We start from the raw sequence: 72,089 nt of genomic DNA, 5'->3' as shown, positions 1-72,089 counted from the left end.
ATCAAATGGTGCCACACCTAGACTTCCCCTAATATACTCATTTCTAATTTTATCCTTCTTTGTCACTCCACTCATCCATCTAACTATTCTCATTTCCACCACATGCATTCGTTGCTCCTCTTTCTTTTTTACTGCCCAACGTTCAGTTCCGTACATCATAGTCGGTCTTATGGCTATTTTATAGAATTTTCCCTTCAGTTTCATTGCAATTTTTCTGTCACACAACACACTACTCGCTTCTTTCCACTTCATCTATCCAGTCTTAATTCTACTGCATGCATCTCCATCTATTTCTCCATAACTCTGTAATACCGATCTTAGGTACTTAAAACTATTGCTTTTCACAATCATTCCACCATCCAAAGATAGCATTTTATTTGTAGTGACTCCATCTTTAAATAAACGTTCCAAATACTCTGTTTTTGTCCTACTAAGTTTTAAAACATTTTCTTCCAGAGCTTGTCTCCACTGTTCCCGTTTTTGTTCTTAGTCCCTTTCACTATTTCCTATTAACACTACATCATCAGCATACATTAGGCACCATGGAATGCTTCCCTGTAGTTTCGCTGTTATCTGGTCCAAAAGTAATGAGAATAAATAAGGACTAAGCACCGAGCCTTGGTGCAATCCTACTTTCACCTGAAATTTATCAGTCTCTCCCACACCTGTCCTAACACTAGTCGTTACTCCCTCATACATATCTCTCACAATCTTTACATATTCGCCAGGGACTTCTTTCTTATTGAGTGCTCACCACAGAATCTCTCGAGGAACTCTATCATATGTTTTCTCAAGATCAATGAATACCATATGAGCGTTGGTCTCTTCATTCCTGTATTTTTCCATCAGTTGCCTTACAATGAAAATTGCATCTGTTGTTGATCTGCCCTGCATAAAGCCAAATTGATTATCGGATATTTCGGTTTCTTCACGTATCCGTCTATCAATTACTCTCTCCCATAGTTTGATGGTGTGGCTAAGTAGTTTTATAGTAGATTAATTGGATCATAAGCAATTATATTCCAAATTTCTTAAAATATATTTTTCCAAACATTATTTATAATAATTCCGTCTTATTTACGTGCCATCTCCACGACGAAGCTTGGAAAATCATTGCTATTCTAACTTTTGACACTACAGCCCGAAAGAGTTCAGTTGAACTGCATACAAACCATTCTCTGGGATTTCTCTGCAAAGAAATTTTTCTTCTACCTATGCTGCGCCTTCCTTGAATTTTTCCCTGCAATATAAATTTTAGGAATTCATATTTGTCACCACGTGTTGTATGAACCAAGTATGTATGGCAGTTTTCTTATTTTCATGGAATCCAGTCTCTCTCTCTTGTTTTCTATTCTTCTTAGTACTTCTTCATTGGTTATTCTGTCTATCCAGGAGATTCTCAACATTCTTCGATATGTCCACATTTCAAATGCTTCCAATCTATTAAGACATTGTTTATTAAGGGTCAATGTCTGCACACCATACAAAAAGAAAATATGATATAACACTTTAGTACTCGTTTTCTAAGAGTTAGGCTGAGGTCTCACTACATAATATTTGTTTCGAATGATGATGCAATAATTCCTTAAAAAATCCCAAAACTATTCCACGGATATCATAAAACGAAAAGGAATAATTAAAAATAATTATCAAATGTGCTGAAAGGAGCTCCTTTGTGAAGCATATTACACGTGCTTATGCTCGTCATCGCCTACAACGGTTAAAAGATTGTTTTGTTTTTTCTTGCATTCTTGAGGGTCCTAGAACGAGTGCTCTAAGTGACGGCTTGCTTGGGAAAGAATCTCTGCCTCAAAGAAAATATGCACGTGGAAAGTCAGGGCACTTTTGACTCCCGCTTTTAACAGAAATTTTACGGATTAAATTTCTACACGGAAATTTTTCAAATGCTTTTTTATAAAACATTAATCATATAACTTGTGTTTAATATTTTTTTGTTTAGAAGAACGCGTCCAAGTATAATTTGCAAACCTGTGCATGTAGACCTATGATCTGTCCGTTATTCGACACACTCATATACTGCCAGCTATCCCTTATTACAAAATGATATATGGCAATGCAACATCGCAAATAAATACCATGAAAAAAACAGAAAGGATAAAACTACAGAAAGGGGTTAGAGAAGGATATTCTATCTCACCCAAACTGTTTACTTTATTGAGCTCTAGAAGATAGGTTTCGAACTTTGGAGTGTTCAAATAAAGGAGTGACGATAGACCGCGAAAATCTGAATCATCTGAGATTTGCCGATAATGTTGAGCTAATAGCAAAAGACAAAGAAGAACTGCAGAAAATCTTATTAGACCTAAATAGAAAATATCTAACCGATGAACCTCCAGATAAATTATGAACAACAATAATATAGAAAAGGTTCTTCTCTTCTTCTTCTTCTTTTTCTTTTTGTATAGACATGACTCTGTCTGTTTATTCAATGTGCCTCTAGTAAGTTGTCGTTCCACCGTTTTCGTGGTCTTCCCACTGATCGTCTTTTTATTGGGGAACCGTCTCTCGCTGTCCTGACTACCCTATTTGTTGTTATTCGGCATATGTGGTCATTCCATTCTATTCTTCTGTTTCTTACCCAGTTATTAATATTATCCACCTTGCATCTCCGTCGTATATCTGTACTTCTAGCTCTGTCCCATAGAGTCTTACCATCGATTTTTCGAAGGGTTTTCATCTCTGCTGTTTCGAGCAATTTTTTTGTCCTCTCTCTGTCGGTTCGTGTTTCTTCCGCGTATGTCATTATTGGTCTGATGACTGTTTTGTAAATTCTGCCTTTCATTTCTTTTCCGATATTTTTATTTCTCCATATTGTGTCATTCAGGCAACCTGCGGCTCTGTTTGCTCTATTCACTTGATCGTCCACTTCTGTTTCGAGCCTTCCGTAGCTAGATAGTGTGATGCCTAGGTATTTAAACTCCATCACTTGTTCTATTATCTGACCTTCCAGCTCCAATTTACATCATATTGGATCTGCTGTTATAACCATGCATTTTGTCTTTTTTGAGGAAATTAACATGTTAAATTTTCTGGCGATTATGTTGAATTGGTGCAGCATACGTTGTAAATCATCTTCACTTTGAAAGATTAGTATTGCATCGTCCGCATAGCAGATTATTTTAAGTTGTTTTCCTCCCATTTGGTATCCTTTTTTACTTTTTTTATTATTTCGTCCATGATCAGGTTGAAAAATAAAGGACTCAAGGAATCCCCCTGTCTTATCCCATTGCCTGCTTCAATTGGGTCAGTTAGTTCATCTTCCACTTTTACTTTTCAACTGTTCGCGAACTGTCAACGCTTAATCTAGAGGGTGTTTTACATAGAAGATGTTCTTTATAAACCGGGAGATATTAACAGAACTTCAACCACGATTTTCTAAGTCCTACCCTTTGCAATACTGGAAGGTTAGAAAAGGTACTTACAATTTATGGAAAAATCCACGGGTTTCCTGTGATATTTTCCTGTTAAAATTAGATTTTCCATGAGGAAAAAAATGGGAGTTGCGATGAATTTCTGAGTCCTGCCATATCCATAGAATGACAGGATACTATCAATTTTATGAAGAAACTTTTTTGGGCAGAAGGGTTGCAAAAAGACTAAGGAAGTATATGGATATACAAACATGTAATGAAAATGATGAAATTTTCATAATTAAGCCTGACATAAGAGTCCTGCCAACTTAATAAATTAAACCTAATTATTTGAAAATGATCGAAAAAAATGTTGGCATGACGTCCCCTAATGTTTAACTGCACTTGTCTCTTGGAAAATTCTGTGGAAAATTTTCACCCTGGTTCCGTGATTTTCTGAGTCATAAAGTAAATTTTATTATAAAATAAATAATTTAAGTAGACATTATTCAAAATGGCAGGATGTTTAGTTACACCTTTTTTACTAAACATAGTTAAAAAATGTGTTAAAAAGTTACACCATTTTCTGAGTCATGCCATTTTGGAGATATCTCAAGAATGTTATTATAAAGCTATTTACAAAGAGGCAGGATGGTTGTGTAGTTATTTCGTATATAAAAATAAAATTTTAAGTCAGTCAAATTATTGCAGGTTGTTATATAAACATATTCATATCACCACAATTTTCTGAGTCATGCCATGTCAGGTATGCTTAAAAAACACTAATCTAAAACCGTTTAAATCGTGGCAGGATAACCGCAAAGATATTTAATACATAAAAATTAATTTTTATATCGTTAAAAGAATCGTACGGTATTAAATATTATTTTCCTGAGTAATGTCTCGGATTTTTACATACCTTTCAAATCTAATACCAAACTGTAACATATTTATTTTAAGCGATTAGATCACATTTGTATCTAAGTAAACGCAATAAAAGTAATAGGGAGAAAATCAATAATTTTACAATTAATTGGTTATAGTAGGGATTGTACCTATTATACAGGTTGTCCAGAAACTCTTCTAACAATCGAAGCCCGGAGATTCCTCAGATAATTTTAAGAAAATTTAACTCAATTCACCTTGTCCGAAAGTGCTTCCCAAGGAAGCTAGAGCTCTTTAAAGATGGCGTATTCTAATTAGTTTTTTTTTAAAAGCTCCTGAACACTTCTATTTAGAAAAACGAAAACTGGTACACTTATTTATCTTCCAGAGATAAATCGATTCCATCATTTGTCAATTTTTAGTACAGGTCATAGGCGTCCGTTTAGGGTAGGGAAACGGATATTTTATCCCATAACTTTTCTGTGTCTAACTTTTAAGCATTTTTGACACTGGATTATGAAACTATGGGGTATTCTTGTACTAAAAGCACTCTTGCTTTAAGTCGGTAGGATACGCCGTGTTCTAGAAAAATCGATTTGAAAAATTTTTAGGTTTTTGAATTTGAAAAAAAAAATAAAAAAAAAATTATTTAGAAAAACTATTTAGAAAAACGAAAACTGGTACGTTTATTTCTCTTCCAGAGATGAATATTTTATCAATTGTGAATTTCTAGTATCGGTCATAGGCGTCCGTCTTGGGTAGATCAACGAAATCTCATAACTTGCTTTAATTTTTAAGCATTTTTGACAGTAGAGTATTAAATTATGAGGTATTCTAGTACTAAAAGTTACTCTTACTTTAAGTCGGTAAATACACCGTTTTTTTTTCAAATTTTTCTTAAATTCAAAATACGAAAAATTTTAAAATTGATTTTTCTAGAAAACGGTGCATCCTACCGACTTACAGCAAGAGTACCTTTTAGTACTAGAATACCTCACAATTTAATAATATAGTGCCAAAATGCTTAAAAGTTAAAGACAAAAAGGTTATGCGATAAAATAACCGTTGCCCTACCCAAAACGGACTCCTATGACCGGTACTAGAGATTCGAAATTGATGGAATCGATTTATATCTGGAAGATAAAAAGACGGACCAGTTTTTGTCTATCGAAATGGAAGCGTTCTGGAGATAAAAAAAATCTAATTACAAGGCGCCATCTTCAAAGAGCTCTAGCTCCCTTAGGAAACATTTTTGGATTATGTGAATTCTGTTAAATTGTCTTAAAATTATCTTAGGAATCTTAAAATTATATACAGGGTGTTCCATTAAAAAAATATAAGTTTGTGTCACCCTGTCAATACGGGTAGCCTTGTATATTAGAAAATATTTTTAAATTATGATCCTCTCTTTGCCCCACGTTTTACCTAAATAACTTTTTTTCGTATCTCTTACGACAAACGAGTAATTGGACTTTGTCACACTAATGACCCACCCTGTATACGAAATAACTATAAAACCATCCTGGCTCTTTGTAAATAGACTTATATTAAGATTCTTGAAACATATGCAAAATGGCGTGACTCAGAACATCGTGGAATTTTCCACGAATTTTCTTACAAATCTAGGACTCCTGCCGTCTTACAAGAACCGTTTAACCTTCCTGCCGAGTACCGAAAAATATTGATTGTATTTGAGTATTAAAACTTTTTAAAGGCAGGACTCAGAAAATCACGGAATAAGGGTTAAAATTTTGCGCATAATTTTCCAAGGCACAAGTATACTTAAACAGTAGGAGACGTCATGCCAACATTTGTTTTTAGCCCAGTCGGGATAGCATTTGACCTTGCATTTCCGCCATTTTCAATTTTTTGACAAAAAGTGTAGAAACTGAAATTGTTTAAAATGCGATTTTCTATAATTTAATTTATTATAATTTTTTTCGTGCGGTCGATATTTTCCGAGTTATGGGGGGAAAATAGTGACAGTTGTAGCATAATTATTGAATTATTAAATTATCTCGTTTATTATTAGTTTTACAACAAGTATATACCTATACAAAAATGAAGAGGATTAAATTTTGTACAATTTTGATGCCGTTAATTTTTTTGATAAAATCAATATTTAAGGTAGTACGTATGTGGTAAATGTGCGAGCGTAAGACCTGATTGATTTTGTAGCAATTGTTTTTGTTCAATATCTCCGCCATTTTCAACTTTTCGACAAAAAGTGTAAGAACTGAAATTGTTGCAATTACGATTTACTACAATTTTTCGGTAGAACCAGTGGCGGGTCTACAAGGGGGGAAATGGGAAAATTCCCCCCAACAGGGTCCAAAATTTAAAAAAAAAAATGTTGAAACATCACGATATTTTAGCTGACATAAAACTTAAAATATCGACAGACAAATTCATCCAATAAAACCCGCTAGTTAATAAAATTAAGTGAACTTAATGCATGTAATGTCTTTTTATGTCTTTTATATACTTAGTTTGGTTGATGTTTCATTGGAAGTTTCAAAAATTGTATAAAATATAATTCTCTTTATTTTTGTTTATGTACAATTATGTCGTAAAATTAATAATAAATGAGACAATTCAATAATTATGCTTCCCCTCCGCTTCCATTATTGTCCCCCTTAACTCGGAGAATATTGATCGTATAAAAAATTGTGCCAAAGAAATTGTAGGAAATTGCATTTCCAACAATTTTCTCTCCCACTATTTATGTCGAAAAGTTGAAAATGGCGGAGATATTAAGCAACAACAGTTCTCATTTAAAATCAATATGGCGGCTAATGCAACCGCGGAATTCAGTCGAGATTTTAAATTTACTCTACTATTGATCTCTCCTAAAGGGTCTTCTTCTTCTTCAAGTGCCGTCTCCTAATCGGAGGTTGGATATCAACCTATATCCTAAAGGGTAGAATTATAAAATTTGGGGCAGCTCGCAAACAAAATTCAATTCAATAATTATGCTCCCCCCACCACTTTTTACTATTAGCCCATGTAACTCGGAAAATATCAACCGCATGAAAAAAATTGTTGAAAAGAAATTGTAGGAAATTATATTTTGAACAATTTTAGTTGAAAATGGCGTAGATGTTGTACAAAAACATTTGCTATAAAATATCTTTGCTATAAAATACGCTCGGGCCATTAACTCATACGTACTACCTTAAATATTAATTTTAGCAAAAAAATTAAAGAAATCAAAATTGTGTAGAATTTAATTGTCTTCATTTTTATATAGGTACATATTTGTTATAAAACTAACAATAAACGAGATAATTCAATGATACAATAATTATGCTCCAACTGTCACTATTTTCCCCTTATAACTCGGAAAATGTCGACCGCACGAAAAAAATTATAATAAATGAAATTATAGCATTTATCGCATTTATAGATTGATATATTATCGCATTTCCAACAATTTTAGTTTCTACACTTTTTGTCAAAAAATTGAAAATGGCGGAGATATTGAGCAAAAACGGTCCTCGTTTAAAATCAAGATGGCGGCTAACGCAACGGTGGAATTCAGTCGAGATTTTAAATTTGGACTAATATTGATCCTCCCTAAAGATTAGAAAAATAAAATTTGGGGCAGCTCCTAATGCAAGGTTAGGCCTGTTATTCGTCTAATCCGACTGGACTATTTATCATTTTGAAATAAATATGTATAATTTATTTAGTTGGCAGGACCCAGAAAATCATGAAAATTTCATTATTTCCTTACATGTTTGTATACATATATACTCCGTTAGTCCGTTTGCAACCCTCCTGCCCAAAAAATTTTCTTCATAAAATCCAGAGTTAAGTAGCCTGTCATTCTACGGATATGGCAGGACTCAGAAATTCATCGCAAAACCCAATTTTTATTTTTTGGGAAAATCTAATTTTTACAGAAAAATGTCACAGAAAATTTATGGATATTTCCACAAATTGTAAGTACCTCGTCTACCCTTCCACTCTTGCAAAGGGCAGGACTTAGAAAATCGTGGCTGAACTTCTGTATAATATATCCCGGTCTATAACATAGGCAGCATTTGGTCGATTACAAACAGTATTCAAATCAAACTTGCATATGTTCATTCCATATGTCGTACTTCTCTGTTGTTTCTATATGATTGTCAAAAAGTTGGTACTCAAATGGAAAAAACTGAAGATTACAGATAAAATCAATATCCTTGTCTGAGGGTAAGACCAAAACAAGTGGGTCGCGGTGGAGGTGGAGGTGCAGGTCGCGGTCGATGTCGATATCCATGTAAAACAAACACATTGTAGTGAATGGAAGAGAACAGAGCAGGTAAGTCGCGGTGGAGGTTTAGCGCGATGCCATTCAGTAGGTTTATATCGATGCATTTAAAAATAAAATGAGTTTGTTTTACATGGATGTCTACTGCGCGGCCTACAAGGATACTTCCCTGTGATTGGTCCGTTCGAAGCCAAGTTGTCATTACCTGCGCTATCTGAGTTGATACTTTTTATATAATCCCTTTTTTGTATTCAGTTTATTTTTGAATTACTAAATTCGAGGTGGAGGTGGAGGTCGCGGTGGATGCTACTAAATAAGTCGCGGTCGATATCGACAGCACATAGCAAGAAGGTCACCTGCGCTGTCAGTCAAGCTAGAACCACTATCAAGTGAAGTAGTTTAATTAAATTTGTATGACATAAAGACTGTGCTTTTGCTATGTTGTGTCAGTCAAGTGATAATAGTGATGAAATGTCAGCTGTAAATAATCAGATCCTCCTTCATATTTCAAAAATTTACTGAATTTAAATACTTTAGAAATTCAAAAATAAACTGAATACAAAAAAGGGGTTATATAAAAAGTATCAACTCAGATAGCGCAGGTAATGACAACTTGGCTTCGAACGGACCAATCATAGGGAAGCATCCTTGTAGGCCGCGCAGTAGACATCCATGTAAAACAAACTCATTTAATTTTCAAAAGCATCGATGTAAACCTCCTGGATGGCATCGCGCTAAACCTCCACCGCAACTTACCTGCTCTGTACTCTTCCATTCACTACAATGTGTTTGTTTTACATGGATATCGAAATCGACCGCGACCTACACATCCACCTCCACCGCGACCCACTTGTTCTGTTCTTACCTTTAAATGTTCTCAACTTTTGGCCATTAAATTCAAAAAATAAACGTAGATTTTCACTATCACGCAAACCTTTTACATTCTTGGTGATCAATCTGTTTAGCATCGAATAAAGATGTGTTATCCTTGCCTGGGAAATAGCCCGATATTCCTCTACCGGGTCCATAACTGTAACAAATTTCTGGAGGCCTAGGATGACGGCGAAAAGCTTTTTTAATTCATCCCATAAATGCTCAATAGGATTGAGATCTGGGCTGCATGCAGGCCATTCTAATCTTATCATTCCAACCTCTATTTTATGAGCCAATCAGTGTTTTTTATTTGCAAAAAATGGTACAGCTCTTACAAAAAAAGAGATAGGTATTCGAATGATTCAAAAACAAAATTTTAGTGATGCCTCCGTGATAATATGACAGGACTATGAAACAAAATCAGCTATTCCATTGTTCCACAGAATTTTTTAAAATTAGGAGAAAATACAACGCTTCCATTTACCCCTGTATAATGCCATGCAAGCAAATTTTTTTGTTCTCGGTATAATATCAAATGATATCAATATTTTGGGTGGCGGAATTTTGTGCCGGTGTGTATACAGGGTGGTGAATCGTAAAACGGGCCATAGGAAACTCAATGTAAAATTCTAAACTGTTGAATTCCTGCTTCCCTAATTATTTTACATCAAAAATCATGAGAGCTCATTTGTAGAGGATTGAAATATGTATTAAAAACAAAAGTTACAATTGTTCTACGATTTAAACACATTCCAAAATTTTGAAAAATATAATGTATTTACCGCAGTAGGTATGTGTGGGCATGTTAGGCCACACGTCACTATTTAACTGACAGTGCGCACACTATTGACTGAAGAAAATATCTTTATTATTAATAGATTCTCCTTAACTGAGGGTATCTTATCAACTTTATTGTGTTTTAAACAATAAATGATAAAATAAATAAAAAATTGACAGTTCAAATTGTTAATACAGGGTGAGTCATGAGGAACTGTACATACTCCTACCTCGTATAGAGCCCCCTATGGGGAATAACAAATGACCATTAAAAAGTATCTGCTCCCATTGTTTAATAATATACAGGGCGAGTTTCGCATTTTGACGGAAATTTGTATTCGTCATAATTTTTGAACGGTCAGATCGATGTGTCTATTATTTTGGTCAATCGTTACACTATTACCACCTAATCTACTGATTTAGTCAAACTAGAAAAAAATCAGGTCCGGCTTTAAAAAATTAGTTCGTTTTGGTCTTAGAAAAAACTTCACCCTGTAAACGCTTTTTGAAAACTCTAATATGAATTTTACAAATAAGACAAATAGGGCATTAAAATGGCATATTTATTTTTTTCCCACACGATTACTTAATTTTTTATAAAAAAATCAAATTTGACTACGAATTAAAAGTTTGGTAAAGTGAACCATAGATTTAATAAAATTAACTTTTATTACAAAAATTAATTTTTTTTTAAACAAATATTTAATTTATGTTACCACCCAATCAACTGATTTATTCAAACGAGAAAAAAATCAGGTCCGGCTTTAAAAAATTAGTTCGTTTGGGTCTTAGAAAAAATTTCACCCTGTTTACGCTTTTTGAAAACTCTAATATGAATTTTACAAATTAGACAAATAGGCAGTTAAAATGGCATATTTATTTTTTCCCCATACGATTACTTAATTTTTTATTAAAAAATCAAATTTGTCAAAATCGCAATTTTACCATAAAAATAAAAAAAATTAAACAACGTTTTTCTTTAAATTAAAAGTTTCACCATTTTTTTTTTTTTCTATAACACGTCTAGATCTAGAACTCCCCATACACTTCTCTTTGGACTCTATAGTTTAGCCTAGACGTGATCAAATAGACAAATTTTAAATTTTTTCACTTAATTTTTGCGATTTAACTTTGCAATTCACGAATCTACACCTTTTATTTTTTAAAATTCATAACTTTTACGAGACGAAGACTGAAAGTCTACAACAATTTTTATAGTCTTCACAATGGTAAGAGAATTGTGCTGTAAAAATTTTAGAAAAAAAAAAATATTAAAATGGAACAGAGTTGTAGCGAGTTACCGTGATTTCATTTTTTTTTTTTTTCATTTTTAGGTTAAAATTCCCATTTTGACAAATTTGATTTTTTAATAAAAAATTAAGTAATCGTGTGGGGAAAAAATAAATATGCCATTTTAATTGCCTATTTGTCTAATTTATAAAATTCATATTAGAGTTTTCAAAAAGCGTATACAGGGTGAAATTTTTTCTAAGACCAAAACGAACTAATTTTTTAAATCCGGGCCTGATTTTTTCTAGTTTGAATAAATCAGTTGATGGGGTGGTAACATAAATTAAATATTTGTTCAAAAAAAAATTAATTTTTGTAAAAAAAGTTAATTTTTTTAAATGTATGGTTCACTTTACCAAACTTTTAATAATTATTCATAGTCAAATTTGATTTTTTTATAAAAAATTAAGTAATCGTGTGGGAAAAAATAAATATGCCATTTTATTTGCCTATTTGTCTTATTTGTAAAATTCATATTAGAGTTTTCAAAAAGCGTATACAGGGTGAAATTTTTTCTAAGACCAAAACGAACTAATTTTTTAAATCCGGGCCTGATTTTTTCTAGTTTGAATAAATCAGTTGATGGGGTGGTAACATAAATTAAATATTTGTTCAAAAAAAAATTAATTTTTGTAAAAAAAGTTAATTTTTTTAAATGTATGGTTCACTTTACCAAACTTTTAATAATTATTCATAGTCAAATTTGATTTTTTTATAAAAAATTAAGTAATCGTGTGGGAAAAAATAAATATGCCATTTTATTTGCCTATTTGTCTTATTTGTAAAATTCATATTAGAGTTTTCAAAAAGCGTATACAGGGTGAAATTTTTCTAAGACAAAAACGAACTAATTTTTTAAAGCCGGACCTGATTTTTTTCTCGTTTGAATAAATCAGTTGATTGGGTGGTAACATAAATCAAATATTTGTTTAAAAAAAATAAGTAATTTTTGTAATAAAAGTTAATTTTTTTAAATCTATGGTTCACTTTACCAAAATTTTAATTCATAGTCAAATTTGATTTTTTTATAAAAAATTAAGTAATCGTGTGGGGAAAAAAATAAATATGCCATTTTAATTGCCTATTTGTCTAATTTGTAAAATTTATATTAGAGTTTTCAAAAAGCGTATACATGGCGAAATTTTTTCTAAGACCCAAACGAACTAATTTTTTTAAAGCCGGACCTGATTTTTTTCTAGTTTGACTAAATCAGTTGATTGGGTGGTAATAGTGTAACGATTGACCAAAATAAGAGACACATCGATCTGACCGTTCAAAAATTATGACGAATAAAAATTTCTGTCAAAATGCGAAACTCGCCCTGTATATTATTAAACAATGGGAGCAAACACTTTTTAATGGTCATTTGTTATTCCCCATAGGAGCCTCTAGACAAGGTAGGAGTATGTACAGTTCCTCATGACTCACCCTGTATAATAACAACTTCATTGTCACCAAATGCAACCTTATACATATTATTGCACTGTGTGTGGCCTATCTTTGGCGTATTACTCTGAAAATTGTATTATATTTTTACAAAAATTTTAATAATAATTATTGTTCGTAGAACAATTTTAACAGTTGTTTTCAATACAGATTTCAATCCTCTACAAATAGTTTCTTATGACTTTTGATGTAAAATAATTAGGGAAGCAGGAATTCAACAATTTAGAATTTTACATTGAGTTTCCTATGGCCCGTTTTCCAATTCACCACCCGGTATGCCAAAATATCATAATTTAAAAACAAAAAGTAACCTGTTTCGAGATTTATATCCAAATCGCAGATTCCCAAAAAAATTAATTTATTACATCATTTTGAACATTTATGTTAAAATTTTATTCAAAAATTTTAGCTGGATTTCCCTTATCCTCATCAGGTGAAACAAAGTTGTATGTATGTATCCCTATAAATAAGCCCACATTTTACTACATTTAAACGATATGAAGTTATTTATAGACTGACCTGCCTCGGTGGTGGTTATTTAGGGAGTATTTGCTCCCCGCCGGCATCACAGTGGTTATTCCACGGCAACTCTCCTTTACTTCTGGAATACACGGTTTCGGCGATTAAGTTATTAAGGTATGTAAAGGAGAAATTCATGAATATGTAAGGTGTGGCTATCGAGTAAAGATAGTTGGGTTATATACTGGCAAAGATGTTAATTCAAATACAAGCCATTTCACTACTCAAGTTATTATATTTTAGATATCAGACGAAGCAATACACCACTAAAATCGGCCTTACCTCCGAAAAAAAAAGGACAAAACGGATCTTAATAATTCTTTTTGCATTCGATTCGTGAATGCTCCAGAAAACTTTGTGAACCGGAGCCATGATATAATATTGAAAAACTGCATACAAAAAATGCATTCTTAAAGTGTATCTCAAACAGACAATAAAAAAAATTCAGAACTTGTCAATTATCATCGGAAATGAGTTCAATCTTGTTACTCGGGGGGTTTTTGGGGTCGCTGAAAACGAATATGACGTCAATAGTGATCTCTCGTGATCTCTCGTCATTAAAATTCATTAAACAATTAGTCAAAAATCATTACTCGGGGGGTTTTTGGGGCCGCTAACGACGAATATGACATCGGAAGTGATTTTCGGAGTACTTGGTGCCCATGGTACCTACTGTTTAGCTCTCTTGTGGAGTTTTCGGCAAAAGATTTATTAAAAAATTAGTCAAAAATAATTACTCGGGGCTTTTTGGGGTCGACGAGTTTTTAACGACGAATATGACATCGGAAGCGATCTCCGGAATACCTGGTGCCCAGGGTACCTACTTCTTATGGAATTTTCGGCAAATTCAATAAAAAGTTAGCCAAAAATCATTACTCGGGGGGTTTTTGGGTCGCTGGCGACGAATATGATCTCGGAAGTGATCTACGGAGTACCTGATACCCGGGGTACCTACTGTTTACCTCGTTTTCTGGAGTTTTCGGCAAATTTATTAAAAAATTAGTCAAACATGGGGGCACCAGGTACACCGGAGATCACTTCCGATGTCAAATTCGTCGTCACAGACCCCAAAAACCTTTAAGTAATGAATTTTAACTATTTTTTTAATGAATTTGCCAAAAACTCCAGAAAACGAGGTAATCAGTAGGCACCCTGGGTACCAAGTACTCCGTAGAGCACTTCGGATGTCGTATTCGTCGTCAGCGACCCAAAAAACCGCAAGCCGGTAGCCAAAAATCATTAATTTTTGGCTAATTTTTTAATGAACTTGCTGAAAACTCCATAAGAAGTAGGTACCCTGGGCACCAGGTATTCCGGAGATCGCTTCCGATATCATATTCGTCGTTAGCGACCCTAAAAACACCCGAGTAATTATTTTAGACTAATTTTTTAACAAATTTTTTGCCGAAAACTCCACAAGACGAGGTAAACAGTAGGTACCCTGTGCACCAAGTAATCCGGAAATTACTTCCGATGTCATATTCGTCGTTAGCGGCCCCAAAAAACCCCCCGAGTAATGATTTTTGACTAATTTTTAATAAATTTGCCGAAAACTCCACAAGACGAGGTACACAGTAGGTACCCTGGGCACCAGGTACTCTGGAGATCACTTTTGACTACATATTCGTTTTCAGCGACCCAAAAACACCCGAGTAACAAAATTGAACTCATTTCCGCCGATAATTGACGAGTTCTGATTTTTTTATTGTCTATATGAGACGCACTTTAAGAATTCATTTTTTGTATGCAGTTTTTCAATATTAGGTTTGTTCTAGCATCAGTTTCAAACGGTTTGAAACCATCAGCGAATAGTCGACCAGCGCGACTAGAGGGGATAGCACTGGTGACTGTATTATGTTCTCTCACTGACCAACTGTTTGCTGATGGTTTCTAACTAGTTTGACTGTTTGCTAGAACAAACCTATTATCATGGCTCCAGTTCACAAAGTTTCCTGGCGCATTCACGAATCGAATGCAAAAGGAATTATTAAGATCCGTCTTGTCGTTTTTTTTTTCGGAGGTAAGGCCGATTTTAGTGCTTTACTGCTTCGACTATATTGGTATATTATATATTATGTAGTAAATAACACTGGTTACAACTGGAATTAACACTGGAATTAACTCTGGTTAAAGAACCTGAGGAAATGGTTCTCCACAACAACGACTAATCCATTTAAAGTATCAGTTAATAAAATAATTACAGCCAGCATGATCACCAATATTCGAAACGAATAGGTACCAAAAGAAGGAGAATGAATAACATATTGAGATATTGACATACTACCTACTATGAATTGATATTACCATCATGAAATGATCAAAATCGTCTCTATTGTAGTTTAAATACTCCTTCTTATTGCTTGCAAGCTTGTGCTATATTATCTGGTCTTATTACAAATTATGTATTATTTCTTGTTAAAAAAACACTTTTCTTTCCGGAAAAAACAGAGAACATTTACCAAAAAGGAATACAATCAATTTCAGAAGCATTCTTTTAAGTACATATTCAAACAAAAGTTTAACAATAAATTTTTTTTGGCCACAAAAATAAAAAACAATTTAATTTTTTAAAATAACAAACGATTATTTTTTTCACCTTTTTTCAACGTTTTTGCTTTTTCAGCCAATCACCACGTGTCGTTCTAGCCAATCATTGAGTGTAATACTGATAAAACAGCCTCTTCCTTGATAAAACAGTCTCTTCCCTGATAAAACTTAAGGTACCCTAAATTTCACATAATACGTACATACCTGTGTTTACTAACTTAATCTATGAACAGCCCTGGTACATAGATATTTTAAAAACACTAACCACGATATACTCAGATTTTCTACAGTTTTTATTTTCAAAATAAATATTTCTAAACTTTTCATAAACGTCAAACAGAACCGATGTAAACCGTACACAGAACACAGAACTAATTCTTCTATTTTGTTGCCGATTTCAACAAACCAGTGTTATCACATAAAAGGATTCGAATATTTACAACGTAATATTTTGGAACAATAGTTACTTTTAAAATACACATTATATTAGTAAAATTAGTAAAATAGTTCTAAAATTACATTCTCCTATTTTATTATTACAAAAAAACGGGTGAATAATAATTAAATAAAATGCATTCACCTGGGGGTTAGGCAAAACCAATTACACCACTGCACTGTGGTGAACTCACCCAGCGTAGCTGGGTAAGACCACGAAGCAAGTAGGCCGTATTTTTATATATATTTATATATATGTATAGGCCGTATATATTTCACAGATGCCCGTATTTACTAATAATACATATTGGTTCACAAAATAATCTTTTCAAATACCACTCGTCCTCTAAATTTTGCTTGATAAATTTTTTCGTTTTCATACTTAAACTTCTTTATTTAGGGTAAAATCACTCAAACAAACCGAAATGGATAAAATCACTCGTCCATCGGACTCGTGATTTTATCATTCGGTTTATTTTCGTAATGTTACCAAATAAAGAAGTTTTCGTGAAAACAAAAAAATTTATCGATAAAATTTAGAGGACTTAGAGGTATTACCTTTGATTAAAATTAAAATAATTTCCCAGTTAGAATATTAATTAACAGACGGAGACGATTGGATAAAAGCCCCTTATATTTTGACAAATATATTTAATTATAATACAGAGCAATCCAAAAAAACTAATGATAGGGAAGTCCAACCGGGGATTTTGAGGGTGACTCGAGCGGATCAGAAAATCACACGGGGAGAAACCTTTTACCCTGTAAATGTACCCCTACCATATATGGACTCTTAATACAGGGACGTACCTTGGGGGGGAAACGTCAGATTAAGACAAGGTAAGTTAAGTACATGAAGAACAGTATGTATTTAAAAATCTGATGATTTGAGGGGGGCGTAAAGAAATGGGCGAGTCACAAAGTTTCACAAAATAAAAGCGAATATTTCGGGAAATGAACATCAGATCGAAAAACTGTAAAATACAGGGGGAGGTAGATGGGGCGTAACTTTAAAATTTTAATTAGGAATCCGCGATATTTAGCGAAATGAAAATAAGATCGAAAAACTGAAAAATATATGTAGAATTGTAAATATTTTATCTTAATTCTTAAGACTCCTGTATATGATTTTTCTTAATTATTATTATTACGAAAACGAAATAAGAGTCTCACGCATACGAACACATGTGCGGATCGGCTTGGAGATTTGGAATTGGAGTTATCTAAGACGCAAGATAAACAAGTAGCCGCCTTGACTAATTTTAATAGTTTTCGTTTATTGGAAAAGGTCGGTACATACTTTGATCCAATTTTAATAGGTTGGTTCTCAGAGGAAAACGGAAAAGGGAGATTAGTTGTAAAATAATTTGTTTTAGCGTAGTGGTGCGGGAGTCAGTAGATTTTGAGATTCGAATAAAAGAGGCTGTATTTGGTGATAATCGATAGGATGCGAAGTTTAAGACGTACTTATATATTGACAAGCCGGTCATATATTAAGTAGACACACGCGATTATTTCAAAGACATTTTCTTTTGTGAGAACTCGTAAAATTTTAGTCTCAATTACACAATCATTTTACATTTCGTCAATTTAATAGTATCTATAATTTAGTTGAGTCGATTATCGAAAATCTGGAAAGATCGCTCCTTGTCGAAGAACACCAAAATAAGATTAGAACGTGCCTTAATTTTTCCCATATTTAATTACGGATCCGAAATATGGACAATGAAATCGGACGACAGAAAAAGGATTGACGCCTTTGAAGTGATGATAATCTTGAGAGACTTATAATTTCGGGAAACGTTGAAGGGTGCAGAAGTAGAGGTCGCTCACCTACTCGATGAGGGAATAGTTGTCTATTTTATCAATTAAAACTGTTAAATATCACACGGACTTTTATTACGACTGTCTTTAACGAATCCTACATATATGTTTAATAATTTTCAAAAATATATCTAATGACACCAAATACGAACCTTCACGGAGGTGGGGTGGAGGGTTACTTTAAAATCTTAAATAGAAATCCCCATTTGTTATTGTAGATTTGAATTCCTTACATAAAAATAAGTAACTTTTATTCAAGACATTTTTAGGATCATGGATAGATGGTGCTACAGTCTGAAAAAACGATTTTTGGTAATGGAATATTAAATTAAAAAAAAAAAAAAGGAAAATCCCCACTAAAATGTAAAACTTAACTTATCTTTGTTTGGTTTTAGAATCTAATCTTCACAACCCAATAGGTCCCCATGACGCTTTAGTAACTGCAAATTTAGCATCCAAACAAGCAACAAAAACAAAATTTGTTTAATTTATGTTTCGTATTTTGATAACGATTTTCGAAGTGGAAATCGAAACGACAAATCAACTTAATTTTAAACTAAAATAGAAAACTATGGAATTTCGTGTGTCCGGTTACTTTTGTGGGCCAGTCTACGTATATACGAATAAAGTATTATTAATTAGCAAAAACATGCGAATGCAAAAATGTGATATCAAAGTTAATAAAACACAAAGTAGTTGTATAGTAGTTATATATCCCAAATATGTTGTTTTTTTATTTTTAACTGATATACATACTACTTCCTTTCATCATCACTATAACACATCCTGCTTCCCGTTTTAAATTAGGGGTTTAAGTTCTAAAGGACTAACTTCCGAACTTAAGTGCCATCAACAAGTCTTTTGTCGATGAAGTTTCTACCTGATAATCGTAGTGAACCCGGCTTTAGAAACAGTATACTACTCTCGCATAAAACGAGGTCTATTATTTTCCTTTAACCTTCATTTTATTGTTGACGGGAATTTGTTTAGTTTTGTTTAGAATCTCAGTTTCGCGGAAACTTTGTCTAAACTAATTTAAGTTAAAGGATCTAGTTTAGCATACAGGTCGTTTTATCTATATATTACAATTTTATACTTCGAGTAGTTTTTAAAGTTTTATATACATCTGCTTATTCTGTTTTTTGTATAGACATGACTCTATTTTATCAATGTGCCTCCATTAAGTTGTCGTTCTATCTATCGTTTCCGTAGTGTTCCCTCCCACTGATACCGTCTTTTTATTAGGGAACCTTCTCTCGCCGTCCTCACTACTACTCTATTTGTTGTCATTCGGCTTATGTGGTATACATCTGTTTTGAGCTTTCCGAAGCTGTATAGATAGTGTGATGCCGAGATATTGAAACTCCATCACTTGTTCTATTATCTGACCCTCCAGCACCAATTTACATCCTATGGGATTTGCTGTTATAACCATGCATTTTGTCTTTTTTGGGGAAATTAACATGTTAAATTTTCTGGCGATTATGTTGAATTGGTGCAGCATACGTTGTAAATCATCTTCACTTTGAGAGATTAGTATTGCATCGTATGCATAGAAAATTATTTTGAGTTGTTTGTCTCCCATTTGGTATCCTTTTTTAATTCTTACTTTATTGAAGCAATAATGTAATGATAATGTAATAAGGTAATGAAGCAGCAGACAGAAATGCAAAAGAAGCTGTAAACGATAATAGTATCTCCTTTCTGTAGTTACTCCAATCTGTAAGTATGGATCTAAAAAGCTACTTCATAAAGCACCCTTATCGAGAACTGGAACAATAAATGAAAATCCACACCATCAAAGTTTCAAGAGAAAAAAAATGATTGAATGGTAACTATGGTTTTTTTCATGAGCATTTTTCAGTGCGTCACAAATGATAGAAAAAAAGGTTAGTCCGTGATAAATACACATTTATGACATTTATTATAACATGACATTTTAGTTAAATCTGACAGTTGTCACATTTTATTTGCAATTTGGTATAAAAAAAATCAATTTTATTTATTGCATTTATAAAAAAGTATTTTCTTTGATTTGTATAGTCTTATAAATTCTACAGATTAAATTTTTTTTATATAGAATAATATAATATTATTTAATATTATATTATTAGCGCCATTTATTGACAACTAGATTAAATGTTATAAATGTCACCGACGAAATGTAATCAGCGACGTGCGTTTCTTTCTGTCACATACAATTTAATGCATTAGAGAGAAATCGAAAAACTGTGACGCACTGAAAAATGCTCATGAAAAGAACCATACGCGAGGTATCCAGACAATAGTAAATAATTATTTTCCGTTTACAACTCGGACCAGTTTTCTTATGAACATTTATTTAAAAAGGAAGAATGCCCAATTTGTGATGAGCGGTTCACCGCTTACAGTAAAACATGTGCTATGGTTTGTTTTTAAACCAGGAGGAGTGAACTAAAAGACAGATTCACACCCAAGAAAGTCACTAGAAATATCACCAAATACATCTTTTTTGGTTGATCATATCGGCCTTCGACTATAATCCATACATATTATATTCTCTGATGTTTGGGAAAAAGGTAAGTCATAAAATCAAAGTTTACAGGGGGAATACTTGAATGTTTTAAAAATTGTTATAAATCGCACATGTTACCTTTAACCAATTTAGTACAATAGTACCATTCAATGTACCATAATAAAATGATATTTGTAGCAAGAAGACGATTTTCGTAGATTTTTAATATTTTAAATGCACTTAAGACATATAGATCTTACTATTTACTGACTTAAGACCTACTGACCGCAAATTTCTATATCTATATTTTTGTGTATCTACACCATTGAAAGTGATAGTCGGGGAGAGAGAAGCGGATTTTGTGCGTGATAAGTAATATGGAAAAACTATACGGGGATATGTTAAATTAGTTGTGTACATGACTTTCCCCAACGGGCGGAAATCACAGTGGGGCACGAGGGTAGTTAAAGGGGTCAAAGTCGCGGTTTTATTATTTTTTTTGTGACGCTCATGATTGAGATAGTGCACCAAAATTTGGTAATAAGTAGGTCATGACGCAACTAAGTAAAATCTCCAGGGGCGAAACACTGCGAGGCCGACAAAGGGGTGGGGGTAGGGGTGAATATAAAAATTATAAGGGATTTTTTGTGACGTTCGTGATTGAGATAGTGCACCAAAATTTGGGAATAAGTAGACTATGACATAGCTAAGTAAAATCTTCAGAGGCGGAAACCAGAGTGGGGGACGAGGGTAGTTATAAGGGGTCAAATTCGCGGTTTTATTATTTTTTTTGTGACGCTCATGATCGAGATAGTGCACCAAAATTTGGGAATAAGTAGGTCATGACGTAACTAAGTAAAATCTACAGGGTCGGAACGCTGCAAGGCCGACAAAGGGGTGGAGCCAGGGGTGAATATAAAAATTATAAGGAATTTTTTGTGACGTTCGTAATCGAGGTAGTGAACCAAAATTTGGGAGTAAGTAGATCATGACGTAACTAACCAAAATCTCCAGGGACGGAAACCAGAGTTGGGGATGAGGGTAGTTTTAAGGGGTCAAAGTCGCAGTTTGTATTATTTTTTTTTGTGACGCATCACAACATTTGTCCCCCACGCAGCGTTCCGCCACTGGAGATTTTACTTACTTATGTCATGGTCTACTTATTTTGCCAATACAACTAAAATAAAAAGTGCTGTGCTAGAAAATAGATAACTATTTAGTTCAATGTCAATATTATTATTTATTAGTAGCCAAAACTTTTATTTTTCGGAGTATGTATACACAATATTTTTATAAAAACATTTACCTATTGATCAAACAACCGAAAATAAATTAAGATCAGCAAGGCTTATGTCAAGACATATGCCTTCTAGATCATAGCAGTTATTCTCCAATATATGGTACAAGAGACGTAAATTGACGTAAGTCTTATTGCCATACCATATTGAAAAATCATGTTTGTGACCTTCATATCATCGTGAATAACTTTGAATTATAATGTGGTAGACTTAAACCGTGTGTACCAATAAAAAGAGCTGATTCTTTTGGTCCAGATGGCATCAAAAAAATTTTTTTGCGAAATTCTGACTTAAGCCCTTTTCCCAAACATCAGAGATATACTAATACGCCGCTAAAGAGCAAACAATTGTTTTTTATATAAAAGTAGACTAAAAATTTAAAAATAAAGGAATAACGCAGAAAACACTAAATATCGCCGATATAACTTAATTAACCTATGAAATGCCAGTAGTGTCAAAATTTCATAAATGTCATTAGTGTCAAAATTCCATAACAGCGGAGTAAACTTGTCTGAGGTTGGACCAATTAAAAACAAGAATTACGGCGCGGTTAATTTGAATTACTTTTCTTGGTTTAAAAACAGACCATAGTAGAAGAGTGAGAAAATTTAAATCGCCACAGAATTAAATGCCATTTGCCCAACACTCTTAAAGGCATTTTAAATTTAAACTATCGATAACCTACAAGACTTTAATTTACAAATCAAAGTGTAACTAGCTATTACGGCTAGCTTCTCTAAGAAATGTATTATGTTAAATAAACATGGTTAATATTAAGTTTTTGTGAATAAAATAAAAGAATGATGACAACATAAATATCAGTAAAAATTCACAACTCTGTATATTATTAAATTATGGATGCAAATTAAAACAGATCCAAGTTTCCGTATATGAAAAGATAGTTTTTTTTTTTCATTTTCGATCTAATGATTGATTTTTTAAGTTTAAAACTACCATCGAAATAACTTAGGTACTATACAGGGTGAGTCGTGAGGAACTGTACATACTCCTACCTCGTATAGAGGCCCCTATGGGGAACAACAAATGACCATTAAAAAGTGTCTGCTCCCATTGTTTAATAATATACAGGGCGAGTTTCGCATTTTGACAGAAATTTATATTCGTCATAATTTTTGAACGGTCAGATCGATGTGTCTCTTATTTTGGTCAATCGTTACACTATTACCACCTAATCAACTGATTTATTCAAACTAGAAAAAAATCAGGTCCGGCTTTAAAAAATTAGTTCGTTTGGGCCTTAGAAAAAATTTCACCCTGTATACGCTTCTTGAAAATTCTAATATTAATTTTACAAATTACACAAATAGACAATGAAAATGACATATTTATTTTTTCCCCACACGATTACTTAATTTTTTATAAAAAATCAAATTTGACTATGAATTAAAAATTTGGTAAAGTGAACCATAGATTAAAAAAAAAATTAACTTTTATTACAAAAATTAATTTTTTTAAACAAATATTTGATTTATGTTAATCAGGTCCGGCTGATGGCATATTAATTTTTTAAATCCGGGCCTGATTTTTTGCTAGTTTGAATAAATCAGTTGATTGGGTGGTAACATAAATTAAATATTTGTTAAAAAAATTAATTTTTGTAATAAAAGTAATTTTTTTTAAATCTATGTTTCACTTTACCAAACTTTTAATTATTATTCATAGTCAAATTTGATTTTTTTATAAAAAATTAAGTAATCATATGGGGAAAAAATAAATAAGCCATTTTAATTGCCTATTTATCTAATTTGTAAAATTCATATTAGAATTTTCAAAAAGCGTATACAGGGTGAAATTTTTTCTAAGACCCAAACGAACTAATTTTTTAAAGCCGGACCTGATTTTTTTCTAGTTTGAATAAATCAGTTGATTGGGTGGTAACATAAATCAAATATTTGCTAAAAAAAATTAATTTTTGTAATAAAAGTTAATTTTTTTAAATCTATGGTTTACTTTAACAAACTTTTAATTCATAATCGAATTTGATTTTTTTATAAAAAATTAAGTAATAGTGTGGAGAAAAAATTAAATATTCCATTTTAATTGCCTATTTATCTCATTTGTAAATTCGTATTAGAGTTTTAAAGAAGCATATACAGGGTGAAATTTTTTCTAAGACCCAAACGAACTAATTTTTTAAAGCCGAACCTGATTTTTTTCTAGTTTGAATAAATCAGTTGATTAGGTGGTAATAGTGTAACGATTGACCAAAATAAGAGACACGTCGATCTTACCGTTCAAAAATTATGACGAATATAAATTTATGTCAAAATGCTAAACTGGCCCTGTATATTATTAAACAAGGGGAGCACACACTTTTTAATGGTCATTCGTTATTCCCCATAGGAGCCTCTATACGAGGTAGGAGTATGTACAGTTCCTCATGACTCACCCTGTATAAACGATGCTATAACTGTAAATTTAGAATTAATTTTTTTTGCGTCTTATGTCTTAGTGTGAGTGTGAGAAATTGTATATATTTTGTAATAGCCCACTTTTATAAAAGCAAAACTTTTTATTTCTTTTCACAAAAGTCATTTACTTCAAAGAAGAAAAAAAGCAAATTAAATCGACTCTACAAAAAAAAAACAACAAAACTGTAAGATAATATAAAAAACATTCAGCGTTATACTCATTTTCTTTAGTTTTATATTTTATATGTACATATTATAGTGTATATTTTCGTTTAGTCTACTTTAGGTCTCCAATTATGGAAATTTTTACAATATTCCCTGGTTTTTATCTCGGGATCAATTCAGATTTTTGTGGTTTATTTGCAGTCTCGCGTTTTTTTGAGAAAACAGTTTTATTTTTGGAATAAAATGAAGCGATAACCTTGTATATATTTTTTGATTCACTCCATCAACGTCATATCCAGAATCCATATCGAATGCTTGGAGCCTTGATTTATAAAAAATTTATAGAAAATTTTTCAATAAAAATTGGATACACGGTCTTTTCAATGAGCGTATTTGAAATTTTTATATTCGTTGTTTTTCTTTTTATCGGTTTTTTTGTCGGTAATTCGATTCATTATTTCCGGAAATTGACAATGTGAAAATAGTCCCATTTAATTTTACTATGTGGCTATGTAGTGAGTGTGAATTTCAAGTGAACAAAGGAAACTTTATACCTTTATTGCAAAATGAATACAAAAATTACTTTGATTTTAAAATAAAAAATTGTGTTAAATTGAATTCCTAATAGTATTTATTTGAATCGTGTAATAAGAGTGTCGAGCCAAAATTCTCAAAAACTGTATTTGCTCCCTACCAGTGGCGTGTGGTGACTTTTTCTAAAGGGGAAGCGATTCAATAAGGATATAAAAATATTTTCTTAAGGGTCGAGGGTCGAGCCACTTCCCACCTGATAACACTCTGATGCGCTATAGGGGCTCTCTATCAGCAAAATGCTTATGTGAGACGTCCTGGGTACAAGGAGTCACACACTAAATCCTACCCCGATCAATGCGTGAGGCACTCTATTGCCGCTATTTCTAGTGACTATAGTAACCTATCATTGATCTGTATTGCTTGCTCGGGCCTTAAGTCCTTGCTCCGGGCTTCGTTTCCTAAAGAAGAGATCTATTTAAATGTTTTTTTTGTTATTCCGAGGCATTTTCCACAACACACAACTTTCAACAATATGACACTTATTTATACTTGAGCTCTATTCTCCTATCAACTTCTGATAATTGTTGAAATCGGTCTTTTTCAATGGACTTGTAAAGTCTGTCTTCGCTTGTTGAATTTCTTGTAAAACTTTTAATGCATTTTAATACTGAAAAACTTTTAACTGATGCACTTGTGACTGGGACAGTTTGCAGTAATTCACACAACTTATACACTTCACACAGGGACTTTTTTAAACCAGTAGGTATAAGAAATACCCAGATTTCTGAGTATATCTTTATCACTAATGTGAGTTGTTTCATAAACAACACTTAACTTATAATGCAAAGCTGGCATATCAAAATATTTTCATTATTTAATCGTAGTGAAATAAATTCCTCGTGGGAAGTTTTGATGAATTATAATAAGAAATATTAAATAAGAATATATTATATAATTCTACAAATTTTAATTCGTTAAAATTTTGAAAGCGAAAATTAATTTTTTGTAGAATGTTATCAAAAGGTCTCTCTGTTGTCGACATTATCAATCTTCATTCTTTTTCTTTCATGTTCAAACCCCATATTTTCAGTTTTATCCCAAATATTTTTAAACTGCTCTCGTTTTTAATTATGGTATTAATAAAGTCATCAATTTGTATTATACAAAATGCAATGTCAATTGACTTCATCTGTAAAATGTCAAATAAAAGATCAGTAAAAGGAAAAATCTCTGCAAAAAATTTAAATCGGAATATTCTTTAAGCGAATGTATGCACCTAAGCAGACTAAGCACCCCTAGAAGCAGTAACAGTCAGAGCATCCCACTCTTGGAAGGCGATCGAACGATCACTTCTGCAGGGTGCCAAAATTCGCGCGACTAGTGGGTGCGGTCATTGAACCCTGACCAATTTTTATACGGGACAACTGCATGACAAGCGGCGATTTTGAGATGCGCTTCTGTCAGGGGTGGACCGAATATGTAGTTGAATTGTGTGCATAGTGCATATTGAGTTCCTTCCTATGCGATTAATTTTTAATATTTTTCAATACCTATTGCCTAGGTAATAATATGTAGATTACTGGGATTGGGGAAAATTTTTGATAATTAAATATTAGTTAATAATATATTTTGTTATATCGAAGTATATAATAGGGAAGCGGTGCTTCCCCCGCTTCCATGGACCGCACGCCTCTGCTCCCTACTTTAGGGGTGGGAGCAAAAGGATCACGTGATCTTAGACATCTTTTATAATTACAAATCCTAATAAAATATCTGCAAGTGTCCATGAGGTTCTTTTAAACATATTAGATTCTTCTTCTCTAGTGCAAAGGACAATGACAGCATCGCCAGAGTCTATGAAAAGTTAACCATATTTTTGTTATCTGCTGACTAAAATTTTTTCTGCGTAAAGATTGCCAGTCATAGTTGATATACGAATTTAATGTAATATCTAAATTATACTAAACTACATAATTATCTTGAGAATATTTGCTTCTTGGCATCTCTTTGACTTCTTCTTCTTCTTCTTCTCTTTCCTCAGTTTTCCCTTATCAGGGGTCTCACACATTTCTGTCCAGGCTGTCTCCTTTACCTAAACCTTTCTCTTCATTCCTCTGCCACACAGTCTTTCCATCTTCTTGGTTTTCTTCTACCTCTACTTCAATCAACGTTTATCATCTCTATTTTTCATCCCACATAGTATTCATTTCTACGTCTAACGTGACCAAATCATTCCATTATTATTGCCTAATTGCCTTTCGGGGTTTATAAGAGAAATATATGGTTGCTGCAAGAAGATGGTGATTTAAACCACATATAAAAAACCACATACACACTACCTAGGCTATAAGAAGAAAACCTTGATTAAAAATTACCTGATCTTCCTAGTACCACTATAACTGAAACGCAAGACAAATTACGTAGATGGAAAGAATACATTGAACACCTATTTTATGACCAAAAAGTAGAACAATTAGAAGTTGACGGAGAAACCACGGGACCAGAAATAATGAAATAGGAAGTTATTTATGCCATAAAACACACAAAAGGTAGAAAAGCTCCAGGATCCGATGAAATAGCAATTGAACTATTGAAGATAATTGATCAAGATAATATTGATGTCTTGGTAGACTATTTAACTCCATATACAAGACGGGACACATACCCAAAGAATGGATTCTCTCAACTTTTTTAACGATTCCAAAAATCACAAATGCTAAAGATTGCAATGACTATCGGACAATTGCATTATTGAGCCACACATTGAAAACCTTCCTTAAAATCATACATAACAGAATCCACGTGAAATGAGAACAAGAAATAAGTGATTCACAGATGGGTTTTAGAAAGGGTCTAGGAACTAGAGAAGTATTATTCGGAGTCAATGTTCTGACACAACGATGTCTGGATATGAATCAGGACATATATGCTTGCTTCATAGATTTTAAAAAAGCTATTGATAGAGTTCAACATGAAAAGCTTTTAAGTATTCTTAAGACCAAAAACATAGATAGTAGAGATCTACAAATTATATCGAATCTGTATCATAATCAGAAAGCAAGAGTAAGAGTCGAAGGAGAACTGACAGAGGAAGTAAGTATACTTAGAGGAGTTCGACAAGGGTGTATACTTTCACCACTCTTATTCAACGTCTACAGTGATATTTCAAGAAGCTTTATTGGATATTGTTGAAGGTATTTTGGTCAACGGAAATAGCAATAATAATATTAGATATGCGGACGATACGGTCATATTTGCAAGTGACATGGAAGATTTACAGTACATAATACAACATGTATACAATGCATGTGAAAGGTACGGACTGTAAATGAATCTCAAGGAAACAAAATCAATGATATTCTCAAAAAAAACAAAAAATGTAGATAACCTGATCATCAATAATACCACGATCGAAAGAGTAACAACATCTAAATATTTAGGAACGTGGCTAACTGAAGATGGAGATCAAACAAAAGAAATCAGATCTAGAATAGAAATGGCAAGAAACACGTTCATAAAATTGAAGAACTTACTTTGCAACCGTAACCTTAATCTAGAGATCCGCACAAGAATGCTACGTTGTTACGTTTTTTCTACTTTACTATACGGCATGGAAGCGTGGACAATAAAACAGTCTGAAATTAAAAAATTAAACTCCTTTGAGATGTGGTGCTACAGAAGAATCCACAGAATATCGTGGACTGAAAAAGTAACTAATATATAGGTGTTACAAAGAATGAAGAAAAAATGTGAAGTCATAAAAACTGTTAAAATTAGAAAGATTCAATGTCTGGGTCATATAATGAGGGGCGAGAAGTACGTATTACTTAGGTTAATTATGCAAGGGAAGATACAAGGGAAGAGAAACCCAGGACGACGCAAAATATGCTGGCTAAGAAATTTGAGAGAGTGGTTCGGTTGCAGCTCATTAGAATTATTCAGAAGAGCGGCCAATAAAATTAAAATAGCGATCATGATTTCCAACCTCTGATAGGGGAAGGAACCTGAAGAAGAAGATCTTCCAAGATTCACCCCCCTAGTTGAGGGGGTGGATGTGCACTCAATCTATTCACGAAAAATTAGCTTGTTAGTAATAAAAGGTGAAAATTGGCCTGGGATCCCGGACTGTAACCTACAAAATTGTTGCGTTGGACCCCGGACTATAAACTATAAAATTCTTAATCGTTTTTTCACTATTCCCCTCTGCTTTTTTACTTCTTTTCTGAACCATCCGTCGTATGTATTTTTAATTTATCCCGACCGAATTTGAAGCTGCTCTAGAATGGCCAAGATTAAATTTCTGGAGTAGTGTTACGTACAGCTCAGTTGAACACGATGTTAACACCCTCACTGATAATAATGGTATGTGGATGTATACATAGACAAATCTCACGGGAGTGCTACTGTACGTCATGGTAATTACCAGCTTCCTGTAACAATTTGTGATCTTAAAGCAAACACAAACTTAGCTGTGGGTATACTATAAATTCGGTCGAGTTTTATGTACACTATTATTTGTATATATTATTGCCAATATCATTAGTAATAAATTCATAGAATTATACCCATAGAAGTATACTTAAACAAATTTCATCTGATAACGGTTCATTTTTTAAAATTACTTTTTTCTACGGCCGTGCTAAAACAACTACTTTACTACACATAAAATACGAGGCTATCTCAGATTTCGTCTTTTACAAAAATGGCTGGGATTCAAAATGGCGACTATACATATGTGACTAATAGCACGATTACTTTTGAACGAGCTTTCAGATTTCAGACCGAAAAAATCGGTTTACCAGAAGTTGTGTTTTCCCGGTTTTTATGTAAAAATATGTTGTTGTTTTTTTTTTCAATTATTTCACCCTGTGTGTATTAATTTTTCAAATAGTTAATACGGCCATTAAAAAGAGCGTAAAAATATTTTTTAGGGAATATTTTTAACTTTTTAGTTATGTTAATTAACATTTATTAAGTGCAAAACGTATCTTCACATGAACCTATATGCGGCAGATTCGTGCAAATATTATAAGAGTTATTGTGCATTTAACGGTAGAAGCATATATTTGGACCACATATATTACACATATAGAGGTTCAAATTTAGATACGAGGCCATCTCAGTTTTTGTTCCTTTTACAAAAATGGCGGGCATTCAAAATGGCGACTATATATATATATATGTGACTAATAACACGATAACTTTTGAACGAGATGTCAGATTTCAACCAAATTTGGTATATAGGTTCGTTTTTTGAATAATAGCGAGGTCTGGAACCGGAAGAATCGGTTTACCAGAATTTGTGTTTTTACTGTTTTTTTTTATGTAAAAATATGTTGTTTCATTTTCAATTCTTTCACCCTGTATATATTAATTTTTCAAAAAGGTGATACCGGCGTTGAAAAGAGCGTAAAAATATCTTTTAGGAAATATTTTTAACTCTTTAGTTATATTAGTTACCATTTAATACATGCATAACCTATCTTCACATGTAGGTACCTATGTGCGGCAGATTCGTGCAAATAATAATATAAGAATTATTGTGCATTTAATGGTAGAAGCATATAATTTGGACCACACATACTACACATACAAAGATTCAAATTTAGATATGAGGCCATCTCAGATTTAGTCTTTTACAAAAATGGCGGGCATTCAAAATGAATCTGCCGCCCATAGGTACATGTGAACATACGTTATACATTTATTAAATGGTAATTAACACAACTGAAAAGTTCAAAATATTTCCTAAAAAATATATTTACACTCGTTTCAATGGCGTTATTACCTTGTTGAAAAATTTATATATACAGGGTGAAAGAATTAAAAAAAAAACAACATATTATTACATGAAAAAAAAAGCAAAAACACAAATTCTGGTAAACCGATTCTTCCGGTTCAAAACCTCGATATTATTCATCAAAAAAAGAACCTATATACCAAATTTGGTTGAAATCTGACGTTTTGTTCAAAAGTTATCGTGCTATTAGTCACATATGTATAGTCGCCATTTTGAATGCCCGCCATTTTTGTAAAAGAAACAAAAACTGAGATGGCCTCGTTAAATTTCAACCTTTATATGTGTAGTATATGTGGTCCAAATTATATGTTTCTACCATTAAATGCACAATAATTCTTATAATAAAAAGACTAAGTTTTCACTCTAATGGCATATAAACCAACATAATGCTATTCTACATCCCACCAGAATGAAAACAATGGGAACCTTCTCTGGTTACACCTCCGAGGCTTCTACAATTTGCAAGCCATACGGATGCTGAGACTAAGGAAGATGGGGGAATTCCACAATTTACAATTCACGTCCCATCTGCTCAGCGCGGTAAAGTTCCAACGAGAATGGTTCCCTTCATACTCCACACAGAGTAAATGTAAATAAAAAATGAATAACCATTTTCAATTTCGTTGCATATTAACATTTCGTTGTTGAAAATATCAGTCCAAAAAACAAAAAGCTTAGTAATTGCCAAAGAACCAATAAGATGCAAATTGGAGTTAGACAATCAAATTATACAAAAAGTAATGACTTTCAAATATCTGGGAATTAATCTATCAGCCGACAACAATATCGAATAAGAGGTAAAACACCAAATAATTAAAGCCAGCAGAACGGCCGGATGCCTAAACGACACAATTTGGAAAAACAAACACCTAAGATTGGAAACAAAGGCCCGAATATATAAGCCAGTTATTAGGCCAGTTATGACTTACACGGCCGAAACAAGACCAGATACAAGCAAAACACGAAGACATCTGGAAACCAACGAAATGAAGATCTTAAGAAGGATTGCTGGAAAAGGACTACAGGATAGGGTAAGAAGTGAGGAAATCAGACGCATATGTGGAGTAGACAATATAAATACCTGGGTAAAGAACAGAAAAGAAGAGTGGAATGAGCACATAAACAGGATGTCTGAATCAAGGATAGTAAGAATAGCCAGGGATAAGTCACCGTTAGGCAGGAGAAGTATAGGACGCCCAAGGAAAAGATGGAATGACAACTTAGGGGCAGAATGAAAGGCACCGTTGAAGAAAAACAGGCAATACTGCCTATATAAAAGAAGAAGAAGAAGAAGAATTTCGTTGCAAAACGAAAACACAGCCGAACCATATTCTAGTCCAATCAGAGAGTGCTGCAAGCACCCCTACCGGTTTCGAAACTTATTAGTCTCTCATCAGGAGGCACATATGCTGCTCTCCCTGATCCAACCAAAACAAACCCCAGCGTGGTTCTTATAATATTTGCATGAATCTGCCGCATATAGGTACATGTGAAGGTACATTTTGCATTTATTAAATGGTAATTAACATAACTAAAAAGTTAAAAATATTTCCTAAAAAATATTTTTACGCTCTTTTCAATGGTGGTATTAACTTTTTGAAAAATTAATACATACAGGGTGAAAGAATTGAAAAAAACAGCATATTTTTACATAAAAACCAGGAAAAACACAACTTCTGGCAAACCGATTCTTCCGGTTCAAGACCTCGATCTTTTACATCAAAAAAAGAACCTATATATCAAATTTGGTTCAAATCTGAAGTCTCTTTGAAAAGTTATCATGCTATTAGTCACAATGTATAGTCGCCATTTTGAATCCCTGCCATCTTTATAAAAGGCAAAATCTGAAATGGCCTCATCTCTAAATTTGAATCTTTATATGTGCAGTATATGTGGTCCAAATTATATACTTCTATCATTAAATGCACAATTGTCTCACATATCGGCTTCACTATTGTGGCTTTTTTCCAAACGTACGGCCATAGAAAAAATATTGTTCCTAACTCATGAGGAAAGTGTCTTTCCCGCACTCGACTGCTTGACCGAACTCCGCTATCGCGTCGTTCGGTTCAACGGCAGTCTCGTGCGTGAAAATATCACTTTCCGCCCTAGTTAGGAAAATAATTATTTTTACTGATTAATAAATTCTGATTAATTATTAGTATATGCAGATTATTATTTTTGCTTAAATCAACCTGAGTTGTTATAAAATTAAATGTTTCACTGCTATTAAAAAAACCCTACAAAATATTTCGCAATTTACAATTTCCGCAGTCCCCTAAGTGGAGTCCCAATAGTGTCAAAAAGATACCAATTTATAATTTTCGCATTCCCTAAGTGGCCAATGACTGTATTCATTACCCTATATTGCGGTGGATAATTTTAATGTGTTTTAATGATCAAAAAACTTGAAATGTAATATGCTTTTATTTTCTTTTTTATTCCCTGACATCTGTGGTAATATTACCCTCACACTTTTTAAGTATTAAGTTTAATTAAGTTGAATTATTTGTTAACCGAACTAATTTATAGAGAATAAACTTGACATGCATAACAAGATTAAAATCTCTCCCAAGCTTATTATTGATTTTCTTCGCTGGTGGAATTGCTATTGAAGTGCAATTTTTGATTCTCAAATACTTTCTATATAAATAATATACTCCCCATTTTTAACGATAAAGTGATTATTTTTCGAGATATTTGAACTTAAAAATGAAGTGACACAGTTATTTTGACTATTAACAAAAAGCATAGATAATGTTATTTACTAAAATTTCTTAAAAGGAATAAATGCATTTAACACTTAAAGAAAATTGGGGTTTTAAAAAGAACCGTTTTGTTATAATCTAAATAAAACAACAATTTAAATAACACGACAATATCAAAAAATACATTTAAATTATTGATTAGACAAAAATATGTGTTTTTTGATATTTTCGTGTCATTGAAGTTATGATTTTATTTAGATTATAATGAAATAGTTCTTGTTAGAAGCACAATTTTTTTTAAATGTTGAATACTTCTAAGTATTCGTTTTAAGAAATTTTAATATTTGTTTTTGTTATTGAATGTTAAATAATGACTTTATCGCTACGAATGTAGAGTATATTATTTACATAGAAAGTATTGGAGATTCTAAAAATTACACTAAAATAGCAATTGCGCCAGTGGCGGAAAATTTGGGAAGTCTCAACCATTTACTTTCCCCTGTCGTACGCTTCTGGTAGTAGCTAATTGTATTTAAGTGTTTTATGTTAAATCTTCGTATTTTGTGTCAAAGTTTCTCCAGTTACTATATGGACAATTCTTAATGAAATACGCTGTATAACTTTAATTCTCTAATTTAAAGATCATTTGATCTCATTATGTGGCTTGTTCTTCTGTGGCAATAATATTAGCCACATTTTATTTAAGTGTTTTAGGTTGAATATTCGTATTTTATGATATGGTTTCTCCAGTTACTATATGGGCAAGTCTTAACAAAACACTCTGTATTTTCTGATATTTTCATTCTGTAATTTAACGATCAAATTTTACCTCATTATGTGGCTAGTTCTTCTGTGGAAATATTATCTTAAAACTTTTAATATTATCTTAAAAGCTTAAAATAAATTAATGATAATAATTAATGAGTAACGTCCTTTATTTTGACCCTATCAAATGCCTTTTTAAGCTCCACGAAACATAAATATGTCGGTTTGTTGTATCCTAGTGATTTTTCTTAAATTTGTCTCATTATAAATTTAGCGTCGGTGCATGATCCTCCCAACCTAAAACCTTGTTGTTCTTCTGAAAGTGTTAAAATTTTATTTAGTTTATTTGTTATTACCTTGGTTGTTAATTTTAATATTGTGTTTAATAAGTTATTTCTTCTATCATTGTCCTGGTCCGATTTATCTCCCTTTTTGAAGAATGGTGTTAGGATGCTTGATCTCCATTCTTGTGGTATTCTGTTTTGTTCTACTATTTTTTTCAATTAGTTTTAAAAGTTACTTGATCAAATCTGGTCCTCTGTACTTTAGGAGTTCATTTGACCTTGTGTCATAATATTTATAGCATTTACAACTTTAATTTATGTAACTTAAGGGTCATTTCATCTCATGCTGTGGATTATTATCTACTCAATTACCTACTGGATATTCAAACGTTTTCCACTGATGGTTCGATAGGACTGAAAACGTTCAGAATTTGTAAATCCATTTAGATATTTTAAAATTTCTTCTTTTTAAATTTTATTCTTAATGTTGTTCTGAAGCTATTTTCTTGTGGCATTTTTATAATCAAGTACATTCAAATGGGAAATAAGCCACAATTTTACCTAAAAATGATTTTATTAACGTTTCGACGCCCAAGTCGGGTGTCGTTGTCAAAATACAAAAAGAATACTAAAAAAAATCATTTTTAGGTAAAATTTTATTCTGTTTTACATTAAAACTGTTTACTTCATAGTACTCCAAGGTAATATGCTAGAAATAGACCATGTCGGGACACTCAAAAATCCAGGTAGCTGACTATTTTTTTAGTTATTGTAGACATATAGGAAGAAAACCTACCTGTTTCCTGCCTAGAGTTCGCGTCCGTTTTTTATTTATTAAAAATTTAGTGCAAAAATCGCGATTTTTTTGATTTTTTGCACCATATTCAAAAGATAAATAGTTGACATAAAATACAAAATTAAATTTTTTAGAACATTAAAAAACCTTCAAAATGCCGATTTTTGAAAATTAAAAAATAATTTGTTGCTACGCAAACTGCAAAATAAGTGAAAATCGTTATTTGTTAATAACTTTTACTAAAACTACCTTAGAAGTTTAGTGTTTCGCCAAAAGTTGGGTATTGGAGTACTTAACAAACCCTCAAAATTTGAGCCCGATCCATTAATTAGTTTTTTCCGACCTTTATTTTGCAATAACATAAGACAGAAAATAATGAAGATAGTGCAGTTCTGCGTATACCAAATGAAAGTAAAAAACTAATGCTATCAAAATGTACTAAAAAAAGATAAAAAAATTATCTAATATAGTCAAAAATCCTAATGCCAAATTTGTGAAATGTTGTAGTTTATAAACTTTAGTGTAGTTTAAGAATAACTTATATTGTCCGTAGAAAAAATCATTTTACATATTATAAAATCTGGTATTTTACACGAATTTTTAAAAATGAAGTTCAATTGGTAACTAGTCGTGGTAAGTGAAGGGGGAGCTGGGAGCCGACAAATGCACGAGTTCAAAAACCGAAAAAGGCAACTTAAAACTACATTTTATCATTTTATATATCTCGGGATCTACTGAATATATTTTGATTGCTCTTTTTTAATTTGTATGTAATTTTTCTGTACATTACAAATATGCAATTTGTCTAGACATTTATTAATTAATAAACAGTCTGATTTGTTTAAACAATTTTTTAAAAAATAATTTTTTCACAAAAATCCATGATTTTAATCATACTATCGTTATTAATCATAGAAAAAGTTAAGGTATACTTTAATATATAAATTATCTTCAATAAATAATTATCAAATAAAAATCATTTATTTATTAAAGTGTACTTTAACTTTTTCTATGATAATTAATTAGTGATTAAAAAAATAGATTTTTGTAAAAAAAATATTTTTTCAAGAATTGTTTAAACAAATTAGACTGTTAATTAAATAATAAATTTATAAACAAATTGCATATTTGTAATGTACGTAGAAATTACGTACAAATTAAAAAAAGAAAGATCAAAATCCATTGAGTTATCACGGAGATACAGAAAATTATAATCGTTTGAAATTGCTTTTTATTTTAACTATTTTAACTCGGTGGATTTGTAGGTTCACCCTAGTAATCGTTTGAACTACATTTTTGAGAAATCGTAGAGGGTGCTGTGAAGGTACAATGTTTGTGCAAATTTTTTAAGAAAAAATACAAATTCTCTTCTTTAATATGGCATTAATGGGATTCCTTAATTATTATAAACAAATTAGCTGTGAATTAAAAAAATATATATGGCTAACTTTGTCCCAAATGAACCCAGGATAAATTTTTTATTGAAAATTTGTATTAAAATACTATCTTTTCTAATATATAAAAAGATTGTTTCTACGGACAACATTTTTAAAGCTATTCTAAATGTTTATAAACTACAAAATTTCAAAAATTTGGCATTAGGATTTTTGACTATATTAATTATTTTTTTTATCTTTTTCTAATACATTTTATACTATCATTATTTTACTTTCATTTGATATACGCAGAATTGCCCTATCTTCATTATTTTCTGTCTTATGTTATTGTAAAATAAACGTCTATGGGAAAAACAAATAGAATAACTCAAACTAATTAATGGTTCGGTCTCAAATCTTGAAGGTTTGTTAAGTATGCCAATACCCAACTTTGGGAGAAACATTAAGGGGCTATCCTAGTGTAAAAGTGCGATGTTCATATACCTTTTTTGGAAAAATCTAAAATAAAAAGTACTGTAGCAATCGTTATGAAAATTTGCAAGAGCATTTATTATAAAAAGAAGTATATGTAAAACGATTCTCATAAAACAATATTAAAAATTAAACGATTTATGCTCGATCTACTGGCACTTTGAAAATAAAAACATAGCTCCACTGCTGCAGTGATTGCGACTAACAAAAATCCTGAAACATAAAATTTCAAAGTGATTATTGAAATATAAGATATTTCCTATACAATCAACTAGGATTTTTGAAAAATATTAAAATTTTGAAAAATTACGAAGTGTTGAAAAAACTTTTTAAAATTAGCTAAAAACATTTCAGTTTCAAAAACCGCCAAATTGACATTTTTTATTCGATCAAAAAACCCCTAGTTGATGGTATAGAAAATAACTTATGTTTCAATAATAACTTTGAAATTTTATGTTTTAGGATCTCTATTAGTCCCAATCACTGCAGCATTCGAGCTGTTTTTATTTTCACGGTACGGTTTTTCAATTGGTACGGTACTTTTATTTTAGAAATTTCCAAAAAAGTATATGAATTTCGTACTTTTGCACTAGGATAGCCCTTTAAAGTTCTAAGGTAGTTTTAGTAAGCGTTATTAACAAATAACGATTTTCACTTATTTCGTAGTTTGCGTAGCAAGAAATTAACTTTTTAGCTTTAAAAAATTGGCATTTTGAAGGTTTTTCAATGCTCTAAAAACTAAATTTTGTAATTTTATGTCAACTATTTAGCTTTTGAATGGGGTGCAAAAAATCGAAAAAATCGCGATTTTTGCAGTAAATTGTTAATAATTAAAAACGGGCGCGAACTCTAGGCAGGAAACAGGTAGGTTTTCTTCCTATAGGTCTACAATAGGTCCTGCTGCCTGGATTTTTGAGAGAAAATCCTTATTACTCTGGAATATAGTAAGTTTTTAATATATGCTTTATCTTAAAACTTATAATATTATAATCTTAAAACTTTGAAAATATTAATTTTAAAAATCAATTATTTGTTAAACGAACTAATTTCTAGAGTCTCTAAACTTGACATGAATAACAAGATTATAATCTGTCCCTTGCTTAATTATTGATTTTCTCCGTTTCATCCCGTGAACTACGATGACACGCCACTACATTACTTCTGGGACTCCTCCGAGGCTCCCTAAAGACGACAGTATACATATCGAATCCACAATGTGTCATATTGCACAGGTGGAGCAGTCCCCGTTCCCCATGCTGTATAAGCCTAAAAATCTCGTACAATTCCAGTTGACATTCAGAAACCGTTGCCTTGTAAAATGGAAATGTCAGATGATGTTCGGTGAATAAAGGAGGTTCTTAAGTTGCATTTATTGCGGATGACTGTAAAACTGGCTATTTTTATTTAAATTCTGGAATATCGATTTAATTTGAAAAATTATAGTCCAGGACCGATAATTTTTGGACCAAAAAATAGTAAAAATGTGGAACCCATTTAAAAACGAAGTAAAGAGAGACCGGGCTTTAGACAATTGCGTATTTGTTGAATCTTCTTCTTTAAGTTCCATCTTCTATCGAAGGTTGGAAATCATCATGGCAATGCGGACCCTGTTGACTGCCGCTCTAAATAGCTCTACACTACTGCATTCGAACCATTCCCTTGAGTTCTTAAGCCAGGATGTTCTTCGTCTTCCCACATTTCGCTTTCCTCGGATTTTGCCTTGCATAGTAAGTTCTAATAATGAGTATTTTTGCTATCTCATTACACGTCCCAAGTACTCAAGTTTTCGTCTTTTGATAGTTAATATTATTTCCGCTTTATTGCCTGTCCTTCTAGTTGCTTCACGTTTCACATTCTTTTAATCCATGATATTCGTAGGATTCTTGTGTAACACCAAAATTCAAAAGCCGCCAACTTATTCAGATGGACTTGTTTTAATGTCCACGCTGCCAAACCATAAAGAAGAGTAAAGAACACGTAACACAGAAGTATCCTTAGGCGTGGTTCTAATCTTATATCCCGACAACAAATAAACTTTTTATGTTTATAGTCGAGGAAATGAAGCTGAAAAAATGGCAAAACCTCGCACCTTTTTCGTCCAGCATATATTTGTACAAAAATTTGGGATTAGGCTCATTACACCCTCCAGTTCATTTTCTATATCGAGCCGTTTTACGGTTTTGGTTTTTTAAGGGTGAAAACTACCCCTAATTGTAAAAAATTATAAAATAACATTTTAAACTAATATTGTCAACATTTGGTTCTTATTAGTTACATAATGATTGTTTTATGTTACACCCTTAAAACCACCCTTGTTGGAGCTATACAGTGCGTCCATAAAGTAACGCATAAATTCATTATTTCGTAAACCGGCGACTTTGAGGAAAAATCCCGAGACAAGTCGATTTTTATTTTTAAATTACGATTTTTTGGCAAATATATCGTACTAGTGACGTCATCAATTTGGGCATGATGACGTAATCGATGATTTTTTTAATAAGAATAGGGGTGATGTGATAGCTCATTTGAGAGGGTATTTAATTCTCTATTTAATAATATAAATATTAACATAATTATTTATACAGGGTGTCCAAAATTTGTTTAATTAAATTAATTGACAAAAAAGATGAATGCATGAAATTTATTTAATTATAATTACATTTGACTGCTGTCAGAAACAGAAAAAAATATTTGAAAAATAAACATTGATTTTCGCTTAAACGAAATGCTCAAACTTCCAAGAGGCAGGTGGGTGGCAGCTTTAACATTGAATTTAAGCAAAAAACAATATTTATTTTTCAAATAAATATTTTTTCCTGTTTTCTGATAACAATAAAACGTATTTTGAATTAAACAAATTACATACATTCTTCTTTTTGTCCCAATTAATTTAATTATAAAAATCTTTTTTTGAACACGCTGTATAAATAATTATGTTATTGTTTATATTATTGAATAGAGAATTGAATACCCTTTCAAATGAGCTATCACATGACTCGTATGCTCATTTAAAAAAATCATCGATTACGTCATTACGCCTAGATGGATGACGTCACTAGTATGACATATATGCCAGAAAATCGAAATTTAAAAATAAAAATCGACGTGGTTCGGGATTTTTCCTTAAAATCGCCGGTTTACGAAATAATGAATTTATGCATTACTTTATGGACGCACTGTATGTAAAAAATTTACTTATCCTAAAAGAATAATTTCGGCTTGCATCGATTTACATAAAAATTTGGGATTAGGATCATCTCACCCTGTACTTCATATTCTATATCATGCTTAAGGGCGTTGATTATTTTTATGGTGTAAACTACCCCTTATTGTCAAAAATTATATAAAAACATTGTAAACTTCAGTATGGGTAAAATTTGGTTTTGATTGGTTAAATAATGATTGTTTTATACTTTTGGATAAAATATCATAATATTTTAACCCAGTTTATTACAGTTTTTATAAGTAGATATTTTAATAGATCTATACAGAAAAAAAGTAGAATTAAAGAATTACAAAAACTCAGGGGTCACTGAAAATAAATATCGCGACGACTAAGTTCTAATTTCATGGGATATTATAAAAAACATGATTATTTTGTTCACGATCTCCATTTTCTTTAATTTGGCGCTTAAAATTATGTTGGCAGTATTGATACATTCTTGACTAATTTCATTTAGGATTTATTGCCTTTCTCTCTCACACGTTTGTATACACTAATATAACGGTTACACGTAAAACAAGTTTAAAAACTATTTATAAACACGCTAATTTTCGAGAACAGCAAAAACGGTGTTACTCGCTCAGGTACTCGTGTCGAATTTTTTCGTAAAAAATATTGATTAATATATTTTTGAACAAATCATTTTAGTAATATATTTCTATGATAGTGTTTATAAATTCAAGTGTGTCTTTCATCAATAATTCAGGTAAATAATGGTACTTATATATAGATGATCTAACTCGTATTTCATCTGAAATTCACACTTACGATTTTTTTTTCAGTTATCTCATTACTGCTCGTATCAAGTAAAAGTGATTGATATATAGGGTGAGGCAGATAAAGGGCCTATTAGAAATATCTCGAGAACTAAAGGTAAGAGAATCATGAAAATTGGAATACAGAGGTTTTGAGGTATGAACTATTTAATGAAAATATTTTGGTCTCTTTGCTACTTCCGGTTATACCGGAAGTTGATTGTAACTTCGTTTTTTTTTGGGACACCCTGTATATTTTTACATTTTTGGATTCTGCTCGATGTCTTCTTTCTTTTGTTGTAAGTCAGACTGCGGCAACTCATGCGGGTGCAGAAAGCATGGGTTAGTTTGTAATTTAGCCTGCAAAAATTGTGCAGGCTCTGATTGCACAAATATTGCATTGGACTCGAGAGTGGAAGGCAATAATGAAGAAGAAGATGATAATGATGAAGAAAATGAATTTTAAAGAAAATATTACGATAAATTTTGTATTATGAACTTTTTAGCCATAAATATATTATAATAATAAAAATTTATGTTTATTTATAATAAAAATACCACCCTTTTCGATCACTATAGTTATATCGAAGAAAATGGAATAAACCAAAAACCCCGAGTAACTGGTTAAAACTAATTATATGATAAATTGCCATAATGCTCCAGAGGAAGACGTTTATTACACCCGCTGCAGGCACCAGGTAGTTTGCACACTCTCACCGACCTCATATTCATTTTCAGCGACCCCAAAAACCCCCCGAGTAACGATTTTAAGCCAATTATATGATAAATTGCCATAATTCTCCAGAGGAAGACGTTTATTACACCCGCTGCAGGCACCAGGTAGTTTGCACACTCTCACCGACCTCATATTCATTTTCAGCGATCCCAAAAACCCCCCGAGTAACGATTTTAAGCCAATTATATGATAAATTACCACAACACTCCAGAGGAAGACGTTTATTACACCCGCTGCAGGCACCAGGTAGTTTTCACACTCTCACCGACCTCATATTCATTTTCAGCGACCCCAAAAACCCCCCGAGTAACGAGTTTAAACCAATTATATGATAAATTGCCATAATGCTCCAGAGGAAGACGTTTATTACACCCGCTGCAGGCACCAGGTACTTTGCACACTCTCGCCGACCTCACATTCATTTTCAGCGACCCCAAAAACCCCCCGAGTAACGATTTTAAGCTAATTGTATGATAAATTACCACAATACTCCAGAGGAAGACGTTTATTACACCCGCTGTAGGTACCAGGTAGTTTACACACTCTCGCCGACCTCATATCATTTTCAGCGACCCCAAAAACCCCCGAGTAACGAGTTTAAGCCAATTATATGATAAATTACCACAATACTCCAGAGGAAGACGTTTATTACACCCGCTGCAGGCACCTGGTAGTTTGCACACTCTCGCCGACCTCATATTCATTTTCAGCGACCCCAAAAACCCCCCGAGTAACGAGTTTAAACTAATTATATGATAAATTGCCATAATATTCCAGAGGAAGACGTTTATTACACCGGCTGCAGGCACCAGGTAGTTTGCACACTCTCGCCGACCTCATATTCGTTTTCAGTGACTCCCAAAACCCCCGAGTAAGAAAATTGAGTCAATTTTTCCTACTATGTACCGAGTTACAAATTTATAATAATTGCCTATTTCAAAATGCACTTCTGAAATGCATTTTTCTCGTACAAATGCAATTTGAGATTTCTTATTCATTAAATTAGTTCACAAAGTTTCCTGACATTCTCACGAATCCAACGCACCAATCCGCATTAAAATCCGTCTTACTGCAAAAAAATCGACACCTCAATCCTTCAATGCCTCGACTATAAACCAATTTAGCCGAGTCGAAGATAATTTAGCGAACATGTAGAGGAGCCCAAGCGGGGATTTTTGCAGTTCTTGAGCTCGTCTGATTATTATATGGGGAGAAACCTGGTACCCTGCAGATGTACCTCTACCATATATTGGCTCTTAACACAAGAAGGTTCGTTAAGGGGGGCCCGAAAAAAAAATCTATCCTTAAAAATACTCGAAATTGTCAGATTAATATAAGGTAAGTTAAGTAAATGCAAAAAAGTGTAGGTATATTTCAAAAATCTGATGATTTGAGCGGGGCGTAAGGAAATGGGGCGAGTCAAAAGTTTCACAAAAAAAGCGAATATTTCGCGAAATGAACGTCAGATCCAAAAACTAAAAAATACGTCTTCAATATTTTTCAAAAATCTGTCGAGTGGTACTAAACATGACCCCCACGGAAAGGGGTTGGTGGTAAATTTTAAATTTTAAATACAAACCCCGCGATATTTCGTAAAATTAACATCAGATCGAAAAACTGCAAAATGCACTTTCAAATTTTTTTTTTAAAATCTATCGAATGGTACCAAACACCAGCCCTCACGTAGGCAGGGTGGGGGGTTACTTTATAATCTAAAATAGGACCTCCAAATTTTTATTGCAGATTTGGATTCCTTACGTAATAATAAGCAACTTTTATTCGAGACATTTTTCCGAATTATGGATAGATGGCGCTATAATTGGAAAAACGATTGTTGGGGATGGAAAATTAAGTTAAAAATGGAAAGCGCCCACTAAAATGGAAAATTTTACTTAAATTTCATTTTAGGACCTAATAATCACAACCCAATAGGTCCCCATACCGCTCGAGTGACTGCACATTTAGCATACTTTGCTCCCCTACCATTTACATGCGGGGAATCCCCAAATCACGTCCCAACAGGGTTGGCAAAAAAATTATACATTGATATATTGTATCATATGATACATCGCATGAAGATATTGATACATGCTATAAATGTAATCTTGAAGAAGAAAATCTTGTAGCGTAATATTCAGCACTATGCCCTGAAAAATCCTTTTTTTGTTTTTTTTTAGTTAGAGTGTTCTTCCATATCACTCCATAGAGTGATTTTGTGGCTTGTTTTCCCAGTACTATTTTTATTTCTATATCTTCCATACAAGTGCCATCTCGGTTTATCATTTACCGTAAATACTTAAAAGTCTTTACAACTCTTAATAGTGTCTTCTAAACTTACGTTTAAATCAGCAACCAATTTGTAATCAATTACTTTAGACTAGATTAAATTAGTTTAGACTAGGCAAACTAGTTTATCCTGATATAAAAACATACGGCCCTATGGCCCTAGGCCAAACTAGTTTGGCCTGAAGTGTGTGTATTTATATCAGGATAAACTAGTTTGGCCTACACGAGATAGGACAAACTAGTTCGGCCTAGGCCATACTAGTTTATCCTAACGCTATTAGGACTTTGTCCTGAAATCGGGTTTGGCCGGTAACACATACACATTTATAAATAAACGAAGGTATAGGGCGGTTTATTGAAGAGAACAATAGTATCTAGGTGAATAAAATCGTGTAGATATTCCTATACACTAATAAATAAATGTACTTTACACGTCGCAACATCATTTCTCTCATTATACAAGCGGAGGATTCCATGCTATGTGATTTATTCATCAGGCTGCGTAGTGCAAAACCAAACGTCATCCATTGTAAACATGAATTCAATTCAAGTACTATCAGTATTGTTATCACATCGTGCATTGTTCCCATGAAATGTCCTAAAATAGAACATACCGTCGAAGTTTGCGTTTATTATTCTCTGAGGCCCCGCCTTCTTGTTTCTGCTTATTTCTATGGGAACTTGAGAATTATTATTTCGGTGACATCAAGAAAAGGTGTTAAATCTTACGCCGTGAATTGTAAAGTGGGTTCATTTAAAGTTTCTGGCAAATTTAGTTTACGGAATGGCCCTCCGAAGGTAGGGTTACGAGTTCATTACACGAAATCTCAGGTTTAGACTGCTTTATGGGCCCGTAAACGTTTTTTCATGATTTCAGTTAATTTATTAATTTAGTTATCATTTACGTGTAAAGAATGTAAAGATTAATAGACCAGGAAGGATCTGTTTGTAGGTGGCTGTGAGAGGTGGCATTCGGATTTTTGCGGATAAAGTTAGGCGATAACTTCGTTAATAATAATTTATTTATGCTCCTTCTCAAATATGCCCGGAATATTAATAAAAAAAATAAAATATTTAAAAATTTTAAAAAATTTCGATTTTTTTCTACTTTCTTTGCTTATAACTTTAAAACGATTCATTTTGGAACAAAGTCGTATAGGAATAAAATAAAGATAATTAAATTTGCTATCAGACACGACTGGTCAAAAATGTCTTAATTTAACACCCTTGCTGCAAAATAGCAATAAATATAAAATAAGGGGACAAAACAAGCATGTTCTTATTCAATGTTTTTCCATCACTTAAGCCTGGGTTTCCTCGAAAGCGGCACCGACAAACTGCGACCGTAACACTGCGATGAATTACGTCAGATTACGGTGAAAAATCCAAGGTTCTTCACTGCGGCAATGGAATATGCAAACTCAGCAAGCGGTGGCTTCCAACTCATCCTTGGAAACCACCGCTATTATTTTGCGTGGTACAGTTTTTTATGACGTCATTCATCGCAGTGTTACGCTCGCAGTTTTTCGGTGCCGCTTTCGAGAAAACGAGGCTTTAGGTTACACTTGGAATCTTCCTAATTCGCTTAGAAAATTTTTGTAATGTGCTAAAACCGTCTACCAAATTTTATTAAAATTGACATACTAGATTTTGCATAATAATTTTGCAATCTAAACTTTTTTAAAATTAAAATTTTTTAAAATCTTGCACAACAAAAACTAGAACATACAAAGATTTGTCAATTTTTTTACATATAAAGAAGAACTCCACCTATCTAATGCACTTTATAGAATTGAAATCGGATTATTTAAGCAGCCTCAGCAATGTTTTAAAGTTATAAACAATTTTTTGGCTTATAAACAAATTAGTGTTGTGTCCAGGAGGGGGTGCTACGGGCTCCTTTATTCAGATGGACTTACCCAAGTTTTTTTTATGTATTTTGATCCGTAGAACACGAATTTTTTGGGTAACAGTTGATCCGGATGTCGATAAGATTGTTATAAACAAAGAACTTGAGGAATTACATAACAGCGATTTTTCCCAAAACAAAATATTTTTGTATTTTTTGGGTGATTCTCAGCAAAAAATGATCTTACAAGTTTTTTTCGTAGGATGCATAGTTTTTGAGAAAAACGCGGTTGAACTTTCAAAAAATCGAAAAATTTCAATTTTTGAACGAGAATAACTTTTGATTAAAAAATAAAATAGCAATTCTGCTGACAGCATTTGAAAGTTTAAGTCAAATTATACCGGTTTTAATTATTTGCATTGCTAAAAAATTTGACGCCTGTATTTTAAATGTAATCATTTTTTTCGAATCCTGAGAAAACTAATAAGTATTTTTGAAAAATTTAAACGCAGAATGAATAATTACTTTATTATCGAGGGCCGAACGTCCCTTAGAATGAATAAAAAGTTTTTTTAATGACATATTTGAAACTAAAAATCACACTAAATTTTCTTAGTTTTTCACCCCCGTAATTAAAATAAACATAGAAGTTTTCAGGGACTTTCGGCCCTCGGTCCTAACGTAATCTTTCATTCTGCGTTAAAATTTAAAAAAAATACTTATTAGTTTTCTTAGGATTCGAAAAAAATGAATCCCGTTTATATTCTTGGTATTGGTTTTTTTTTGTATAATAAACGTTACTTACAAGGAATTACTTTTAATATTATTTTGTACAAACTTCTAATTAATAATATTTTCTTGTTCGACTCAAAAAATACTATAAATTTTACCAGAATTTGTACTTTAAAATCGTAGTTTCGAAAGCGGTAGTCCGAAAGTCAGACTACCGACGTCATCAATTACGACGTTGCCTTTTTCTCTTCATGGCTTGTAAAGTAAAGGTGGCTATAGGTCAACACCACCCATGTGACGAATGTATTGTGCGATAACTTTCGACTGCATAACATTTATATTTTTCTTTTTTGTTATAACGCTTCACAGAACTTAGAAGTTCGATGTTGAAGACTTTAGTGCAGAACTTCACTACAGAATTATCACTCCATTGTAGTAATGAAATTTTTGATTCTCTATCAATACCTGCATCGTATGCACCTCGTTGGTTTTTACCGATACGTTTACTATTTTCAAGTAGACAATGATTTGTTCTCTCTTTACGGATTGTAGCAGTCTCAACATTTCCTTGAGATATTTGATATAAACCTGCAGAAAAAAAAGTCAAAAAATTTTATGACTTCTCAGTTTTTTCTATTTTTGATTCTAGCTCTAAAAGTGTATCACCATCAGGACCGTCTTCAAAATTCTTATCATTCATATCATCATCAGTGTTGCTACAGCCCTATAAAAGGGCCTCGAAAACTGTTGCCAGTTTTCTGCTCCTATTTTTCAACCATCCTCATCTACACCATCCTTCCTTCTGAGTTTTGACCTACCCCTATTTCTACTTCTCACAGGTTGTGACATAAGGGTTCTTTTAGGAGGGTTGTTCTGCTGTATCTTGCTAGATGATCTGCCCATCTTAGTCTTCATATTTTTATGAAAGATACTACGTCTTTACCACCAAAATATGTTTACATCTGTGGTATATGTCGTAGTTGTACCTACTCTTCCAAACACTATTTTCCCAAATGCCACCGAATATTCCTCACAGAATCCTTCGTTCAAATCTAAGCAGAAGATTTTTATCTCTCTTGGAGATGGTCCATCACTCCGATCCATATGTCAACACTGGTTGTATAAGGGTTTTGTGTATGGTAATTTTTGTTTTTGACTTAAGTTTCTGCTTCTCATTTCTCATTCTGCTTCTGCTGCTAGCATTTGTTTGCTAGGATTATCCTTGGCTTGATATATTCCGTCATGACGTTCTCCTTGGTGATCAGAGAGCCTAAGTATGTGAATTTGTCCACCACCGCAAAGGTAGAGTTATCAGCCATGAATTGGTGACCGGTGTTTCTGGCTCTATTGTTGGGTATTGATACCATCATCTTAATTTTCTACTCATTTACTTGCAGGCCCATATTTTTTGAGGCATTTGAAAAGGTGATATACATTTCTTCTAGCTTTCGTGTTGTGCGGGCAACTAGGTGCACATCATCTGCATATGCCAAAATTTGAGATAATTTATTCAAAATATTTCCCCTGTTGTCTATTCGGGCGTCTCTGACCGCCTTTTCCAGAGCTATGTTGAAAAGGAGACACGCCAGCGCATTTGCCTGTCGCAGCCTAACATGCGTTTCAAACGCCTGTGACTGATCGCCAAAAGGATCATTCGTATACTATAAAGTAAAAAACCATTTGAAGAACAGACACTGAAGTTTGACACCAAAGCTTACAATCTTTTCTTTTATGAACTTCTGCAGGAATGTCTTCCAAATTAGGGGACAATGTGTTCACCAATTATTGAGAAATTATGTGCCAAAATTCCGTACTGCATGTTCCGTTAATTTACTATATTTATTAATAAAATATCTGATTTTGGCATTTTTATTTAGATTTGAATTATCTAAAAGATGTCAACGTTGTTTGATTTTGAAAATAGTCCAGAAAGCCACTGCGCATCCGCTAGGAAAATTATTCTAACTCGGATTTTTTGCACAATCTTACTCAAAAAGGACTCCTTTTAACAAATTTGCATGTTGCCAGGACCAAAAGGTGGTCAAAAATTTTTTAAACGTTTTTTTTTTTGTTTTTTCCTAAAATTATTTTTTATGTATTGAAAAAAGTTTTTTTAGGTTTTCCATACACATTCCAAACAGAAAAGGTCTTTAGTGACTTTTCTCTAAAACTATATCAACAACTGAAAATTTTAATGTTGCCGAGAAAGGTAGATATTCTTTATTCATCGATTGATGAAATCCCGAAGAGTTTTTTGCAATACAATATTCAAAACTCCTTTGTTTTTTAATTGATAATCAAGCGTGCGCGACACTATTTTCCACCGACAGCATGGTGCAAATGAAAGGATTAAATTCGTTATTTCGTAAACCGGCGACTTTAAGGAAAAATCCCGAAACAGGTCGATTTTTATTTTCAAGTTATGATATTGTGGCATATATGGTATACTAGTGACGTCATCCGTCTAGGCGTAATGATGTAATCGATGATTTTTTTAAATGAGAATATGGGTCGTGTGGTAGCTCATTTGAAAGGTTCTTCAATTCTCTATTCAGTAATGTAAACATTTACATAATTATTTATACAGGTTGTCCTTCTACTTCTTTTTTTGTCAAATAATTTAATTTAATAAAAAATTTTTGGACACTGTGTATAAATATTTATGTAAATGTTTATATTACTGAATAGAGAATTGAAGAACCTTTCAAATGAGCTAGCACACGACCCCTATTCTTGTTTAAAAAAATCCTCGATTACGTCATCACGTCCAGATGGATGACGTCACTAGTATACCATATATGCCACAATATCATAACTTAAAAATAAAAATCGACCTGTTTCGGGATTTTTCCTTAAAGTCGCCGTTTTACGAAATAACGAATTTATTCCTTTCATTGGCACCATACTGTCGGTGGAAAATAGTGTCTCGCACGCTTGATGAGCAATTAAAAAACAAAGGAGTTTTAAATATTGTATTGCAAAAAACTCTTCGGTATTTCATCAATCGATGTCTAAAGAATATCTGCTCACCTTGGCAACGTTCAAATTTTCAGTTTTTCACATAGCTTTTGAGGGTTAAAAATGGCCGATTTCGCAATTTTTCAATTTTTAATCGCTTATATGTCAAAAACTATCATTTTTCGAGAAAAATCACTAAACACCTTTTCTGTTTGGAATGATCCAAAAACCTAAGAAATCTTTTTTCCATGCAAAAAAAAATAATTTTAGGAAAAAAACGTTCAAAAATTTTTTGACCACCTTTTGGTCCTGGCAACATGCAAATTTGTTAAAAGGAGTCCTTTTTGAGTAAGATTGTGCAAAAAATCCGAATTAGAATATTTTTCCTAGCGGATGCGCAGTGGCTTTCTGGACTAAAAATTTATTTGGGCTCACCCATTTTTTTACTATTTTTACACCCAGATCTTCTTGGCTATTCCAGTACAGTTGTGTTTGTGACAACGTTCCACAATAATTCCAAAAGTTCTTCTTTGGTAATTTGAAAATCTTGACGATTGTTACAATATTTTATAATACTTAACTTTTTAATATCTTCATCTGTATTTTATTTTGGTGCAAGCACATAATTTATGAATGTAATATTTTTATACTTTCCCTTTTCTAATCTCTTCGAATCTTATCTTACATTTTTTTAACCAAAAATTCAACCCCAAATGGTTATTTAAATAATAGTTTATACCTCAAGTCTTTATTTACTATTCCTCTTTATCTTCTTTCATTACCACACCAAGTACCTCGTCCCACTACCTTTTTAAAAAAAGGACAAGAACTATATTCGGTGTGGTACAGGTTAAAGTCTCGCTATGTCTTTGTTTACTTGCACACCTTCTGACTCCGAATAAATGAGGCAACTTTTACGGATACTTTTCTGCATATTGCCCTAGTTCTCAAATATCCAAACTGGCTATAGAGTAACAGAGCTGAAAATGCCTGATTTATCATCCGAAACAGTGTTGAAACTTCTTTTAAAGATCATCCATCAATCCAACGTAAATCTATACTAATATATTACGTGTGTATTTCTTTTTGTGATACGAAAAAACCTGCTATTCGTCGAAAATATTTTTCTACATAGGTAGTTGTATTTTTATTTTATTTCGATATTTATAAAATCGCATCAACTATTTTACGAGGTATTAACATTGAGATATAATTGTGACATAAAATATTAATGGACAATATAAACTAGGTTATATTTTCCAATTTTTACTATTGATTTGATACTATTTTCTTGTAAAATTTTGTATTTTATGGTCGATATAAATGTACTTGTCATAGGACTTTACTTATTTGTTTTCCTTATTTGTTTAAATTGTACAAGTTTGGTATTAGTTATAAGGTATACAATATTTTTATGTATTTTACAAATTATCCAGATTTAGCCATACGGCTCACACTCCCTCTAAGGGGAAAATTGACTCATCCCAGATACCTACGGTATCAAAAGGATCGAGTTCTGGTGGGACTCTTTCCGTGTTATCGAGCCCTAGGTGACTTGGAATGCAGGTGTATCTCCCAAAAATTTTCGTACACTTCTGGCCGTCGCGAGTAGTACAGCTTTCTGCATGGTCTTATAAAGATGTTCATTCAGACCCAGCTTTTTTATGCTTTCGAGGAGGGTCTTCGGAATGACTCCAGTAGTAGACACGATAATCGGTATCGTCTGGGTACTTTGCATTCTCCATTACTTCGTATTTGAATTTCCAGATCTCTGTACTTGGCGATCTTTTCAGTAAATTTACTACGTAGATTATTGTTGTTAGGTATCGCCACATCAATTAGTGTTATTTGTTTTGTTAATTTATTAACTAGTACGAGATCTGGGCCCGGATTACGAACACTCGATACGAATCGTATCCGCCATGTTTTCCCATAAGGCGCTACGGTAAAACATGGCGGATACGATGCGTATCGAATGTACGTAATCCGGGCCCTGGTCTATTATGTGCCACTGTTTGGTCTGTGAGCACAGTGCGGTCCCAGTATAGCTTGTAGTTGCCATCTTCAAGCATACTCTCAGGGACGTATTGATAATACGGGAGATGGTCCATTTGGAGAAGTCCCAGCTTGATAGCTATCTCCCGATGAAGGATTTTTCCCACTGCGTCATGCCGTTCCTTGTATTCAGTTGCAGCAAATGCCTGGCAGCCCCCCGTAATATGTTGGATGGTTTCTGGGGCTTGACATCCATATCGGCATCTGTCGTTTTGAACCTGAGGGTCTTTGATGATATATTTCAGGTAATTTCTGGTTGGCATAACCTGATCCTGAATGGCCAGTAATGAACCCTCCGTTTCAGGGAACACCTTTCCTGATGTCAACCAATAGTTCGACGCTGTATTGTCGACATAATCTTGGCTGATCTCATTGGGATGTCGCCCGTGCAGAGGTTTACCCATCCAGGTGCGCATTTTTTCGTCTTTAGTGAGGTGGTTTATGCGCACTTCTGGTTCCTTCAGCTTGATCGGTGTTGTGTAATCTACTGCGCAAATAGCGCGATGTAGAGTAGATGTCTCAGCTTGCAACTGAAAATAATTTCTTAAATTAGCAATTTGTTTATCTAACTGCTCACCTATATCCATAAGTCCTCTTCCTCCTAGATTCCGTGGTAATGTTGTTCCTTCTACTGCACTTTTAGGATGGTGTTTTTGTGCCTTTGTGAGGTGTGTTCCTACTTTTCGCTTACAAATTATTACAAATTATTATAATATGACAAATATAATATTACAAATTATTATAATATTACAAATTATTATTATTATTTTAATTTAGCTTAAGGCCTCGACAACTAATGGCCATTGGCATGGTACAGTTAATTTTGTAAACAGATACCTAGTTTAGTGTGTGATGTGTGTGTTGAGTAAACGTCTTGTTACTTTGGAAAGTCGACTTCATTGTCTTGTCTTTACAAAGAGACGCTATATCCGAACACGTCTGCGGTCCCTCTGGTGAGTACCGATCCAACAAGGATGGAAACTATTTTTGTTTATTAATTTTTAATAAATGAAAAATTTCCCACTTAACTGAGATTCAAACTCACGACCCCTCAATCCAAAGGTAGGCTCTCTTAACGCTCAGCCACAGAGGGGAAAAATTAAAATATGTCAAATTCAATTTTTGTAAAATTATAAATTGTAAACTTCCCTCATCTTCTTTAGTCTCAGCATCCGTTATGGCTTGCAAATTTTAGAAGCCTCGGAGGTGTAACCAGAGAAGGTTCCCATTGTTTTCAATCTGGTGGGATGTAGAGTAATATTTTTAATATTATTTTATGTGTTATTAGATTGAAAACTCAGTCTTTTGCTAGTAGTTCCGCTAGGACATCACTGCCATTTCGTTCGTTGCAATCCGTAACTGCACGCTGGGGTTTGTCCTGGTTGGGTCAGAGAGAGCAGCATATGTGCCTCTTGATGAGAGACTAAAAAGTTTCGAAACGTGTAGAGGTGATTGCTGCACTCTCTGATTGAACTAGAATATAATGCGGCTGTAGTTTCGTGTTGTAATGAAATTGAAAATGGTTATTCATTTTTGATCAGTTTTTGTCTTTCGTCGTAGTTTTGCTGCTACATATAATAGGGATAGGTAAAAATAAGCTCGAGCTGAAACATTTAAGCCCAAACAGTCTTCTTCTTTTATTCTCAAAATATCATTTTTAGCGATTTTGCAGTGATTTGGATAAAGTATCAGAGGCAAAAACAATGTTTTAATAGAAGGGACTCAAAAATGGCATTATAATAAGTTATTTTGATTCAGAAACAAGTTAGAAGAAGAAATTATTATGAAGAAGTTTTGAGGCGTGAAATCTTATTTTAACTGCGTGAAACGAAACTAAACATTATTATGTAATAAAACAAAAATGTGCCAGTTCACTATTGTGGGACGCTTTCGTGACGACACTCAGTTACCTCCTTTTTTATTTGGAATAGTCCTTCTAGAAAAAAAAATTGTTTTAATAAGTTAAGGGAGATATCAAGGCGGCTTGACAATCTCTGTAACTCTCGCAGGTAGGCGAGTTTTGTTTACGTGTAATAGAATTTTCTAGTGGGTCATTGACACACAGCTAACGTGACAATATAATATTTTATTTGTCCCCTGACATTTCACTTTATTCAGATTTGCAATTAAGATAAGACGGATCTGTACTTGAGACAGAGAAAAAAAACATTCAGAAAATTTTAAATACTTTTTTCTTTTCTAAAAATAAATTTTCTCTACTCGCCATCCATCCGATTCTTCTACCCAATTTTTTTTCGATATTTTCCCGATACAGTGAGTAAATCATGCCCAGCGATTTCTTACGAATTTTTTCATGATCGCTTTCTCCTTTTCTTCACTTCAACTCGATGCAGAGAGTCCTTTGCTTATCTTTCATCTTGAATTCCTGCTACGTCGCTCAATGATCCAAGTCATTTTAATCTAATAATCGGGATAATTTCTGAGTTCTTGTGTAGCTCAATGATTTCTTTATATTATATTCGCCTCCTTCAAATATTTTGTCTACCTCTAACTGGTTCGAAAATTGTACTTAAAACACTCCTCTCTCTGATATTTCGATGCCATAAAAGACTGTTAGTTGGATCACTTTTCGGTGTAATATTAATTTCCCCATCTTCGAGATCTTTTTGCCTTCATTAGTTTTTGAAGCGCTCCAACGGTTTTTCTTATTTTTGTAATCCTCTTCTCGATTACTTGGTTTTCTTCTCCCTCCTGTTATTTTTAATTCATTTGTCGGAGTAATCTCAAGGTATTCAAATTCAAATTCAAGTAGCTATTTGAAACTACACTTCTTACCCTCATTATCTGTAACAGTTTTCTGTTGTGTGTCAATGTGAGCATTCTGGTTCATTTCTATAAAATTTGTTTTTTTCTCTTTCTCTTTTTTTTTGTTTATTATTACATAGTAGGATATCATCGGCAAACGCTAGAAGCTGGCGTTTGTTTTCATTCTTTTTGTACGTATTTCTCTTTTGCTTATTATTACACCCAGCAGAGACATTTTTAGACAAATAAAAAAGTACTTTATGACCTGTGGTTATTTAGGGGAAGGTCCAAGTTGGTGCTGATAATAAAGTATTTACTACCTTACAGACCTGAAAGAATAACAGGGCTTTTCATCGATTGTCATTTGTTTCGAGCTTCTGTCATATGTTGTATAATATGTGTATAATATTAATATACACGGATTATACGACATATTATGACAGAAGTTCAAAACAAATGACTGTGCATGAAAAGCCCTATACAGCACGTACGACTATACCAGCGATATGTCTGTACTCTTTTTTAATTTCATATATTTTTAAAACTCCATACAAGCATTAAAAATAAAATCAACTGAAATACTTTTTTCTAAAAATATCTTTCCTTTCCTTGCCATCGGAGATTTCTATCCAAAATTTTCCCCGATATTTTCCCGATACAGTGAATAAATCATGCCCAGCGACTTCTTACCAAACTAAAAGTTGCTAGTTCCGGCCAGCAGCAGCCTATTCAGAGAGAAACTCCCGATACGAGCAAAGGGCGAGGTGTCGGTGTGGCAGTAATGCGGGGTCGGGAAGTAATAGGGACGCCAGTAATGGGGCGGCAGTAATACGGGCGGCAACTGAGCTGCTAACGTTACTCTCCGCATGGAAGCGTGTATGTATTTTTATGCATCATTTAATCGGTGCATATACACAGGCCAGGGAGCCCTTTGAGGGGCTTTTTATACTTATTTATAGGTCAATTCGTGCTTATACGCTTATACGGACTTTAGGTAAGTGCAGAAACGGTTCAAATATGAAGATTAGGTTTGTGTACAGGTGGCTGCCTATAGCTTCCAGAGTTAATTAACAAAGAATTAGTGTTAAATATGCTATTAGTGGAAATTATGTGATCATATAATAAGCCAAAGTGTCATCGAACTGGTTAGAATATACAGGGTGATTGATTAGTGGGGTAAAGCTCAATAGCTCCGCTATAGTAATAGATAGCAATAAAAGTTAATAACAAACATTTTAGCCAACTTTAAGCTTCACATTACAAAATTAGTTAGAATGTTACAGGGTGTTCGATAACACAGTGGCAGACCAAACTTATGTTTTTTTAATGGAACACCCTATATTTTATTTTAAATTCGAAATCCTGTTACCTTTTCCATCACAAAAATATAAAGGTTTGTTCTGTTCTACAGGGTATTTACAAAGTTATAACCAATTTTATTTGAAAACCGTAACAAGTTCAACTCCCTGTATAAATAAAAATAAGCAAAACAGCAATGGTTTATTAATGCCAAATTTTTTATATATTGTCAAAATTTTCAAGAATAATTGTATTGCTAATTTTCTTTATATCAAATACAGGGTGAGTCAAAACGCAAGTACATTATTTTCTCAGTAATTTTAAATGGAATAATCTGTATTTTATATCACTATTAAAAAGTACCATAACCGTACTTTAATTTTTAGATAAAATTCCCTATGTCTAATTTTATTAGGTTTCGAGATATTTTCATGTTTCTATGGATCAGTAGCGTGGCCACTCAAATCACCAGAATTTAATAAACTGGAGTAGTTTTTTTGGGGTTACGTTAATAATGAAGTTTATAAAATACCTCCAACAACAAGGGATGAGATGGAAAATAGAATACAAAGTGTATTTCGATGTGTTAATTTACAAATGCTTCGTAGAGTAAGTAACTCATTCAATGATCGTTTTTAGGCGCGCACAAATGTGTTAGGAGGTAATTTTGAACACTTTATGTAATTAAATATTAAAAATATTTTATTAAAAGTAGCTTCTAATTTTTTCAAACATGTTTTTTTTTTCAAAATGTATTACGGATAAATTATTTTTCGTTTTTAGTTTGTTACATTTACATACAAAAGTATTGTTTAATTTTCTCCAAAAAATGTTGTATTTTGTATTTATGTGTTTTTTTGTAAAATGTATTACTAATTTTCTTTCTTTATTTGTTACATTTACATAAAAAAGTAGTTTTTAAAAGTCAAAAATATTGCATGTTGTGGTTGTGTTTTTTTTTTGTAAAATGTATTACTAATAAATTATTTTTATTTCTTTACTTGCTACATTGTTACATTGATTACCGGATTGATAATCAGTAATCGTCAATTGTCAATTCAGTCATGGCTTACTTAAAATTTAGATAAATTTAGGGCCGGTTGTTCGAACGCTAATCAACATTGATCACTATCAAATACTTAATTACTGTCAGTGTCAACTTTGGTTGGGTTGCCGAAAACATAATTATTGATGACAATTATGAAATTATTTAATCAATTATGTTAATAATTGTTATGTTAATTGACTAACTAATCTCATAATTATAATTAACTATGTTTTCAGCAACCCAACCAAAGTTGACATTGACAGTTGTGACAGTAATTAAATATTTGATAGTGATCAATATTGATTAGCGTTCGAACAACCGGCCCTTAGACACCTAAGATAATTCGCTCTGAAAAATGAAAATATCTCGAAAACTGATAAATTTGGACATAGGGAATGTTATATAAAAATTAAAGTATGGTAATGTTACTTTTCAATCATGATATAAAATACAGGGTGTTCCATTTAACATTACTGAGAAAATAATGTACTTGCGTTTTGACTCACCCTGTATTTGATATAAAGAAAATTAGCAATGTCAATAATTCTTGAAAATTTTTACAATAAGTAAAAAATATGGCATTAATAAACCATTGCTGTTGTGCTTATTTTTATTTATACAGGGAGTTGAACGATTTTCATACAAAATTGGTTATAACTTTGTAAATACCCTGTATAACATAACAAACCTTTATATTTTTGTAACGGAGAAGTTAACAGGATTTCGAATAAAAAATAAAATATAATAATTGGTGTTCCATTAAAAAAAACATAAGTTTGGTCTGCCACTGTGTTATCGAACAACGTGTATAGTCCAGAAAGCCACTGCGCATCCGCTAGGAAAAATATTCTAATTCGGATTTCTTGCGCAATCTTACTCGAAAAGGACTCCTTTTAACAAATTTGCATGTTGCCAGGACCAAAAGGTGGTCAAAAATTTTTTAAACGTTTTTTTTTGTTTTTTTCCTAAAATTATTTTTTTTGCATGGAAAAAAGTTTTTTTTAGGTTTTTTGGATCATTCCAAACAGAAAAGGTCTTTAGTAAGTTTTCTCTAAAAATGATAGTTTTTGACATATAAGCGATTAAAAATTGAAAAATTGCGAAATCGGCCATTTTAACCCTCAAAAACTATGTGAAAAACTAAAAATTTTAATGTTGCCGAGGTAGGTAAGTATTCTTTAAACATCGATTGATGAAATCCCGAAGAGTTTTTTGCAATACAATATTCAAAACTCCTTTGTTTTTTAATTGCTATTCAAGCGTGCGAGACACTATTTTCCACCGACAGTATGGTGCAAATGAAAGGAATAAATTCGATATTTCGTAAACCGGCGACTTTAAGGAAAAATCCCGAAATAGGTCGATTTTTATTTTTAAGATATGATATTGTGGCATATATGGTATACTAGTGACGTCATCCATCTGGACGTGATGACGTAATCGATGATTTTTTTAAACGAGAATAGGGGTCGTGTGCTAGCTCATTTGAAAGGTTCTTCAATTCTCTATTCAGAAATATAAACATTTAGATACTTATTTATACAGGGTGTCCAAAAAATTTTTATTAAATTAAATTATTTTACAAAAAAAGAAGTAGAACGACACCCTGTATAAATAATTATGTAAATGTTTACATTACTGAATAGAGAATTGAGGAACCTTTCAAATGAGCTACCACACGACCCCTATTCTCATTTAAAAAAATCATCGATTACGTCATCACGCCCAAACGGATGACGTCACTAGTATACCATATATGCCACAATATCATAACTTAAAAATAAAAATCGACCTGTTTCGGGATTTTTCCTTAACTCTCCGGTTTACGAAATATCGAATTTATTCCTTTCATTTGCACCATACTGTCGGTGGAAAATAGTGTCGCGCACGCTTGATTAGCAATTAAAAAACAAAGGAGTTTTGAATATTGTATTGCAAAAAACTCTTCGAGATTTCATCAATCGATGTTTAAAGAATATCTACCTACCTTGGCAACATTAAAATTTTCAGTTTTTCACATAGTTTTTGAGAGTTAAAAATGGCCGATTTCGCAATTTTTCAATTTTTAATCGCTTATATGTCAAAAATTATCATTTTTAGAGAAAAGTCACTAAATACCTTTTCTGTTTGGAATGATCCAAAAAACCTAAAAAAAACTTTTTTCCATGCAAAAAAAATAATTTTAGGAAAAAAACAAAAAAAAAACGTTTAAAAAATTTTTGACCACCTTTTGGTCCTGGCAACATGCAAATTTGTTAAAAGGAGTCCTTTTTGAGTAATATTGTGCAAAAAATCCGAATTAGAATATTTTTCCTAGCGGATGCGCAGTGGCTTTCTGGACACATTCTAACTAATTTTGTAATGTGAAGCTCAAAGTTAATTTTTGTTATTAACTTTTATTGCTATCTATTACTATAGCGGATCTATTGAGCTTTACCCCACTAATCAATCACCCTGTATAGGTAGTCCTACTGATAACACATTTATATTTCTGTATTTTTTAATCGTGAAGGAATAGTGAATAGAATACTAGTAAGCAACAAAACATACTGTAGATACTATATTCTAATGAAGAAAAAAAAAAGAATGTGTGTGTACTTTGTACGCACGTAAGAAGTTATACTTCTTTTATGTGATTTGAACGAAATTAATATACTAAGACTATATACTACTGAGGACGCCTGAAATGGTAGAAACAGCCTGTCTAGCTGGTGTGCAACCCTCTAAATCGAAAACAAGCAAAACCATCATTTATTATTTTTATTTCCTCTACTCGGATTTGAGTACTGAAAGTTCCTCTGCTGTCCATTTTTCCTAGACGATTGAAAGCGAAATGTGATCGTTTCCCTTTCGTTTTCTATATTCGTCGTCTGCTGTCTTATTAATTGAAAAAGTCGCAGATTAAGGATGTACCAGTAAGAACTTTCAACACGAAAAATCTCAGTTTTAAAATACTATTTACCATTTTTAATTCTTATTAAATTTGTGGATTCTGCATCTGAGATTCTTCAATTCGTTAGTAGATGTCGCTGTATCGCGTCTGATGGGAAATTTGAATTATTTTTCAGATTCCCTTTAAAATGATGTTAGAGCTGTTTTTTGGTCCAGAGGTAGGCACACTAACGAAAGCTACTTAGGACGCCTGAAATGGTAGAAACAGCGTGTCTAGCTGGTGTGCAACCCTCTGAATCGAAAACAAGCAAAACCATCATTTATTATTATTATTATTATTTTTGAAATTAATATACTTTTTATTTATATTTTATTTAAATATTTAACTAATTTATACTTACTACTTCTCAAACATTTTTATTAAAACAGTGCCAAAAAATTAAAAATGCCACAAATGATTTCTGAACATTAATTGTCGGAAATTTTTTTAACTAAATACGTATTTTCTGAAAATAAAATTATATAATAAATATACTTACAATCATATAATGTATAAAAAAAATAAAAGTTTTTATTGGGATTCGAACCAGCTATCAGCGCGGTTGGTATATTGGGGTTCATTCGCCTTAAACGCTTCGCCACGAAGGCAATGTGTCATTATGTGCGAAGATCGACTGACCAAACGGATTAAGCTTTTGACATTTTTGAATTAAATTAAATTATTTTGATTTTGAATTGAAATGATTTAGAACTGAAAAAATACAACAAAACATAGAGTAAGAAAACAATATATTAGGTGAAGATTGATAGAAATTTTGATGGTAACCAAATTATGTAAATAAAAGTATTACATACTATGTATTCTGGTAAGTTCAAATAGGTAGGTACCGCTGATACATTTACAATTATTACGTACTTATTGCTTTTAAAAACTATTTAAATGTCACTACAATTATAAACTTTTTTGTTTCTGTCCTCACAACAATAAAACTAATATATTATACATTTGTTTACCTTCATATTGAACAATTATTTATTATTGACAGATCATTTCAACACTCAATCAGAGCCCGTATAACGACTAATACCATACTGTCGGAGTGCGCATGCGCGCAGATCAATATAAATTCATCCTCAATCTCAATCGCGCCTAAAGTAGTATAACTTCAAAAAGTTGTCAGGAAATAAAAAGCTGAAAATATACAATTTCAATCAGACCAGTAGATTAGTTACATACAAAACTGAAAGAATGTGCGTCACAGATCCAGATATAGAAAGACTATGAATACTCAAAAATTTTAACATAAATTATGGATCCGATAATAACGGCGAATAGAGAAATGAGAAGAAGAATGAACCATGAAATAAGAGATATAATAAATAGAGACATATAGTTATATTTATTAAAGCGCAGATATTGACATGGCTGGGACACGTAAAGACAATGAAAAATGACCTACTGAAAGACCAGGGAAAAAGAACTAGGCAGAGATGGAAGGACATCTTATCTCTCAAGATTATAAGAGTCAACATAATCCTGAAAATTAGAAACTGGAGGAACCTATGCACAGATCTAAATGTCATATAACAAACTTTAATAACACACAATAAGAATGCTTAGTCATTCACCGCGATAAGTGAAGATAAGTGAATCAAAGATCTCTAATTAAGAGGACCAAACATTCCACCAGGAATGAAAGGCCTCGATCATAATAGTAATGGATTAATTCGTTGACTAATAGTAAAAAATTCAAACCACTCTCTACTCAAATTATACCCATACAGTCTTTACCTGCAAAAGTTGAAACTGAAAGCGGCAGGAACTCAACCTACTCTTGGAAGAAGGACTAACTCCAGACAATATAACCGAACAAATACTAGAGAGTAAAGGCAAGTGGATGATGGCAGAGGGAGCAATAATAAGGCACGTCATGATCAGTGAAGAAAATGAGGAAAGACAAAGGCAACACTAACTAAGAGAAAAACATAGAGGCACTCAAAGGTATTGAGTTGGCTTTCACCTTTCTCTTTGTAAAGACAGAGAAATCAACTCAACTACCCACATGCTTGTGGTACAGTCATATTATGGTGCCATGAGGTATACCTTTTCAATTTCACCCATCGCCAGGGTTTAATAAATAATATGCCAATGTAAGACCTTTGGTCGGCATTTTAAGGGTTTTAACCCATGTATTTTTGGTGGCATAGCATTTAGAGCTTGCTTAGAACTCTGATGATACTCTCTTTAGAGCGAAAACGTTCTGTATTTTAATGTAGCCCTTTATTGGGGTTTTCAAACTAATACAGGGTGAGGCAAATAAAGGGCCTATTAGAAATATCTCGAGAACTAAAGGCAACAGAATCATGAAAATTTGAATAAAGGGGTTTTGAAGGATGATCTATTAAATGAAAATATTTTCATCTCTTTGCAACTTCCGGTTATACCGGAAGTTGCTTATAACTTCGTTGTTTTAAATGGGACACCCTGTATATTTTTTCATTTTTCGATTCTCTTCGATGTCTTCTTTCTTAAAATATGAGGTTTTGTAATATTATACACGGTATTTTTAAAGATAATTACGTTTTTTTATTAATTTCGTAGCAAAATTAACACCCTGTAAAATTGTAGTAGTTTGACATCTAAAACTCTACTTACGTTCAAATGATTTTTAATATACTCTACTATTGTTAAGAATCATTAGTATAGCTAAATTTTTAATTTTAGTATACAGGGTTGGTCGAAACTCGGAATGAGTATTTTCTGAGTTTTCTTAAATGGAACACCCTGTATTTTAGTATTGTAATGAAATGATATTTTATGGTACTTTTTTATTTCTTAAACATTCCCTATACCTAACTGCTTTAATTTGTGCTTAATTGTTAATCGCACCAACAATCTTAACTATGTAGGTATTTTGATAGCTAAACCATTATTGGTAATTTTAAGGACCAGTCTGGATTAATATGTATTTATTTCTGAAAAATTATTTGGGAATCAGTATTTTCACGGCCAACCTAATAAAATTTTACGTATTTTTTATTGCAATTAATGTTTAGCTTGAATCACCAATAACTCATAAATTAAAGCAGTTAGGTATAGGGAATGCTTAAGAAATAAAAAAGAACTATAAAATATCATTTCACTACAATACAGAAACACAGGGTGTTCCATTTAAGAAAACTCAGAAAATACTCATTCCGAGTTGCGACCAACCCTGTATACTAAAATTAAAAATTTAGCTATACTAATGATTCTTAACAATAGTAGAGCATATTAAAAATCATTTGAACGTAAGTAGTGTTTTAGATGTCAAACTACTACAAATCTACAGGGTGTGAATATTGCTACGAAATTAATAAAAAAACGTAATTATCTTTTAAAATACCCTGTATAATATTACAAAACCTCATATTTTGAGAAAGAAGACATCGAAGAGAATCCAAAAATGTAAAAATATACAGGGTGTCCCATTTAAAAAAACAAAGTTATAAGCAACTTCCGGTATAACCGGAAGTTGCAAAGAGATGAAAATATTTTCATTTAATAGATCATCCTTCAAAACCCCTTTATTCCAATTTTCATGATTCTGTTGCCTTTAGTTCTCGAGATATTTCTAATAGGCCAGTTATCTGCCTCACCCTATATACCTTTTACACAGATCTTTTTCTTCGAATTTTCAAAGGTATTTGACGTTACGACAGAAACTATATTTCCGAATGCCTAATCTTCTCTTCTTAAAGTGCCATCTACGCGACGGAGGTCGGCAATCATCATAGCTATTAAGACTTCAGATGCGGCTGCTCTGAAAAGTTCATTTAATGGACATCCATACCATTCTCTCAGGTTACACAGACACGATATTCTGCGTCTCCCTATGCTTCTTTTTTCTTGAATCTTCCCCTGCATAATCAATTGGAGCAAGTTGTATCTCTCTCTACGTGCAATATGTCCAAGATATTCTAATTTTCTTGTTTTGATGGTATTTAAGATTTCCAATTTATCCAATTTAAAAAACTGTCGAAACTCAAGAGACTCCATCTTTAAACAAATCAATGTTTAAAAATAATTAAATCTTTGGATTTCTTGGTTCGGAAGCAGATTCTCTCTTATAACTATTCCCCATCCTTCTAATAATTGCAAGTAAAAGGGTGATGAATGTAGAGACATTGGGAATCTACATAGTTGCACTCCAGAACATATCAATTCACCGAGGTAAAGATCAACAAATCTGCTTCCTAGTACTCGATACGTGAGTAAAACCGTGGGTAGATAAAAGGCATTATATTTAATTTCGATTCAGAGATCATTACCATCTTTCTATGGACCATTTCGAACTCTTTTGTTCTCGTCAGGAAAGCATATGCAATGATGCTCTGATGCAATGATGCAATGAGCATCATTGCATATGCTTTCCTGACGAGAAAAAAAGAGTTTGAAATGGTCCATAGAAAGATGGTAATGATCTCTGAATCGAAATTAAATATAATGCCTTTTATTTATCCAATTTAATTCATTATTTATCTTTCTCAGAATCTCTTTGTTTGTGACGTGTTCTGTTCAGGATATTATCAAAATTCTTCTGTACATCCACAGCTCCAATATTTCTAGTTTTTTCATTGATGCTGCATTTAAGGTCCAAGCTTCCATTCCATAAAACAGAGTCGAGAAAACGAAGCACCTAGCCAACCTAACTCTTAGCTCCAACTTCAAGTCTCTTGTGCAGAGCACTCTTTCCATTTTGTTAAAATTTTCTCTAACCTTTTCTGATTTTGATTTCCTGGAAGTAATCACCTGTTAGTCCAGAAAGCCACTGCGCATCCGCTAGGAAAAATATTCCGATTCGGATTTTTTGCGCAATCTTACTCAAAAAGGACCCCTTTTAACAAATTTGCATGTTGCCAGGACCAAAAGTTGGTAAAAAATTTTTTAAACGTTTTTTTTTTGTTTTTTTCCTAAAATTATTTTTTTTGCATCGAACAAAGCTGTTTTTAGGTTTTTTGGATCATTCCAAACAGAAAAGGTCTTTAGTGACTTTTCTCTAAAGTTGATGGTTTTTGACATATAAGCGATTAAAAATTGAAAAATAACGAAATAGGCCATTTTTTTCCTTCAAAAACTATGTGAAAAACTTAAAATTTGAATGTTCCCAAGGTACAAAGATATTCTTTAAACATCGATTGATGAAATCCCAAAGAGCTTTTTGCAATACAGTATTCAAAACTCCTTTGTTTTTTAATTCCTAATCACGCGTGCGCGACATTATTTTTCACCATTGCATGTGTATACAGTATGGTGCAAATGAAAGGAATAAATTCGTTATTTCGTAAACCGGCGACTTTGAGGAAAAAATCTGAAACAGGCCGATTTTTATTTTTAAGTTATGATATTGTGGCATATATGGTATACTAGTGACGTCATCCATCTGGGCCTGATGACGTAATCGATGATTTTTTTAAATGAGAATAGGGGTCGTATGGTAGCTCATTTGAAAGGCCCTTCAAATCTCTATTCAGTAATGTAAACATTTATATAATTATTTACACAGGGTGTCCAAAAATTTTTTATTAAATTTAATTATTTGACAAAAAAAGAAATAGAAGGACACCCTGTATAAATAATTATATAAATGTTTATATTACTGAATAGAGAATTGAAGATCCTTTCAAATGAGCTAGCACACAACCCCTATTCTTATTTAAAAAAAATAATCGATTACGTCATCACGCCCAGATGGATGAAGTCACTAGTATACCATATATGCCACAATATCATAATTTAAAAATAAAAATCGACCTGTTTCGGGATTTTTCCTTAAAGTCGCCGGATTACGAAATAACGAATTTATTCCTGTCATTTGCACCATACTGTCGGCGGAAAATAGTGTCGCGCACGCTTGATTAGCAATTAAAAAACAAAGGAGTTTTGAATATTGTATTGCAAAATACTCTTCGGGATTTCATTAATCGATGTTTAAAGAATATCTACCTACCTTGTTAATATTCAAATTTTTAGATTTCCACATAGTTTTTGAGGGTTAAAAATGGCCAATTTCGCAATTTTTCAATTTTTAATCGCTTATATGTCAAAAACTATCAACTTTAGAGAAATATCACTAAAGACCTTTTCTGTTTGGAATGATCCAAAAAACCTAAAAAAACTTTGTTTCATGCAAAAAAAATAATTTTAGGAAAAAAACAAAAAAAAAACGTTTAAAAAATTTTTGACCCATTTTTGGACCTGGCTACATACAAATTTGTTAAAAGGGGTCGGTCCTTTTTGAGTAAGATTGTGCAAAAAATCCGAATCGGAATATTTTTCCTAGCGGATGCGCAGTGGCTTTCTGGACTATGTAGAGTTCTAAAATATGCATATTGGTCTACTCGTTCGACATTGGTTCCGTTTATGAAGAGATTCTCGTTATTCCTATGAGTTTTCGATATTCCTAATAATATCTAATATGTGGCTAAAAAGGGGGTTTTTAGGGGACATGATAGGCTGGTAATTCTAACACTACCTGTAGTATGGGATCTGTGTGCGTAAAATAAATTTCTCATCTACAACAAAAATAGTAATAAAGTAATCAAAAAGCGATAAACTGCATTTTAAATGTTTCTGTATTTTTTAACAAATTTTAGATTTTTGTTATTCAAATTAACACGAAATACTAAAGTTTATCAACTTATCAAGCACAAAATATTCGAGATAACTCATTCTCACAAAAGACTTGTACTTTTGTACTTATTTCGCCTTTGTCTTCGAACAAAACACCTTGGCGTTGTTCATACTCTATTTTTAGGTCATGTCGTTCAATGAAACGAAAACAATCAGCCGTAGAGAACAAAAACAAAGAGCTTGCACCATTTTAGTTGTCGCGAAAGTGAATCCAAACTTTTGCTCAACTTCTTCCCTTCCGTTTAAAAATCGATTTGTCAAACAGCAAACTTGAGATAAAAAAGAAGTCAAACGTTTTAGAAGGGATCAGCTATAAATTTATATTGAGATAATAATTGTTTTAGATACTTTTTATTCAAAGAGTTTTTTGATTTTATTAGATTTCTTTTTTTTTAGTCGTATTTCATTAATGTTTATTTATAACTTATGAGCCGTCTATGAACGCGTCGTTTTGATCGTATGATCGATATTGTATTTTTTGCTGAGTTGGTAATTATGGAGTCTTTAATTATAGTTTATGACAAGAAATATTAACATTTCGTGAGTAATAGACGAGCTTAACACGGGGAATCAGTGTGCATTAGCTTTTTGATTTTACAGTGGATTGGGTGACTTGAAGTCTTCTACAATATTTCTTAATTCGTTCCTGTATTTGCTTATGGTTGTCCATTCGCTAGCTCCCAGCTTCTTAAGGTCCGTAATTATCTGTTTTTACCATCTCGTTTTGGACCTTCCTCGTGATCTGCCTGATACTGATCTCCATTTGGTGATTTTGTTGATAACTTCTTCAGGATTTCTCCGTTCAATATCGGAGAGTACTATCAGAATAATTACATTGTGTGCTCTGTTTATTGGTGATATGAGAAGAGAAAGAAGACGAAGAGATACACATACCTGCTATAGGTTTTCAATTTATCTTTTTATTTTGGAGTGCTATTTTTACTTATATTATTAATCCTGTTCTTTCTATCTCCCAATTTATTCCATTCACTGCTGTATCTTCGCTATTCTCATCCTTGGAATCTTTTTAATACTACATATTATCATTGCAGACGCCAACGATTTAAAACAAACATGTCAATAATGTAATAAGTTTCAACTTCAACGCATTAATTAACATTCTTGCTTCATTCCACTTATGAATAATTATTATTTCAACTCCTTTTATGTTACCTTGAATAGTTATTTTCCTAACAAGTGTAGAAAGACATTCTTTTCCGCACGCGACTGCAGTTTGCCGAACGACGCGAAGCGGGAGTTCGGCAAGCAATCGAGTGCGGAGAAGAGACTTTCTGCAAGAGTTAGAAACAATATTTTTTCTAAGAGTCTTTAAAAAATTACCAAATCTTAATCAATTAATTTAATTACTAGTGAAAATACATACACAAATTAATTCTTTGACAAGGTTGTCAAAACCAAACTTTCAATATAATTAGTTAGCATGACGACGATCTTGGTTTCCATGACGATGATTCAAAATGACTGTTATTGTCTACCGATTTGACTTTCGAATATTATGTCAAAATAATTTTATTTCATCGAATTGTCGCGTTAATTTTATTAAAACAGGAACACAATAAGATATATTTGAAATAAATTAGTAAATAATATCTAAATATTAGTTTATTGCAAGTATTATAATTACTTTAAGGCCATATTAACATATCTAAATTAACACGCGTGCGGAAAAGTCAAAGCTGCGTGCGGAAAAGTAAAAACCGCGTGCGGAAAAGTAACACGCGTGCGGAAAAGTGAAACTTTCTAAACTAAAATCCGTGCGCGAAAGTAGACATTTTTGCACGCTGCGCTCGTAGAACAATATAGTTTATGTATTATTAAAAATAGTATTGTTGTGATTTTTAAACAGTTAGTAATCTTTATGTTCTTTTTGTTTCAGGTAAGTGATCCTTCTTCATAGATCAGCTTCTATCTACAATTTGTACGTATATTACTAATAGTCTAAGAGCTGCGAGTGGATTGTGTGCGTGATAAGTAATATGGATATATGGATAAACTATACGGGGATATGTTGAATTAATTCTGTACATGACTTTCCTCAATGGCCGGAAACCAAAGTGGTCAAAGTCGCGGTTTTTATTATCTTTTTTTGTGACGCTCATGATCGAGGTAGTGCACTAAAATTTGGTAATAAGTAGGTCATGACGTAACTAAGTAAAATCACTGGGGGCAGAATGCCGCGTGGCCGACAAAGGGGTGGGGGTAGGGGTGAATATAAAAAATATAAGGGGTTTTTTGCGACGTTCGTGATTGAGATAGTGCACCAAAATTTGGGAATAACTAGACCATGACGTAACTAAGTAAAATCCCCAGAACCGGAAACCAGAGTGGGAAACGAGGGTAGTTATAAGGGGTCAAATTCGTGGTTTTTATCATTTTTTTTTGTGACGCTCATGATCGAGATAGTGCTCCAAAATTTGGGAATAAGTAGGTCATGACGTAACTAAGTAAAATCTCCAGGGGTGGAACGCTGCCTGGCCGACAAAGGGGTGGGGCAGGGGTGAATATAAAAAATATAAAGGGTTTTTTGCAACGTTCGCGATTGAAATAGTGCACCAAAATTTGGGAATAAGTAGACCATGACATAACTAAGTTACATCTACAGGGGCGTAACGCTGCGTGGGGGACAAATGTTGTGCTGCGTCCCAAAAAAAATAATACGAACTGCGACTTTGACCCATTAAAACTACCCTCATCCCCAACTATGGTTTCCTTCCCTGGAGATTTTGCTTAGTTAGTTACGTCATGATCTACTTACTCCCAAATTTGGGTTCACTATCTCGATCACGAACGTCACAAAAAATACCTTATAATTTTTATATTCACCCATGCCTTCACCCCTTTGTCGGCCACGCAGCGTTCCGCCCCTGGAGATTTTATTTAGTTACGTCATGACCTACTTATTACCAAATTTTGGTGCACTATCTCGATCATGAGCGTCAAAAAAAAATAATAAAAACCGCGACTTTGACCCCTTTGGTTTCCGGCCATTGAGGAAAGTCATGTACACAATTAATTCAACATATCCCCGTATAGTTTTTCCATTTTTTTTTTTTTGCCCTGGAAGCCGTCTGTTGTGAACCGGTTGTACTGCAGCCACTTGGCTTATTGTACATCTTCCATTGTTTATGAAACCCATTCCAGAATTCTGGAACCCTGTACCAGCTTGTACAGGTCTAGTGGGTGGGTGCCATATAATTTTGGAGTCATTTCGATGTCTCCGAAAAGTGTTTGCCGCCTCCGATCCAGTGCCTCACAGTCATGCAAAATATGGTTGACTGTTTCAGGTTCTCTGTTACAGAGTCTGCAGCTCAAGTCTCCATGAAACAGCCCCATTGTATGCAGGTGACCCTTAACTGGCGCATGTCCAGTGAGGAAACCTGTTATGACTCTGAGCTGATTCCTGCTTGTTTTCAGCAGTAACTCAGCTCTACTAGCACATGTCCGTCCGATATACATCTTGCCATGTGTTTGACCGGGTACACTCTCCCAGTGTGAGTTGTGTTGGCTTCGGATCCAGGCTTTTTTTCGTTCGCGGACGGTGCTTTTTGGCTCTCCCACGGCCGGCTCTGGACCCAGGTATTTTGTAGCTGATGCTCTCTTGGCAAGTGCATCAGCTCTTTCATTGCCGTATATGCCCCGATGACCTGGAACCCATACCAGTATAACACTGTTATGTTGTGCCAGTCTATCAAGTTCTTGTCGACATTCCCACACCAGCCTAGAGTTCACCTTAGGGCTTATAAGAGCCCCAATGGCTGCTTGGCTATCTGTGCATATGTTAACCCGCTGCAGTTCGAATGCCCTCAGATTGTTTTCTCTTGCACACTGCAAGATTGCAAAAATCTCTGTCTGAAATACGGAGGTACATTCTCCCAGTGGAATAGAAATGTTGAAATTTCCACCACTATAGAATATTCCTGCGCCCGAACCGTCTGCAGTTTTAGACCCGTCCGTATACCAGGTGCAACCCTGCAGTCTGGGTCGAGAGTTTCCTCTGTCCCATTCGTCTCGTGGGCAAATGTCCACTTGAAAAGGTACTTCAGGCATATATCTTGATGTCATATGGTCAGAAGTTTTTCATAAATTTTCTCAGTTTTCAGTAAAATCAGTTTTTCCATATTACTTATCACGCACAAAATCCGCTTCTATCTCTCCGACTATAAGTTATTTTCAAATTCTTATAATAGTACGGGATCCGAATCTAGGACAACCTTCGCTAAAACCTTTTTTTAAATTTCATACGTAGATAAATATGACTGGCATGGGATGCCTATCAAAATATTGTCATAACGATCCTCAAGGGGGGCGTAGGGTTTGAAATAGATATTTCAAGCACATGTTTGTGAATTTTTTTTAAGTATGCGCGTCGGTGCTATTTTCTTGCAACTGTTTATATGTATAATTTTCTCTCCTCTTTTATTTTTGCTTGAACTTTTTGACCATTAAGTCTCTTTATTCTCAAACTTCTTTACTAACGTTTTTCCAAGTATTTCAATATAGTATTTTTACTACAAAAGCAAGATAACGTAGGTCAAAATTTTTGACGTATGAGCACTGTCAAAACATTAGAATGTGACTTTTCATCATGGCCACGTTTATGTCATTACTTGTCAGAGATATTTGTCTTTGTTTTTGTTTACTATAAAAATAATATCTATAATTATTTATTCTAATTAATGATGTCAATGTTTTTTCATTACTTGCCGAAATATATTAATTAGCAACAATAATATCATAGTGTAGGTATAATCATTAAAATAGATTATTTAACAGCTCACAGCATAATTGACCGCAACCAGCAACACTGAACTGTCATTTGCGTTTGAATGTATGAGTAGTGTACGAATGTCTAAAATATTTAACTAAAATTATTATTTTTTTGGAATATTGAACTTAAATAATTATTGTTTTAGAAAATTTATATTATTGATAATAATAAATGTTTTTGGTTATCTAATTAATATAATTCTAAAATTCTCAATGTAATCGCGATTACGTTTTTTTTTTATTAAAATACCATGTGGGCGCTATACAAGATCGGCCAGTTCCGCGTTGGTGTCGTATTTTAGCTGTGCTACACAAATTTCAATTCTAGAGTTGATGTTATGGAATATCATTATTTTCGTTAACATTAACAAATATTTTGGCATATGATTAATATAATCATTAATTAAAATAAAGAATTATCGATATTATTTTTATAGAAAACAAAAACAAAGGAAAATATCTGACAAGTAATGACATTAACGTAGCCATGATGAAAAGTCACATTCTAATGTTTTGACAGTGCTTCTACGTCAGAAATTTTGACCTACGTAATCTTGCTTTTGTAGTAAAAATACTATACCAGTACATATCTCTAATGATCCTGGCCACCTTTCTCAAAATTGTATTAGGACAATAGTTTAACACATTTCTGTGTTAGACTTC

This window comes from Diabrotica virgifera, chromosome 3 (genome assembly GCF_917563875.1).
Source record: "Diabrotica virgifera virgifera chromosome 3, PGI_DIABVI_V3a".
Classification (NCBI taxonomy): domain Eukaryota; kingdom Metazoa; phylum Arthropoda; class Insecta; order Coleoptera; family Chrysomelidae; genus Diabrotica; species Diabrotica virgifera.
This window is presented reverse-complemented; position numbering follows the sequence as displayed.